Below are 72,089 nucleotides of genomic sequence, written 5' to 3'. Positions count from 1 at the left end.
TTCCCTTCTCAACTTCTTGATATGTTTTTCCCTTCTGTTGGACTGTTTTGCAGGTACTATATTGCTGCCTTTCTTCTCCTCTGTACCAAAACGCCCCTTAGCCATGGAGTAAGCACAAGCAGCCATGCTGTTGATTTTCCTTTCTGCTGATCCTGCCAAATATATAAAAAAAAAAAAAAAAATATATATATATATATATATATATATATATATGTGTGTGTGTGTGTGTGTGTGTGTGTGTGTGTGTGTGTGTGTGTGTGTGTGTGTATGTATGTATATATATATATATATATATATATATATATATATATATATATATATACTGGACTGTCTCAGAAAATTAGAATATTGTGATAAAGTTCTTTATTTTCTGCAATGCAATTAAAAAAACAAAAATGTCATACATTCTGGATTCATTACACATCAACTGAACTATTTCAAGCCTTTCATTATAATAACATAGCATCAAACATTTACAGACACTTTTACAACAAGAACCCAGCATTCTTAGTTCGAATGTTTTGCGTTTATGTTAGACCTGGGTTAGAATATAATAGCGTTGTGTGGAACTACTTACTCAAGGACATTAACCTACTGGAAGGAGTTCAACGACGGTATACGAAGCGGATACCTGGGATGCACAACTTGTCATATCCGGAAAGACTACAAAGACTGAACTTGGACTTTTTGGAGCTCCGTAGAATTCGATTTGATTTAATTTTTGTGTTCAAAGTACTGCATGGAATGATCGATGTGCCAATTTTTTTGAGTTCTGTCGTGTTGATGGTTTACGTGGTCACAGATATAAGTTACGGGTGCCTAGACCTACCAGCAACTTGCATGAAAACTTTATTTCTTTCATGATACCAAAAATTTGGAATTTTTTGCCTGACCGGGTTATTAGTGCAAATACGGTGCAAACCTTTTGCTTTTTCGGACGTTTCAGAAACAGATCTGTCAAATTTCCTTAGGGGAGGGGGTGTAAGGTGACCATATTTGGCCATGCTCACTCTCAGCATTAGTTTTTTTTCTTTGTGTCATGTTTTGATTAATGTATCCAACAATACCTTCAATAAAACATTTCATTTCATATCTATATGTATGTATATATGTATGTATGTATATGTATATATGTATATATATATGTATATTTATGTATATATGTGTATGTATATATGTATGTGTATATATATATGTATATATACTGCACTGTCTCAGAAAATTAGAATATTGTGATAAAGTTCTTTATTTTCTGTAATGCAATTAAAAAAACAAAAATGTCATACATTCTGGATTCATTACACATCAACTGAACTATTTCAAGCCTTTTATTATTTTAATATTGCTGAATTTGGCTTACAGCTTAAGAAAACTCAAAAATCCTATCTCAAAATATTAGAATATCATGAAAAAGTATACAAGTAGGCTATTCAACTAATCACCTGAATCATCTAATGAACTCGAAACACCTTGCGAGGGTTTCCTGAGCCTTAAAAACACTCAGCTTGGTTCAGTAAACTAAATCACTGCTGATCTGACTGCTGTCCAGAGGACCATCATTGATACCCTCCATCATGAGGGTAAGACACAAAAAGAAATTTCTCAAAGAGCAGGCTGTTCACAGAGTGCAGTTTCAAAGCATATCCACCAAAAGTCTGTTGGAAGGGAAAAATGTGGCCGGAAACGCTGCACAACCAAGAGAGATGACCGCAGCCTTAACAAAATTGTGAAGAAGAGCCACTTCCAGAATTTGAGGGAGCTTCAAAGACAGTGGGCTGAAGCTGGAGTCCAGGTATCAAAAGCCACAGTTCACAGACGTGTCCGGGAAATGGGCTACAATAGCCGTATTCCCATGGTCAAGCCACTTCTGAACTCAAGACAACGGAAGAAGCGTCTGACTTGGGCTATGGAGAAGAAGCACTGGACAGTTGCAGAGTGGTCCAAAGTCCTCTTTTCAGACGAAAGCAAGTTTTGCATTTCATTTGGAAGTCAAGGCGCCAGAGTCTGGAGAAAGGCTGGAGAAGAGCAAAATCCAAGTTGCTTGAAATCCAGTGTGAAGTTCCCACAGTCAGCAATGGTTTGGGGAGCCATGTCAGCTGCTGGTGTTGGTCCACTGTGTTTCATCAAGTCCAGAGTAAATGCAACTGTGTACCAAGATATTTTAGAGCACTACATGCTTCCATCTGCTGAAAAGCTCTATGGAGATGAGTATTTCATTTTCCAGCATGATCTGGCACCTGCCCACAGTGCCAAAACCACCAGTAACTGGTGCACTGACCATGGCATCACTGTCCTTGATTGGCCTGCTAATTCCCCTGTCCTGAACCCTATCGAGAATTTGTGGGGTATAGTTAAGAAGAAGATGAAAGACACCAGACCTACAAATGCAAATGAGCTGAAGGCCGCTATCGAAGCATCCTGGGCATCAATAACACCTCAGCAATGCCACAGGCTGATTGCCTCCATGCCACGCCGGATTGATGCAGTAATCCGTGCAAAAGGATTCCCAACCAAATACTGAGTGCATCAATGGACATTTTCAAATGTTTGATTTAGTTTTGCTGTTATAAAATTATTTTTTTTACTTGGTCTGAGGAAGTATTCTAATATTTTGAGATAGGATTTTTGAGTTTTTTTCAGCTGTAAGCCAAAATCAGCAATATTCAAATAATAAAAGGCTTGAAATAGTTCAGTTGATGTGTAATGAATCCAGAATGTATGACATTTTTGTTTTTTTAATTGCATTACAGAAAATAAAGAACTTTATCACAATATTCTAATTTTCTGAGACAGTCCAGTATATATATATGTATGTATATATATGTAAATGTATATATATATATGTATGTAAATGTATATATATATATGTATGTGTATATATGTAAATGTGTATATATATATATATATATATATATAATGTATGTATATATATATATGTAAATGTATGTATGTATATATATATGTAAATGTATGTATGTATATATATATATGTAAATGTATGTATGTATATATATATATATGTAAATGTATGTATGTATATATATATATGTAAATGTATGTATGTATATATATATATGTAAATGTATATATGTATATATATATATGTAAATGTATATATGTATATATATATATGTAAATGTATATATGTATATATATATATGTAAATGTATATATGTAAATGTATATATGTATATATATATATGTAAATGTATATATATGTATGTATATATATATATATGTAAATGTATATATATGTATGTATATATATATATGTAAATGTATATATATGTATGTATATATATATATGTAAATGTATATATATGTATGTATATATATATATGTAAATGTATATGTATGTATATATATATATGTAAATGTATATATATGTATGTATATATATATGTAAATGTATATATATGTATGTATATATATATGTAAATGTATATATATATATATGTATATATATATGTAAATGTATATATATATATGTATGTATATATATATGTAAATGTATGTATATATATGTATGTATATATATATGCATTTACGTACATAATGCGTGGTGCAATAACAGCAGAATTATTGATGCACACTGCTCGCCCGATCTAGAGTTTCTGGCGGTATCGTGTAGACCATTTTATATACCGCGAGAGCTAACTGTGCTCATTGTGATAGCTGTTTACATTTCTCCGGATGCTAACGCTAGCACAGCGCTAAACCTTCTACTCGCTGCCATAAACATTCAACAGCTTGCACACCCCGACGGAGCTTTCATTATCGCTGGCGACTTTAATAAGGCATGTTTAAGGACTGTTCTTCCAAAATTCTATCAACATGTGAACTGTGCAACAAGGGGTGAAAAAACTTTGGACCGCGTTTACAGCAACCTCAAAAACGCATACAAAGCTTCCCCCCCTCCCCCACCTAGTAAATTCGGATCACCTATGCCTATCCCTTACCCCCTCATACACCCCCATCCGAAGGAAAACAAAACCTCTAACGAGGACAATACAAACGTGGCCTGAGGAAGCCCTCTCCAAGCTGCAGGACTGTTTTGATCAAACTTGCTGGGAGGTATTTGAACACCATGACCTCCAGAAATTCACCGACACTGTTTTATCCTACATCCGTTACTGCACGGATGAAGTCACAGTATATAAAAAAATCAAAAACTACCCAAATCAAAAACCCTGGATGTCCAGCGAGGTGCGCACCCTCCTCAAACACCGCAACACCGCCTTCAGGTCTGGAGACAAGGCTCTTTACGGGGTGGCCAGGGCTGACCTGAAGAGAGGCATCAAGGAAGCAAAAGCAGCCTACACAAGGAGGATCGAGCACCTCTTCGCTGGAAATGACCCGAGGAGGATGTGGCAGGGCCTCCAACACATCACCAACTTCAGAGGCCACAACTTGGCAACTGTTGAGGCTGAGGCTTCACTAGCTGAGGACCTTAATCAGTTCTTCGCTCGCTTTGAAGCTGGAAGGCCACAAACAGCCACATCACACCCACCAACAACCAGCAGCAACTCCCTCACACTTCAGGAGCACGAAGTTAGGCGTGCGCTGAATACCATAAACCCCAGGAAGGCAACTGGCCCGGATGGAGTACCAGGGAGGGTACTCAGGGACTGTTCCAATCCGCTGGCTGGGGTCTTCACCACCATCTTCAACCGGTCCCTGTCACAGGCGACCGTCCAACCTTGCCTCAAAACCTCCACCATCATTCCCATCCCCAAAAAGTCAGCATTGGAAAGCCTCAACGACTACAGGCCTGTAGCTCTTACGCCTGTGGTCATGAAGTGCTTCGAGAGGTTAGTGTCCCGGCACATCAAAAACTTGCACACCTAGGACTCTCTCCCTCCATCTGCCACTGGATAATGGACTTCCTCTCCAACCGCCCACAGTCGGTGAAACTCGGTACCCACGTCTCTCCCACCCTAACACTGAACACTGGCTCCCCCCAAGGTTGTGCACTGAGCCCCCTGCTTTTCACCCTCTACAGCTCCGACTGCTCACCGACCCACCCCACAAACACTATCATTAAGTTCGCTGACGATACCACCTTGATCGGCCTCATCTCTGAAGGGGACGAGGCGGCATACAGGGATGAGGTTGAGTCACTTTCAACGTGGTGTTCGGAAAACCACCTCATATTGAACACCACAAAAACAAAAGAACTGATTCTGGATTTCAGAAGGAATGGCAGGAATCCAGCACCACTCATCATAAAAGGAGACTGTGTAGAGAGAGTCCACTCGTTCAAATTCCTGGGCGTGCACATCTCCGACGACCTCTCCTGGTCTGCAAACACCAGAGCGGTGGTAGGGAAGGCCCAGCAGCGACTGCACTTCCTGAGATTGCTCAGGAAAAATAACCTAAAACGGCAGCTGCAGGTGTCCTTCTACAAAGCCACAGTGGAGAGCATCCTAACATACTGCATCACGGTGTGGTATGCTGGGTGCACAGCAGCAGACAGGAAAAAGCTCCAGAGGATCATCAAAACGAGAATTGGTACGTGACAAGTAACTAACTGCCATCTAGTGGTAGAACAAAATGCTCTTCTGGCTGCTGCCAAATGCATTTAGAAATTATATGTATGTGTATGTATATATATATGAGTAAATGTGTATATATATATAATATATATATATATGGGCCGGGGTGAGGTGCGAGAGCAGGCAATGTCCTCCAGACTGGGCAGAGAGCAACTGACTATTTTCTGGGCTGTTTTGATGATCCTCTGGAGCCTTTTCCTGTCTGCTGCTGTGCACCCAGCATACCACACCGTAATGCAGTATGTTAGGATGCTCTCCACTGTGGCTTTGTAAAAGGACACCTGCAGCTGCTGTTTTAGATTATTTTTCCTGAGCAATCTCAGGAAGTGCAGTCACTGCTGGGCCTTCCCTACCACTGCTCTGGTGTTTGCAGACCAGGAGAGGTCGTCGGAGATGTGCACACCCAGAAATTTGAAGGAGTGGACTCTCTCTACACAGTCTCCTTTTATGATGAGTGGTTCTGGATTCCTGCCATTCCTTCTGAAATCCAGAATCAGTTATTTTGTTTTTGTGGTGTTCAGTATGAGGTGGTTTTCCGAACACCACGTTGAAAGTGGCTCCACCTCATCCCTGTATGCCGTCTCGTCCCCTTCAGAGATGAGGCTGATCAAGGTGGTATCGTCAGCGAACTTAATTATAGTGTTTGTGGGGTGGGTCGGTGAGCAGTCGGAGCTGTAGAGGGTGAAAAGCAGGGGGCTCAGTGCACAACCTTGGGGGGAGCCAGTGTTCAGTGTTAGGGTGGGAGAGACGTGGGTACCGAGTTTCACGGACTGTGGGGGGTTGGAAAGGAAGTCCATTATCCAGTGGCAGATGGAGGGAGAGAGTCATAGGTGTGCAAGTTTCTCCACCAGGATCTCCAAGATAATGGTGTTGAAGGCTGAGCTGAAGTCCAGAAAGACCATTCTGACGTAGCTCCCCCGGTGGTCCAGGTGTTTCAGCACGGTGTGAAGTGCTGTGTTTATGGCGTCGTCAGTGGAGCGGTTTGCCCTGTAGGCAAACTGGTGGGGTCTCCAGTGTGAGTGGCAGGGAGTTTTTGATGTGCTGGGACACTAACCTCTCGAAGCACTTCATGACCACAGGCGTAAGAGCGACAGGCCTGTAGTCGTTGAGGCTTTCCACTGCTGACTTTTTGGGGATGGGAATGATGGTGGAGGTTTTGAGGTAAGGTGGGACGGTCGCCTGTGACAGGGACCGGGTGAAGATGGTGGTGAAGTCCCCAGCCAGCGGATCGGAACAGTCCCTGAGTACCCTCCCTGGTACTCCATCCGGGCCAGTTGCCTTCCTGGGGTTTATGGTTTTCAGCGCACGCCTAACTTCGTGCTCCTGAAATGTGAGTGAGTTGCTGCTGGTTGTTGGTGGGTGTGATGTGGCTGTTTGTGGCCTTCCAGCTTCAAAGCGAGCGAAGAACTGATTGAGGTCTGCAGCTAGTGAAGCTTCAGCCTCAACAGTTGCCAGGTTGTGCCCTCTGAAGTTGGTGATGTGTTTAAGGCCCTGCCACATCCTCCTCGGGTCATTTCCAGCAAAGAGGTGCTCGATCTTCCTTGTGTAGGCTGCTTTTGCTTTCTTGATGCCTCTCTTCAGGTCAGCCCTGGCCACCCCGTAAAGAGCCTTGTCTCCAGACCTGAAGGCGGTGTTGCGGTGTTTGAGGAGGGTGCGCACCTCCCTGGACATCCAGGGTTTTTGATTTGGGTAGACCTTGATTTTTTTATTTACTGTGACTTCATCCTTGCAGTAAGTATCGGATGTAGGATAAAACAGTGTCAGTGAATTTCTGGAGGTCATGGTGTTCAAATACCTCCCAGCAAGTTTGATCAAAACAGTCCTGCAGCTTGGAGAGGGCTCCCTCAGGCCACGTTTGTATTGTCCTCGTTACAGGCTTTGTTCTTCGGATGGGTGTGTATGAGGGGGTGAGGGATAGGCATAGGTGATCAGAATTTACTAGGTGTGGGAGGGGGGAAGCTTTGTATGCGTTCTTGATGTTGCTGTAAACGCGGTCCAAAGTTTTTTCACCCCTTGTTGCACAGTTCACATGTTGAAAGAATTTTGGAAGAACAGTCCTTAAACATGCCTTATTAAAGTCACTAGCGATAATGAAAGCTCCGTCGGGGTGTGCAAGCTGTTGTTTGTTGATGGCAGCGAGCAGGAGGTTTAGCACTGTGCTAGCTTTAGCATCCGGAGGAATGTAAACAGCTATCACAATGAGCACAGTTAGCTCTCGCGGTATATAGAATGGTCTACACGATACCGCCAGAAACTCTATATCTGGCGAGCAGTGTGTATCAATAATTCTGCTGTTATTGCACCACGCATTATGTACGTAAATGCATAGTCCCCCACCTCTTTTTTTGCCGGAGTCTTCGTTGCGATCGTATCGGTGTAGCGTGCGTCCTGCTAGCTGGACTGCAGCGTCGGGGATCCGCGGGTCAAGCCAAGACTCCGTGATCACAAAAATATTGCTATTCCGTACGAAGCTTTTGGTAGCTATCCGCAGCTCAAGTTCACTGATTTTGTGTACGATGGATCTGGCGTTGGTCAGGAAGATACTCGGAAGCGCTTGTCGGTGTGGTCGTCTTTTTAGCTTCTCCGCTAAGCCTCCCCGGGAGCCTCGTTTTTGTTTACGTTCCCTCTGCCATCTCCTCGCTTGTTGGGCGGGCAGATCACCCAGGGAGATCCCGGTGGTCTTCGTATGTCCTTAGGGATGTTGTTGTTGGTGTTGTAATCGTGAAATGAGTCGAAATCTAATCTTAGACCCAGGTTAATAAGTTCCTGGCGACTTAAGGTGATAGTTGCCGAGCAGGTATTTATCAAAGAAAAGATGAGAGATTAAAGAACACTTAAAGTAAAAAGATTCACTGGAGGGACACGTGAAGCCGCAGCGTATAGACGCGCCGCCATCTTGAAAAAATATATATACATGTATATGTATATAAATGTATCTGTATATATATGTATATGTATGAATATTTATGTGTATATGTATATTTATGTGTATATAGAATAGAATAGAATAGAATATGCCTTTATTGTCATTGTTACAACATGGATATGCTGTGACAACGAAATTGGACGACTCCAGTTCCACATTTACAGTGAGGATAAGGAAACAAAGAGACAAAGGAACAAAGAACTATCTGACTTTGTTGTAAGTAGTCTTACATATGTATATATATATATATATATATATATATATATATACATACATTAGTTTAGGGCTTTACATCAGGTCGGGGCAGCTGCAGATTCCCCTGTCTTCGGTTGTGGAAGAGTTCAAGGTGGCCAAGTGTAGGGCGGTCATGATGCTCAAAGATTCTAGCGATGAGATAGTTAGGGGCGCGGGCGTGATTACAAGATCGGGGCGTAAATGGGCAGCAGACAGCCAAGTACATCAGGCATAAGGCAGGTTGAGGTTGAAAGATCTCATCGGAAATGCATGCGTAGGGCGTCAGTGATTAGGGTCTACTCATTTCCAGCAATGGTCAAAAGCTGATCCAAGGCAGAGGAGAGACATGGTGCAGGCCGAGGTCCGTCAACTGGAGGACGAAGGCAGGTGGTCCAGGGCAGTGGAGCTTGGAGTCCAAGGAGCCTGGACGAAGTGGGACCTACCAAAGCGAAGGATCACCTGGCCAGAACTCTTTAGGTTGGAACCGTTCCGGATCGCTTTCTTGCTCCGGTCAGTGTACGATACTCTTCCAACACCAACCAACCTGTACAGGTGGGGGTTGAGGGAGGACCCAACGTGCAGGCTATGTGGTGGGAGAGGGACACTGGCGCATATTCTGGCAGGATGCCAGATTGCTCTTAGCCAGGGCAGATACCGCTGGCGCCATGACAAGGTCCTCGGTGCACTGGCTTACATCTTGGAGCAGGAAAGGCAGAAGAAGCACCAACCTCAACCCAGTCCAATACATTCCATCCAGTTCGTCAGGGAAGGGAAGAAACCAGCATCCTCCAAGAAGACCAAAAAGAGCCTCCTGCAAACAGCACCAGCGTGGGAGATAAAGGTAGTCCTGGGAAGGAAATTACACTTTCCCCAGGTAGTCCAAACTTCCTTGAGGTGTGATTTGGTCAGAAGAGGCTAAAAAATCATCCTGATTGAGCTAACTGTACCATGGGAAGAAGGATGCAGCGAAGCCCATGAAAGGAAAAACACCAATTATCAAGAGCTGGTCCAACAGTGCAGGGACAAGGGATGGCAGACCTGGCTATTCCCAGTGGAGGTCGGGTGCAGGGGCTTACCAGCACAGTCTGTATGGGACACATTAATAGCTCTGGGAATAAGTGGAAGGGAGAGAAAAGCAGCTGCCAAAAGGGTGGGGGAAGCCGCGGAGAGAGCCTCTTGTTGGCTCTGGAGTAGGAGAGAGGAGTTTAGCTGGGGACCAGGAGAAGATGGACAGTGACTGGCCATCACTGCCGGCCCGCCAACTTGAGGGCGTTGTGGTTAAGGGTCGAAACGCCCAGTGACTGTTGGACACCACCTCACGACATCTTCTCCTGGTTAAAGGCTACAGTCACTGTTCGAGTGACTGCAGAAGTTGCACTGATTAGAAGTGTATGTAATAGTATATATACATGTATACATATATACATATATCCATATATTCATACATATGTATATATATACTGGACTGTCTCAGAAAATTAGAATATTGTGATAAAGTTCTTTATTTTCTGTAATGCAATTAAAAAAACAAAAATGTCATACATTCTGGATTCATTACACATCAACTGAACTATTTCAAGCCTTTTATTATTTTAATATTGCTGAATTTGGCTTACAGCTTAAGAAAACTCAAAAATCTTATCTCAAAATATTAGAATATCATGAAAAAGTATACAAGTAGGCTATTCAACTAATCATGAACTGAATCATCTAATTAACTCGAAACACCTTGCGAGGGTTTCCTGAGCCTTAAAAACACTCAGCTTGGTTCAGTAACCTAAATCACTGCTGATCTGACTGCTGTCCAGAGGACCATCATTGATACCCTCCATCAGGAGGGTAAGACACAAAAAGAAATTTCTCAAAGAGCAGGCTGTTCACAGAGTGCAGTTTCAAAGCATATCCACAAAAAGTCTGTTGGAAGGGAAAAATGTGGCCGGAAACGCTGCACAACCAAGAGAGATGACTGCAGCCTTAACAAAATTGTGAAGAAGAGCCGCTTCCAGAATTTGAGGGAGCTTCAAAGACAGTGGGCTGAAGCTGGAGTCCAGGTATCAATAGCCACAGTTCACAGACGTGTCCGGGAAATGGGCTACAATAGCCGTATTCCCATGGTCAAGCCACTTCTGAACTCAAGACAACGGAAGAAGCGTCTGACTTGGGCTATGGAGAAGAAGCACTGGACAGTTGCAGAGTGGTCCAAAGTCCTCTTTTCAGACGAAAGCAAGTTTTGCATTTCATTTGGAAGTCAAGGCGCCAGAGTCTGGAGAAAGGCTGGAGAGGAGCAAAATCCAAGTTGCTTGAAATCCAGTGTGAAGTTCCCACAGTCAGCAATGGTTTGGGGAGCCATGTCAGCTGCTGGTGTTGGTCCACTATGTTTCATCAAGTCCAGAGTAAATGCAACTGTGTACCAAGAGATTTTAGAGCACTACATGCTTCCATCTGCTGAAAAGCTCTATGGAGATGAGGATTTCATTTTCCAGCATGATCTGGCACCTGCCCACAGTGCCAAAACCACCAGTAACTGGTGCACTGACCATGGCATCACTGTCCTTGATTGGCCTGCTAATTCCCCTGTCCTGAACCCTATCGAGAATTTGTGGGGTATAGTTCAGAAGAAGATGAAAGACACCAGACCTGCAAATGCAAATGAGCTGAAGGCCGCTATCGAAGCATCCTGGGCATCAATAACACCTCAGTAATGCCACAGGCTGATTGCCTCCATGCCACGCCGGATTGATGCAGTAATCCGTGCAAAAGGATTCCCAACCAAGTACTGAGTGCATCAATGGACATTTTCAAATGTTTGATTTAGTTTTGCTGTTATAAAATTATTTTTTTACTTGGTCTGAGGAAGTATTCTAATATTTTGAGATAGGATTTTTGAGTTTTTTTCAGCTGTAAGCCAAAATCAGCAATATTCAAATAATAAAAGGCTTGAAATAGTTCAGTTGATGTGTAATGAATCCAGAATGTATGACATTTTTGTTTTTTTAATTGCATTACAGAAAATAAAGAACTTTATCACAATATTCTAATTTTCTGAGACAGTCCAGTATATATATATATATATATATATATATATATATATATATATATTTATGTGTGAATAATATATATATATATATATATTTATGTGTGAATGTATATATAAAAAAATTGTGCTTGAAAAAGCTTGAAAAGTGCTTGAATTTAGCCATGAATCTTCCTAAGGTATGGGAAACACCATTGATTGGTTGACGACTCTCCCAAACTCCGCCCTTCGTTTTGTGCTTTGCAGCCGTTTGGACTGGCAGCAGCACGGCGTCCTACACTCCGCTGGCACAAAATGGGCGGAGCCATCAAGCCATGCCCCTTCAGCCTCCAAGCCAGCATTGTAAGACAACCCACACCGACTCAGTCTTTCATGATGCAAGCAATAGCATTTTATTTTTTCCTTGAAAGGGTCCCAGCAGCATCACGCTTCAAGCGCCCTTTCTGTGTCTGGATGCAGTCACCCAGGTAAAACAGTATCACTTGTTCTTGAGCTTTTATTTTAAAATGGACAAACTTTTGTTTGATAGATGCTACCATCGAAGGAGCAGGTAACCCCTTACCATTCCTGTAAATTTCGCCCAAAATCCCAATCCAAGATGTGTATCCCAAAGTAAATTGAAAGCTGTTCTTGAACCGTTTGGAGGATATGGACACTTTTTGGTTTCTTTTGAAAGGTTAACACTCTGAAGTTTTGTCACAAACTGCATTAATCACTGCAGGTCCTACAAACAATGAGTAAACCAAGTTGGGACACACATTTTTTTTTGCAATCAAGTGCCTGCACATGAGTGTACCATGGTCGTCCTAGCTGGAAAACAGGCGAGACAATAGCTTGAAGCCTTGCCTTGTCAAATTTGATCACTATCTGAAAAAAATTAACATTGTATTTTACACATTTTTCTAGGCATTTTCTAAAGTGGCCGTTTGGAGACGACCAGTTCACAATGCTAAAAACTTTGCATGAGTGTATTTTACTTTGGCCAATTTTTAGACATTGTGAAAGAGTTGTCAATGTTTCACTTCTCTTTCTAGAAGTCAATCCATGATTGTGCACACTTACACGTAATTCTTGTGCTTAATCTAACTTTGCATTTGCACACTTTTTATTTCAGCTCTGATTTTTTTACTGCTTGTAAAATTACTTAAAATTACACTGGTAATTTTTAGTGACTCTACATTAGAATCAGTCACTATTGGTTTAAGGTTTTAAAGCCAAATTGGTCATGACGTCATAGGTTGTCACAGATTAAGGTCCGTGAAAAAAGCTTTCAATTGGCCAAGAGTGATGTCAATCAAAAGTTCAGAGAATACCAGAAGTCATCTGATGAGTCTGTTTGTTTGTAAACGGGAATTATTTGTCAGACAGAAGGATTGCAACAAGGAACGGCCAACGATGCAGAAATGCTTTCAGGCGGATTTTTTTATATCGGTCGGCATTATCGTGTGTTTTGGGGTAAATATTTTACACGGTTGGATTAACTGGACTCTCGAGGATGTTAAAAGACTATGTTTGCCGAGAATGGTATCATGAACTGACTCCCAGGAGGCATTACAGGTGAGCTAACAGGTTTTGTAGTTTTCAAGTATCTTGTTTTAGACTGATTGTAATGTTTCTGTGATGAGTACATTTTTGAAGTGGTTATATGTTTTATATTTTGAAACCCAAGAATTTAAGCTTTCCAATGATATGTGGCATGATGTATTTCACTGACTGGTGACATCGTACAGACACGACTTTGTTTACCAACAGTCCGCCGGCCTGCTGAATGTTAAGCAATTAGGTAAAGGGACACTGTAATATTTGACCGTTAGTTGTGGCTTTATGGGTCATGTAACCAAAAAAGAGGGCTAGGCAGCACATTAAAGAATAAAAACTACAGAGACTCATACTGAACAGAAAGCTACATTTTTTTATTTTTGTTTTTTGGCCTTTCACATGGTTTTTGGTTATGGGGGTACCTGTAGCAGCAAAATGACCGACCACGATGTCAGTTCCCTCTAGATGAGCCTAATCTTCTGTCAAATAAATACACATTTCTTGACATACGAATATTAAAAAAGAATGCACATTTATATCATAATTCATGTATTTTTGACTATTATTTAAATCAATATTGTTTTTTACTAGCATTAGATGGTGCTGAATAAAACACCATGTCACTTCAATATTTTCCTAGCACTAGTACTGACCATTTTAAAATATGACAATTTTTCTTCAAGCGTATTAAACAGTTCACTGTCTATTTTTTTCTAGTTTAGTCAGTCAAACCAAACAACAGCCTCAAGGCGCTAACTTAACCAAATATTCAAAATATTCAAATGACATTATTTTCTGCACTACAGGGTACAGAACTTACTGTATTTTCTGCACTAAAGGGCGTTCACCCCCTAAAAGAGTCTTTTGTCATATATTTTTAATATAGGCTGCCTTTCGTTGCTTGTCCTTTCCCAACCAAGCCAATATTTGTTTGTCAATTATAAAGGGTACCAGGAGCATTACCAGGGGGTCAGGGGTAGGCAGTACCCACCCATGGACATGCTCTGCCCACCCAAAGAAAACTAAAAGTAATGGGAGTCTGAAAATGAAATTTGTCAAACAAAGGAAGAAAAAAAATAAGATAAAAATGGGAAAAAAGAGAGAAAAAAATAATAAAGCAAGAAAAAAAGAAGTACAAAGCTAGGGACGAGAATAAAAGAAAAGGGAAAAAGAAAAAAAGAAGTAAAAAAAATGGAAAATATAATAAGAAGAGGAAAACATAAGCAAATAGAAAAAGCTAGGAAAAAGGAAACAAAAGAACGCATCATGTGCGGAAAAAAGAAGAGAAAATGGATAGAAATTATGAAGCAAGTAAAAGTAAAAGATAGGAAAAAGAATTTTAAAAAAGAAGAAGAGAGAAAAATAAGAAAACAAGCAGGAAAAATAAAGAATAAGAAAAAATAATTAAAAAGCTAGAAAAAAAAGAAAAGAAGCAAAATAAAATAGTTAAGGAAAATGGACAACAAATGAGGGAAAAATAGGGAAACAAGAAGAAAAAAAAGCTTGGGGAAGAAACAAAAAAAAAGGAAAAAAATAAAAATAAAAGAAGGAAAGGATTTTTGGGGTCCCTTTATTCAGTATATTACTAATAATGATATAATATTATGCACAAAATAAATTAATATGTTTTTTTTTAAATCCATTATACCATTGAATTATAATAAAAAGAAAATCCACTCTGCCATGAACTTTTAACTCATTCAAACTTTTTTATACTACACAGCCTTTACCTGAAATCTTTGCATGACACAACAAACAGCCCTGATACGTACTGTCTTTTTTTTTGTTGCAAGCAGGGCCGGAGTTCTGGTGTTCCATCTCGTACTTCGAAATGGACGTGTTTGTGGGGGAGATGTTCAAGGTGCCCGCCAGTTGCCCGTTAGTGACGGTGGACGGCTACGTGGACCCGTCGGGCGGCGACCGATTCTGTCTTGGACAATTGAGTAACGTACACCGCACCGACGCCAGCGAAAGAGCCCGGTACGCCAATGAAATAGCTTTCAAAACTACTGGTGGGATTGAAACCCACCACCCCCACTTGCAGAATTGAAGACACAAAGAACTGGAAGTCCAGGGATATCCAACATGGTGCCCCATAAAGACCACCTGATTAGCCCGCAGACAGTTCTGACAATAGGTCATGGGTCACTGTGATTTGCTAAGAAATGGAATTTCTTGATTGAGCCTAGCTAACCTCTAATAATGACAACCCGATAATAACATAGTAGTAACAAAGACTATAAAGTGCTCCTAAAAACCCTAACTTGGCCCAAAATGTAAAAGTGCGCCTTATAACCTGGTGCACCTTATAGATACTGTATACCAGAAAATTTAGTGGATAAGATTAGAAATGCCCACAGTATTTATGTGTGCACCTTACTATGGTATAATACAACATTCGGGCAGTGATTGATCAATTGAAAAATATTGCTCACCATAATCGCAAAGCATTATATTGAATGGGAATAGAACATGGAGGTGAGATTGCCAAAACTCAAGCACTCGTTATGCATAATATTTTATCTTATTACCACACTAATTTAACTCACGATGCCAGAAACATCTAACAATGGAAATAAAAACTGATCATATTTAGAGGTACCACTGTATCACCTTCTAGTGGCCAAGTGTGGAATAACTCTAGATGAAGCTTCATCTGTGCAAAACGTTAAAATTAAATTTGTCTTTATTGTCATTGAAATTAAATGATCTGCATTTATATAGCGCTTTTCAAGTCAAGACTTCGTGCAGCCATGTAAGGCGCTAACCTGCTTATTGGGGGCATTAGGGGTTCAGTGTCTTACCCAAGGACACTTCGACATGTAACACAGAGGAGCCGGGATTTGAACTGCGATCTCTTTATCCCAAGACGAGCGTTCTACCTCCTGAGCCACTGCAATCATTAGAAAATGGAAGAATCTAAACATGACGGTCAACCTCGATCGGAGTGGAGACCCATGCAAGATATAACCTCGTGGCATCTCATTGATTCTGAGAAAGGTAAGGAATCAGCCCGGAAATACACGACAGGATTTGGTCAATGACCTGAAAAGAGCTGGGAACGCCGTTTCCAAAGTTACTGTAGGTAATACACTAAGACGTCATGGTTTGAAATCATGCATGGCACGAAGTTTTACCTGCTTAAACCAGCAAATGTAAGGGCCCGTCTTAAGTTTTCATATGACCATTTGGATGATTCAGAGGAGTCATGGGAGGAAGTTTTGTGGTCAGATGAGCCCAAAATGGAACTTTTTGGTCATAATTCTTTGGGGATGTTTTTCTGCACATGGGACAGGATGAGTGCACTGCAATAAAGAGAGGATGACTGGCGGCCGTGTTTTGTGAGATTTTGGGGAACAACCTCCTTCTCTAAGTTAGAGCATTGAAGATGGGTTGTGGCTGGGTCTTCCAACACGACAACGACCCGAAGCACACAGCCAGGAAAACCAAGGAGTGGCTCCGTGAGAAGCATATCAAGGTTCTAGCATGGCCCAGACAGTCTCCAGACCTGAACCCAATCGAAAATCTTTGGAGGGAGTACAAACTCCGTGTTTCTCAGCGACAGCCCAAAAACCTGACTGATCTAGAGAAGATCTGTGTAGAGTCAGCCAAGATCCCTCCTGCCGTGTGTGCAAACCTGGTGAATGACTACAGGAAACGTTCGAGCTCTGTAATAGCTAACAAAGGCTACTGTACCAAATATTGACATTCATTTTCTCAGGTGTTCAAATACTTATTTGCAGCTATATCACACAAATAAATCGTGACAAAAAAAAATCATGTATTGTGATTTCTGGATTTTTCTTTATAGTTTATCTCTCTCACAGTGGATGTCCACCTACGATGAAAATTTCACCCCCTCCATGATTTCTAAGTGGGAGAAATAGCAAAATAGCAGGGTGTTGAAATAATACTTTTTTTCTTCACTGTACATGTACTGTATATGTATATTATATATATATATATATATATATATATATATATATATATATAATAATATTTATGTAGCAGCATGGCAGCGCAGTGGTTAGCGCGTGTGCGACACAGTTGTGAAGTTTGCATGTTACCCCCGTGCTTGTGTGCGTTTACTCCGGGCACTCCGGTTTCCTCCCACATCCCAAATACATGCATGTCAGGTTAATTGGCCGGTCCAAATTGTTCTTAGGTGTTAATGAGTAAGTTATCTGTCTCTGTGTGCCCTGCAACTGGCTGGCAACCGGTTCAGGGTGTCCCCTGCCCACTGCCAGAAGACAGCTGGGATGGGCTACAGCACCCCCACGACCCTACTGAGGATTAGCAGTGCAGATAATGGATAGATGGATGGGTGTATATGTGTATATATATGTATGAATATATATATATATATGTATATATATATACACACGCCCTTACGTTGTATTTCTTGCAGTTTACACATTGGCAAGGGTGTGCAACTCGAATGTCGAGGCGAGGGCGACGTTTGGATGCGCTGCATGAGCGATCACGCTGTCTTCGTCCAGAGTTTCTACCTGGACCGGGAGGCGGGAAGAGCCCCGGGTGATGCCGTGCACAAGATCTACCCCGGGGCCTACATCAAGGTGCGCCCAGTACGGGCCTGGGCCCGCCACCTAGTTCGTACTCGTCCAAATAATGCGATGTGTTTGGTACCCGCCAGGTGTTCGACCTTCGACAGTGTCACCGCCAAATGCAGCAGCAAGCTGCGACAGCCCAGGCTGCCGCCGCCGCCCAGGCTGCCGCCGTGGTGGGCAGCATCCCAGGACCAGGCAGCGTGGGGGGCATTGCGCCAGCACTCAGTGAGTCTCAACACAGTTGCTAGGGGAACTGTGGCTCTTTTGAGAAAAGCGGTTCTTTTGGCTCGGCTCACTGAAAAGAGACGTCTCTCTGGGTCCTTCAGATTTTTTCGTTTTCAATGATATGTTACCAATGATAACAAAACATTATGCGCCAAAGGAATTCATTTTGAAAATGTATTATTCTATTATAATAACCAGTATTCATTTTACCTCTGAAAAGTGATGGGTCCCAGGGACTCGCATGCTCAAAAATCTATGGGTCCCAACAGAGATCTATGGGTCCCCAAAATTTAGTGTTATCGCAGTTGAAATTGTAAATTGGCGACAAATATATAACATAAATCTATATATTCATTCAGTTTTAATCATAACAGTGTATTGGTTATACAAATCAGTTATCACTTCAGATTTTTCAGTTCACAACAATATTGTACATTATACAAAATATTATTGCTGAAATAATTATATTAATCTATATTTTCATTCAGTTTTACTCATCACAGTTAATTGGTAATACAAAGCAGTTATCACTTCAGATTTTTCAGTTCACAATATTGTACACTATACAAAATAATATTGCTGAAATATTTATATATTCTTGCAGTTTTAATCATCACAGTTAATTGGTAATACAAAGCAGTTATCACTTCAAATTTTTCAGTTCATATATTTTTTGTGGTTTGCTGTCCCGCTATAGTTGTAATGCCTTCTCAAGGTCCAATCCATTATCATCCTCCTCATAGCGTCACCAGTAATATAACTTAGTCCATTCTGGCAGAAAAGTCCTTTTCTTGCTCGGAGTATTCTTTTGTTTATTTTCTTTCGTCGAATCGTTCGCTTCAAAATGTTTTCCTTGCCTTCGCGGTCTTCTGAAGAATTTTTCCGCCGTTTTTTCGTGCCGTAATTATTGCCGTTGTTACTACTTTCTGTGTTATGAAATTACCAATTTTTTGTTGATTTGCAACTAGTACCAACTGTTTTTTTGGAGGCATACTTCTCTTTCACTTGACAACCGCCACAACAATGACGTCATCTCGAAGCAACGAGATCTCGTTTGCCGAGATCGGCGCGAGACCAAAAACAACAATGGCGGATGGCGGATCTGCCTGACGAAAAGTTTGGAGTGCGGTAAATCTTTGTTAAAAACAAAAAAAAAGTAATCAGGTAATAATGACAATTTGGTGTCAAAAACGTTGCGTCCCCAGCAAAAATGATGCGTCTAGGACGCAGGTACGCGGGCAAACGAGAACACTGAATAACCTTTGCGGTTTAAACATACAGTGTACTTTTACCTCATTTAAACTCTCAAATTGTTTATATTCAACAAAGTACACAGAGATGACGCTGTTAATATTAACCGGTCATGAGCCTCTTCGTGTGTGCGTGCGTGCGTGCGTGAAAGTGAGTTTCGATGGGAGCCAACTCCTCGTTGGTGGGAAGCCAGCTCTCGTCATTTAATTCAAAGAGCCTTTCATTCACGAACGACATCGCTACAACCCAGATCGCCACTATATAAGGACTGAAGGGCAATCATAGTTTAGTTGTACATTTTACGAGAGCCTTTACACACCAGAATTTTGATACATTGTTTTTTTTTTTTTTTTTACCAAAATGTTGCTCGCTTTACAAAGGAAATTCCAGTTCACGTGTGACCAAGCCAAGGAGTGCAATCGGGAAGCAGCAAATGCCAAACACAAATCCGCAGAAACATTTATGCAGCACCTCGCTGCAATCTTTTTCGAGGAAGGTTATACAGTATTCCTGTTGCAAAAAAACAGGATAGTCAAGAGAAGCTGGTATTGTTAGTTGTTTTGTGCCCGTACTGTTTTGATTATCCCTCTTTCTAGTTCCATTCTCCCCCACATGGGTCCATTAACATAGATAAATGAAAACTGAAAAAGGCAAAAAAAATGTGCTGTGATTTGGTGTGTTCTCACTCATTTAAAATTACAGTAATTTGAATTTTAAGTGTACAGTAACTGCTAATGCACAGTGTTGGTCACGTTACTTTAAAAAAGTCATTGGTGATAGTTACTCACTACTTCCAAAAAGTAACTCAGTTATTAACAAAATTACTGTAGTAAAAGTAAGTACTATTTCTGCTACTTAAAAAAAAAAGTTGTTGTATGTCAAATAATTTGAAATTTTCTGAGCAGCATTCGAGTCAGGTGATTAGAGAAGAACAGACAAGCAGTTGTGTTATACAACCTTTAAATATTTATTGCACCTCACCAGCATCAGATATATCTTACACTTGAAGTGCAACAATATTAAACAGTAAAAAATATAATGAAATAGCAATCAGCATGTAAATAAACACACACGAAATAGAAATATACATAAACGTACAAAAACCTACGTAAACAGATCAGATCAGATCAGATCTACTTTATTGTCATTCTAGTACACGTGTATAGAGAACGAAATGTCGATACATCTGACCCGCCCAGTTTCCTTGAATGTACAGATATAAGTAAAAGTTGTATTGTATTATGGCTACGTATAGTATTTTACCATAGTGCCGATAGTGCAAGAGGAGTAGCTAACCAGATGTGCAAAATGGGCAGTCAGGTTAACAAGTCAGGTAAACAGTAACATTAACATTGTAACAATAACGCTGTAAGTACAATAGTGCAGAGAGCAATTGTGCAAGGAGTGGCAAGCTATAAAGAACTGCCAGTAGTGCAAAAAGTCAAATTAGCAGCCGTTTAGATTTAGGATTTTAGATTTACGCACAAAACGTACATAAAATGCTCAAAAATATACATGAATGTACGTAACGCACAGCTTTTGACTGTCAGTGTCATATATTTTTATATAATTTATATATCATATGCTTTGTGTATAGAGCTCGGTCACGTGACTGTACCTTACAGGCACTCGTACATGTCAGGATAAAAGGAAGTGCCGTAAGGCCTAAAGGAGGATGACACAAAGCTTTCTGGATCAAGGTTGGGTCGTTTCAGTGTAGGTTTAATAACAGCGGACTTAAAAGCCGCTGGAACTACACCAGAGGAGAGTGATATGTTGATAATATTTAGAACTGAAGGTCCAAGGACCCCAAAATTACCTTTAATCAGCAAACCCGGAAGTGGGTCAAACAGGCAAGTAGTCGGTTTAGCCGTATTCCACACCTGTTTAAATATATAAAGTGACAGATCACTAAATCGGGAAAAAATCCCTGGACAGCCACCATGTCACGCATCTATAGATTTCAGACCTTTAATAAGTGATGTATTAACATTGTCTTTAGAAATTTCTTCCCGTATGCGTTCAATCTTCTTATTAAAGAAGACCATAAAATCATGGGCTGAATGGGTAGAACTATCTGGAATAATCTGTTGCCTCGTTAGCGATGCTATAGTGTCGAAAAGGATTTTGGGGTTAGATAGATAGATACCGTAAATTCCGGACTACAGAGCGCACCTGATAATAAGCCGCACCCACCACATTTTAAGAGGAAAACCGATTTTGTACTTACACAAGCCGCACGTGTATATAAGCGCCATGCGCCCACATTAGAAAAATGTAACATAAAGACAAAATTAACCCAAACCCGACTTAAAGTCCCGCGATTAAAACTGAATGTCCTTCATAAAAGTACACAGTCCAAAAATCACAGCCGGCAAAATGAACGGAAAATGATACCGGTACTTAAGGTTTGATGCAGACCTGCAGAGTCTGGGTCCCGTGAAAGTAATCCAAGGAAAAAAGTGTATATTTCCAAAGGTAAGGGTGGGAAAAATATATATCCACTATTGTCCGCCGCGTCCACAAACACTCACCTTTACCGGTCCCCACTTCCCGTCACCCTGAGTTTGTTTCTTCTTCTTTTTTATTTGCCCGTGCTTGTGTAAGTGTCTGAAATAAATACATTACAAAAATATACAGTTGCAAATTCATATTATACATGGTTACACATATTTACAAAGAAAGACCGAGAGAGTTTTCAAAGCTTTAATAATAATAATATAACTTTCATCCCAAACGGTGCCTGTGACAGGGCAGTTAATGGTAGCAACACGCTAGCAACACGCTCGCAACACAGTAAACGGCTCTGTTAAAAAAAACATAGCGTACTTGTAAAAATCACGGTAAACCGTCCTCATCTTCCTCCTTAGAACTGAAGCCATCAAAGTCGTCTTCCTCAGTGTCGGAAAGAAACTTTGTCATATAGACGTCGTCCCACGCTCCCTTATTCCAAAACAGGGTAGCAACACGCTCCCTCCTTCTTTATCTGACTGCTCGATTGCTATTAGCTTGAAAGCTGCGTCATGTGCCTTTGTTTTTGCATTTTGCATGATGAGGGTATGTTTACGCTAATTTAATTTATGCACAAGCCAAGAAGTTGCAGTCTTCCTCAGCGCATATATTCCACCCGTCTAAATCTTACCTTTTGTACTCGAGCGCCGCTGGCGGCTGTTAGAAAAATTACATAAATTGGCTGCATCACTGAATAAGCCGCAGGGTTGAAAGTTTGAGAAAAAAGTAGCGGTTTATAGTCCGGAATTTACGGTAGATACTTTATTCATCCCCGTAGGGAAATTCACACTTCCAGCAGTATCCTTGTGTTGAAAATAAAACAATAATAAAGTAAAAGAATTTGATACATTTGTGAATTTTTATTTCTGATAACGGATATGCCAGTGCCGAGTTCAAAGGCTTTGCTAACCAGTGGGAGTTCAGACATCTCACTTCCAGTCCTGGGCATGCCCAATCCAATGGACAAGCAGAGAGGACAATACAAACAGTAAACATTTGTGGAAGAAAGCAGAGGGTGGTTGTGGTGACCCCTACATTTACCTTTTGGAAAATTCTAATACACCACTGGAGAAGTTAGGACGGTCACTAGCCCAGCTGCTAATGGGAGAGCAGCTAAAAGGAAAACTACCAACAGTACATCGACAACATTGCTTGCACCAAAAGGATCAGAACACAGCCAGCTGAGAGAAAAGCAACAAAAACTGTACTTTGACCGTCAAACAAAGATCTTGCGCGACTTGCGAGAAGGAGACATGGTCAGAATGCAAAAAGGAGAGACCTGGAGGCCAGCTGTAGTCTGCACCAACATGAGCAGCCGAAGATCTTTATATACTTTATACTGTATATCATATGTTTTGTTGTGTTTCTTACAAGCACTCGTACCTGTCATTATAAAAGGAAGTGCCGTAAGGCTTCTAGAAGGATGACACGAACGCGGTCTGTAGACGCTGCCCTGCCAGCAATAATACATACAAGACAAAGTCATACGCCTAATCAAGATATTACAGTCAGTAACAGTAGCTGGATTGTAACAGTGGAACAAATAATCAATCAGATTACCCCGTTACTGACTAAATAACACTGTTACGTAAAGGCGTTATTTATAACGCCATTTTTCCCAACACTGCTCGTGTGTAGAGGTACCATTGTATCATAATCTGGTGGCCAAGCATGGAATAACACTAGATGAAGATTCAACATCAAATAATTTTCTGACTTTTCTTCCCTGTCAGGTTTATCGGCAGCGGCGGGCATTGGCGTGGACGATTTGCGTCGTTTGTGCATTTTGCGTCTGAGCTTCGTGAAGGGCTGGGGACCTGACTACCCCCGACACAGTATCAAGTGCACCCCCTGCTGGGTGGAGGTTCACCTGCACCGGGCCCTGCAGCTCCTGGACGAGGTCCTGCACAGCATGCCGCTGGCGGAGACTGCTGCCCCCAACTGCTGAGCCCGCGCCCTCAAATACTGAGGCCCAACCCTCACCTCCCTTTGCTTCGTACCAAATCCAGGATGGGAAAACCTACTAACGGGACCCAGGCAGCCTTTGATCGCTCTCAAAAAGCTGCCCGGTTCGTTTTTGGCCCCATTTAATCAAGCCAAGTCTAGGTTCAAGTAATCCATGAATAAGTCACCAAAAAGTCACTTTATGACCTGTTTAAAGGGACAGTGTGTATTATTTAGTGCCCCCTAGTGGTTAAGAAAAATATAATTCATTAAAGAAACTTTTTTTTTTTTTCCAATAATAAGCAAAAATGCATGAATTATTATAAAAATGTGCATTTAAATTGAGGAATTCTGCATTTATTTGACATAAGATTTCAGCTCACCTAGAGGGAGATGACATCATTCTAGGCTTCCTGTTTTTCTCTTATTTTTGTCGTTTTTAAGTTTTACTTACTTTTTTTTCTTCATTTCTTTTTCCTCTTTTGCTCTTTTCTCATTCCTTTTTTCCTTCTGTCTTCTCCCTTTCCCTTTTTGTCTACAGTATTTTCTTTTTTCTTACTTTCTATTTAATTTTTTTCTTCATTTTTTACAAGCTTTTTCTATTTCTTTTTCTTTTGGTTTCTTTTTTCATTTGTTTTTTTTCTTTTCTTCTTTTTTTCCTTTTTCTTGTCTTCTTCATTTTTCTTTTTGGTTCTTTTTTATTTAATTTCCTTTCTTTTTCTTTCTTTTTTGTTTGTTTTTCTTCATTTTTTCCTAGCTTTTTTCTCTTCCCTTTTTTTATTTTATTAAAAGGTTGGAGGATAAGGAGAAGAAAATAGTTGCATTTTGGTCACTTTGAGTCTTCATAGTTTGTGTTCTTCCTTGCGATTTGTAGCACTCGTTTTTTGTTAGCACAATACAGCGACATCTAATGACCAATTATTACATGGTGTCCCTTTAAATTGAGAGGCTAAAAGAAAAAGACAGCCAAGGCTTCCTCTTGTGGCAAAAATGGAGAATCTTGCCTAGCCGCCGTTTTATTTTATTTTTTAAAATTGCGTTTAGTGACGTAATCTGCTCTCTGGTGGTTCTGCCCACTTTGGTCTTCTCGCTCGCTTTTATTCGTACAAAAAAATAAAAACCTCAAAAGAGCAATTTTGCTGGAAAAGGCCATTGTCGGTCTTCGTGCTAGCATGTATTTAACCAAATGTTTAGTGTCAATCACCTCCCTGCAAATACCTCAACGCGGACACTTCACGGGCTTCTCAGAAATTTGTAAATTGCGCCGGACGCTTGACGTGCCTTCGCAGCCGCCATCTTTGTCGCTTTCGTGTTTCGCAAAAAGATTCCAAGTGGTGACACCAAATTGTTCCTAATTATTCTAAATATCTTTTAGTGTTAAAATGAATTGGCAATGTTGTCGTTACTGCAATGCTGCAGATCGTAAAACAGGAGTCGGGAACCTTTGGCTAACAAGCCATACAATATATAGTACATATGGCTCGAAAACAAAATGGTGCTTGTGCAATTATATACTGCAGGGGTCTCCAACTGTGTGTTAGCGGCACCTGGGTGCCCCCTAAGAACAGTTTAGGTGCCCGCGGACCTGTTCTGAAAATAGCTTACCTATAGCTGGGTCTTTGTGAAATGACTTATTTTATTGGTTGACTGAGTCTATTCAACCCTATATTTAATCATTTACCTTGTAATAACATAGTAATAACATGGTAAATTGTTATTTGAGAAATTCAAATAAATCCATTCCAGTTAATGAGCATTATGGACAAAAAATCGATTAAAGTATTGACTATTATTTTATTGCGCTAAAGAGAATAGATTTAGAACCTATTCATGTATTAAATAAATGTATTTATTCATCCATTTATTGATTTATTTGACAGGAAATACAACAACCTCAATTCCAATTTATAGGTTTTATAAAGCGAATGAGCAAAAAATGTGCAGTTTTTTCAGCTATCTGGTTACCTTTTTAGATTTTTTGCTAGCTATCTTCCTACCTTTTTTTAGCTATTTAGCAAGCTATCTAGCATTTTACATTTTTGGCATACCATCTTGCCAACATTCTATGTTTTTGCCATTTATAGAGCTAAATTTTGGCCTCCTTTCGAGCTAGCTATCTAACTTTCTATCTTGCTATTTATATGGATTCTATTCTTTTATTTAGCTTTTTAGCTCATTTTAGTTTTGTACCTGTTTACCTTTCTAGCTAACTATCAATCTATTTTTCAAAATCTATTTAGCAAGCTATCTAGCTAGATTTTTTTCATGTTTTGCCTGCTATCTAGCAAGCATTTTGTCTTTTTTTGCTAATTATCGAGCAAAATTCTCCTTTCTATAGCTCTGTAGCTTTTTTTTTTCTTTTTAGTTTTCTACCCGGCTATTTAGGCAGTGTTTTACTCTTTTAGCTAGCTATCTAGCTCCCTTTTAGTTTCCTTAATCCGACAAGACATACAGAAATGTTCAAAATATAATGTCTATCTATCTATCTATCTATCTATCTATCTATCTATCGTTCTGCTAATACAAATGCTTTTTCAGTGCTAACCTTTCCCCACTGCCCCTTTCTGTGTCTACAAAAAAATAAACTTTAGAATACTACAGTAATAATACTATGATTTAAAAATGATACGAAAAATGTTACAACAGATATACCACAAAAATAACACAACTGTATTATTACAAAAATACTAAACTGATACTACAAAAATACTACAGAAATAATACAAAAACACTACTATCAAAATAATTCAAATATACTTTTAGGGAAATACTACAAAAAAATCACTACTGTAATACTATAATACAAAAATGTTACTACACAGAGATACTACAAAAATATGCTGACAGAAATATGACTAAAATACTACAAAATTACCACTACAGCAATACTACAAAATACTACTATGAAATACAACAGAAATACTAGAAAATTACTATGGCAATACTAATAAAATACCACTACAAACATACAACAGTAATACTGCAATACAAAAATACTACTACTTAAATATTTATAACATTGATTCATAAATTTAAACAATTTAATAGGTGTCCTGGATCAAGTTCTTGGCCATTTTTTAACCCAATTTGGCAGATGACTCCAAATAGTTGGCTACCCCTGCTTAGTATGGAAAATTCATTAAACAATGTATGTTCACTGTTAAGACACTTTATGAAAACCCACAGAACCAACTGTAAACACTCAAAAACTCTAGCAAAGCAACCAGAGCACTTCAATTGGGTAAGTGGTGGGAATGGAAGGAGCTGCACACGGCGCGCGCACTGTTTCTTGCCATCGCCCAGTGCCTGCCTAAGGTAAATACGTTGCTATCATTTGCAGTATTTTGTAACATTTTTACAAAAGAACTTTGCTCGCACCTTGATTTGAAACCATTATTTATGAAAACAATAGCAGTCAAAATGAGCCTCAACACTTAAGTAACTGCGGGAGGGAGTCACATTTTAAGTGGTATGTTCATATTGCTATGAGACACTGGCGTTGTTATTATATAACAGATCAAAATATTTGCTTTTATGGCTCTTTGGGTCTAAAAAGGTTCCTGCCCCCTGTCTTAAAACAATGTACAGTAATGTTACTATAAAAATAAATGGAAACAAAAATTGATTTTGTCTCACTTCTTCGGATATTTATGTTCTGTTTTTTTTTTTTGTTCTGCTTTGCCTGGCCTTCGTAATCATTTTCGGTCAAGGGTGGGCAACTATTTGGAGTCAGGGGCCTCATTGGGTTCAGCAATCTGGCCTAGGGACCCGTTCTGGAGACATCCATGTTTTTTATGTTTAAATAAATATACATTCAAACATCTACATTTTATATCTGTTTTTAATAATTACATTACATTGGTCTTCAAACGCTCCCAATTAAACTTAAACAATATATTAGGTCCCTGTTTTGATATTTAGTTTTGCAGTGTTACTCAAGTTGTCGTTTTTATGTATTTTTGTAATATTTATGCAGTAGTATTTTTGTGTTGTTTCCATAGTTGAATTGTTGCATATCTGTAATATTTTTGTAATTTTTTTTTGAAGTACTTTATTTACCATAATTTGGTTTTTCAGGATTTTCTGACCGTTTTCATTTGGCGGGCCAGGTAAAGAAGCCTGATGGGCATGTGGCACGCGGGTCGTAGTTTGCCAACGTCTGTTCTTGATGGATGATGAGGAATATACAATGTTGTCTCTTTGTGAATGAAGTGTTTTTATTCTGACATGAGCTTGGATCAGCCCCCACAAAACTAGAAAATGTAGAAAATACAGAACAGGTTCTCATCTTATCGTAACTTTTCAAATTCACAGGATGTCAAAATTGTTTTCTGTTTTTATTTACAGTATACAGTTTTTCACATGGGTCGTGTGTCAAAAAGAGCCCGTGATAGGCCAAATGCGTGAAGTAGAAACTTGTATTTGATTTTTTTACAATTATTGTACAATTAATCACTATATATTTAATATACACTGAAAGCAAAGAAGAAAAAAAACCCTTTTACATGTTCAAGTATTTGAATTTAATTCAATTGAATTTAATTTATTTATTGTCATTGATATTATTGTAGAACAACTTTAAAAATACTACAGAAATATTACGATGGAAATACCACAAGAGTACAACTACAGTAATGCTATAAAAATACTACAGATATGCTACAAGCATTCTACCATGGAAACACTATAAAATACTGCTATGGAAGTACTACAAAAATATTACTGCAGAAATACTTCAAAAATTAAAGTATCGGAATACTACAAAAATACTTTTATGTTTCAGAAATACTATAAAATTACTACAAAACAAAATTTCATGGTGCTTGAAAGCAGTGACCTAATGTGTTTTTTTATTCTGGAAAGGAAAAAATACAATAGAAATACTACAAATATTCTACTATACTAATACCATTATACAAAATACTGGTACAGAAATATTGCAGAAGTAATACTACAAAAATACTGCTATCGAAATACTACAAAAAAACAACATAACGCAAAAGACTACAACAGAAAAAACATAAAATTACTACAAAACTAGATCTTAAACTTGTACCTAAAAAAGAGACCTAATGTGTTTTTGCTTTTATTCTAAAAAGAAATAAAAACAAGAAAAATACTACTACAGCAATATTATTAGTATAATACTACAAAATATGACAATAGAATTACAATAAAACACTACTATAATTCAAAAATACTACTACAGAAATACTATAAAATTACTACAAAATATTTTTAATCTAGTGCTTGAAAACATAGACCTAATGTTTGTTTTTGTTTTCATTCTGTAAAGAAAAAAGATAGAATACCTACAAAAATACTTCTACAGAAATAGGACAACTGTGATACTACAAAAATATTACTTTGAAAATACAATGAAAACCGCTAATGTAATATAAAATTACTACTACAGACATACTATAAAATTACTACAGACCAGGGTTGGGTAGGGTTACTTTAACTTGATTACTTTCAATTACTTTTGGATCACTCCAATACCAAATATGCTAATAAAAGACAAAAGAAACTAAATATAAATAAAATGACTCTCAACATGTGGTAAGCTTTCTCTCCTGGCTTTGATCTCTTTCATCTCCGGCAAAACTAACATAAAATGCGGCAGAAACAAAATGAAAATAAATCCAAACAGCTTGCCAACATCATTTTTGCCGTTCCATGTGTTCCGTTACTCCCCAAGCCTGCACAAAATTTAGTAATTTTATTCATATTTAGTTTATTTTGTCTTATATTAGCATATTTGGTATTGGAGTAATCCAAAAGTAATTGAAAGTAATCAAGTTAAAGTAACCCTACCCAACCCTGCTACAGACTAATTTTAAATTTAGTGCTTATAAACAGAGACCTAGTGTGTTGTTTGTGTTTTTTTGCTGTCAATACTGTGTCACAACAGGAATACTACTCAAATACTATTATGTAAATATTACAAAAATACCACATAAATATGTTAAGCATACCTGTACACCTGTACGTTTTTGTCGTACAAAGTACGTTTATTATGCATTTTAAGACGTGTACGACGTACAAGAAAATCTGTATGGAAAAACGCAAATTTGGCAATTATGGGTACCATCCGGTAAACAAAACGGCAAATCAATCAAGTCTAACGAGTTCGCCGCGGTAGCCTCTATCTCGGTATCCTTTTTTTTTGTCGCAAACTAAGCTAGCGGTTTGATTTTACTGTGCGCATGCGTTTGCCGCCTGGGGATTTCCCATCATGCATCATTCCGAAAAATAAAATATATGGTGTAAGATTATTTTGTATTTTGTAAGGGAAAATACGACAGTTTGTGCGAGCATGGAGCCGTGGAGGTTGACAAGTATGGAAAAAAATCTATAATCAATGAAAAAAGAAAGCTGTGTTGCAGCGAGGGATTACTTTAAGGTGCTGAACACTATTTTGTATTTTTTCTTGCTTGGGAATACAGTATAAGTATTTGCATGTTTTATTTGCTTTTAAATACACTATTTTCTTTTTTTAATGGTTTGATATTAGTAAACGCTATGATGCAGTTTCACTCCAAGACTCGTGGTACAGTATTGCCTCCTCGTCTTAGCTCCTCCTCTTCTCCCCGGCTTCAAAATCCAAGAAGAAGACCACGTTAGCCGGCTAGCTGCGCTCTAGTTTTCCTGCAATTTTTTTTCGTACCGTTGCCAAAACGTCGTACATAATGAGGTCAGTAAAATCAATGTTTGTTTTTTTCCCCAAACAGTTTCCCGCTTTTATTGTTTTAGTGAGCAATTAAAGTGTCAAAAAAATCTTGGTGAATATATTCGCGAGCTATTGTTCAATGCAGCGCTTAATAGCTTTAGCTTCAAGCTAGCCAATGAGGCCCATGATTTAGGGACGATAGTTATTATTATTTTACATTTCTGTTTTTATTCGGTTAACTTCTCAAGATTCTGCTACTTTGCGAAATTTGCATTGTAGTCCTCATTTTGATTGGCTCAACAGTCCCGTAGGTAAAAGTCATACATAAATGTTCATAGGAGGGGTGAGTTTTTAAGGTTTCGGGCCGCATTTGGTTAAATTAAAGTAATTTAAGATTATATATTATTTATGTTTTCATTGTATTTTCGTTTGGCGGGTTGATTTATAAAGCCTGGCAGAGTCCGCATGGCCGTGGGGTATTTTTATCCAAACCAATGATTGGTAAAATTGTTTTGTTCTTTTACTTCAATGCATAGTAGATATTTTAAATGTGTAATAATTGGACAAAAATAAAGGCTTGTACTTTACAGATTTCACCTATCTCGGGTTCATTTTGGAACATAACCCCGGTGATAAACTATGGATCTGTGTATTCTCCTCGGGACTTGTGTTTGTGTTTTTCAGAGGGGATCGCGGCAGGGGTCGAGGCGGCCGCTTCGGGTCCCGTGGAGGTTTGGTCCAAGGGTGAGTTGAGTGCTTCACAGCCTTATTTGTATTGACCTTACTATTCAAAATGATATTTACGTCACAACATTGCGCTCCAAATGTTTATTGATTGATCCATGGCCTTCTAAAATCGAGTGAGGGGACCGGAAAATTGTTTTTTAGATTAATCACCTTTAATAATAATATAATAATTTCCTTGTATCGTCATTCTGTGTAACAATGTACACAGAACGAAATGTCGATTGCACCTGACCCGTTGTAGCGAGCCGATGCAGCCGCAGCCAACAGAGGGCGCCGCCGACCACTTTTTAAGTCTTAGGAATGACTCGGCCGGGGCGCGAACCCGAACCTCCCAGTCTCAAAGCGGGCGCCTTACCATCTAGGCTACTGAGCTGGTAATGGAGATCTTTGTAATGAGCATATCATTTAAATGAACTGCGTCCAAGAAGAGGAACCCCCTAAATGGGCAGAGCTTTGCAGACCTGATTCTTACATCTTTGCTTTGGATTTAAAAAAAGTCTTTCTTCTCCTAGATAATAATGTAGTGAACAGTTTTTACCATGCACGGCATGTCAAAAAGGATTACAAGTAAAAGACAAATAAGGTGCATCTAAAAGTGGACTGGTAGGTAAACAAACCTCCGTCAAAACAGCATTTGCGCCCTTCACACCGTACGAAAAAAGCTCGCAAAGGCACAAAAAATAACCAATGCTGTGTCTCCATTTAAAAATGTCTATTAGTGTCCAAACCCTAAACTGCATTATAGATTAGGGGTAACATGTACTATTTATGCAAGTTAATAAGTGAAATCTTATAATAAAAGTAATAAATAGATAGAAAAATAGATAAATACTTTATTCATCCCCGTAAAGTATTAGCAGTAGTGTTAATAGGTTAGCACAGCGGTCGGCAACCTTTGACACCGAAAGAGCCATTTGAACCCGGTTTCCACGGAAAGAAAACACTGGGAGCCACACATCTAAAATGAAAAAAAAAAAAAAACTTCTACTATTTTACAGCAGCATGTTTCTTATGAAATCCACGTGCTACAGAGAAAATTACATTTTATTCATTTAATGAACACATTTTGAATTCTTGAAAAATAATAACAATGAATGTCTCTTTCAAATAAATTAAAAGGCTGAATTTAAATTGTCCATGTAGCAAACAAAAGCAGAAAAATGCCATGAGGCGTCATCCTTATATCCATTTATCTTATCTAAAATGAAGATAACACTGTATATATTGCTTTTTCTTACCTTTACACTTTGTATAAACAACTATAGTGTGGTTATGTCTTATGAAGTGCTACGGAGAAAATTAAATTTTACCGATGTAATGAACACATTTTGAATTTTTGAAAAAAATAATGCCTGAATGTCTCTTTCAAATAAATTAAAAAGCTGAATTTAAATTGTGCATGCAGCAAACAAAAGGGAAAAATCCGTGAGCCGTCATCCTTATATCGCCTTGGGCTTTCAAAGTATGCAGCGGAGCCTTGACCTGAATATATAAAATAAATTGGGGGGGGAAAGCACTGTGTCACTAAACAATGAAAATTAAATATTTGCAAAATATCTGCATAAATATTTATTTTACCTGGTTAATGGGACTTCTGCTCCTGAACCTCTGCGCACAGCTTCTGCAAATCGGGGCTGTACGAAGTCACTTTCATCTTTACGCAGGACTGTAAGCTGTCATATGTGAGCCGTAAGCAAATGAATCTGCCCAGGCATCATTAAATGTTCTATTTTCTTGAGATATTTTTCTTTTCTTACATTTCTCCATTGGCTTTGCCGGGGTTGAAAGTCGCTCAAAATAGACGGCGTTTCAGCGGGTATACCAGGTTCCGCAGTGTGACGTCTATTTTGAGCGACGAAAAAATAATATCAAATAATTTAATTAATATTTTAATATTTCAAGCTCACAATAACCTTCAAATTTAGAACTAAAATTATATAAAAACTAACACAAATAAAACACACTTCAATTAAATACAAAAAAAAATTTTTTTGTAATTTATTTTCCCAAGCCAATCAGAGCCGCATTATAAGGATGAAAGAGCCGCATGAGGCTCTGGAGCCACGAGTTGCCGACTGCTGGGTTAGCAGGAACGGTGGGTTTGAATCAATACTAGAATGTTTTTTTGCACTGATGAACATGCTGCAGTAGCACATAGAAAATATTAGATTAGACTAATTGCAGACATGTCACGTACACAGCTTTAAAAGTGTGTTCAGTTTTTACCTTTTTATAGTGTGCAAATGTTCTTACATTTCTTAGAGTTCATAATTTATTTTTTTCAAATATTATTTATGTTAGTGTACAATGTTTACCTTTTTATGGTGGCTCCGGATATATACTTGAACTGAATAAACACGCTGCAGTAGCACATGGTAAATTTTATATACACTAATTGAAGACATGTCATGAATACACCCTTAAAAGTATGTGGATTATTTTTAGTGTGCAATGTTTACCTTTTTATAGTGCGCACAATTTCTTGTTGTTGTTGTTTACTTTGTTTGGTGTGGGATATTTTAAGTGCCTACATTTTCTTGTATACTGTTCATGATTTCCTTTTTTAAAATGCTATTTATGTTATAGGTTGACTTTGTTTGGTTATGAAGACATGTCAAAATAAGTAATTTGAATTTTATTTTGTGATGTTTTATTTCGAAAATTGTCCAGACCACTATTTTAATTACAGTGGGACTTCGGTTATTGCGGTTAATGGGGACCAAAACCACCGCGGGTGCCGTTCGGTCGCTCCTGCGAGCGAGCCCCTAACCCGCGGTACGGGTGCTTTCGGGCGCGATTCGCACGACACCGACACAGTTACGGGGGTCCCGCGCACGCCCGCCGCACGCGGACGGCCGCCTGTCGTCGCGCCGCGCTAGTGGGGTCGTGGGCCAAGCGGGCTCCCCCCAGTTACGGGGGTAGCCCGATCACGCCCGCCGCCTTTTCTCGCGTCGCACCGTGTGACGCCGCGTCCACCGAACTCGCTCCGTCGCGCAGCCCGGGAGTGACCACCGCCCTTAATCAGAGTCTCAAAGGTCTGCACAGGTTATTGCACAGACTATTATTTCAGACTATTATTACACCATCCCCTGATCTGGAAACAACATGAGGGCAAGTAATAACTCAAAAACCTCAACATGAGGAAAATGAAGAAACCTTGAGAAGGGACCGCACATGTGGTATCCCCCTTTCAGGATTACCAGGCAAAGGATGTTGCAATTACAAATAATACAGACATATTGTCCACAAAAAGTATAGGTTATTCATATGCTACAGAGTAGAAGTGTGTTTTAAGCTTGGGTAAAAATATTGACACGGTAGTGCTTAGAGACTGGCTCAAGTGCATCCAAACAATAGTGCAATGAAAAACGGCGCACTATAGGGCTGCAACAACTGATCAATAAAATCGATTATTAAAGCATTGGCAACGACTCAAATCATTGCTTCGTCCCTCAGCACCTCTGTTCAGTGCAAATAAGTTTGCATGCTTGTAGTACCCCTTTGATGAGCAAAGGGCGCCATGGGACCAAGCTTTAATGCGCCGGGTCATTGAGGAAGTTTATATATACAGCACTGATACTGAAATTCAACTAAAAGTTCAATATAATAACATTCATTGTTCAATAATATTCAGACATTGCAGTTATGAGTCGGTGAAGACATATGATTGAGTATAAAACCCTTCATAACCATTGCCCTTAAGTTCATAAATCTCCTTATTTAAGTTATTGTATAGAGATTTGGGGAAATGCATCAAGGGAGCCCTACAAAATCACATTTGTTATTATTGAAGAAAGCTATTTGGATTGTGCATTATGCTGTGTATCAAAAACACATAGTTTATAAAATCCACCTTGTTAAAATTTGAAGACACAGTATAGTAAAACCTAAATCACTATTAATAATATACAAAGCAAGTAAGTACCAACAAATATTTGACAGTTGTTTAGCAGACACTCATCATATCAGGGGAATTCAAAACCTCGAGCTCCAGTATTCTTATGCAACATTGAAAAGCCACTGAAAAGCTATTTATGGGATGATTTCGATGATGACCTTAAAAATGTCCCTTATTTACATCAATTAATCATACGTTATGTACTTTGGATAAATATATTAAAGAAGATTAATATACTGTATCAAGAGATTCTTAGGGTATTATGTTATAAGAGTCACGAGCAATACTTTTTAAAAGTTTTTATTTGAAATATGTCTTCCCTGCAAGGAAAACAAATTGAACAGGGATAGGCACCTAAAAGCTTCGGCTTCAGCTTCTCCCTGGGCACATGTTTAAATACTGTATTAATAAAAAGCCACAAACATCCCCTCTGACTTTGCCGCGCTTATTTTTTTAAATTTTATTTTTGCATTTATAAGAAAGTATTTTACATTCACTATATGCAGGTGTATAGTATGACTTGTATTTTTGTTTGTAATTTGACAAACACTTTGATATTTTAGTGTTTTATATTGTAAAATATTCAGTTGTGTTTTTGTGCTATTTTTCCATCTGTTCAAAACTTCAATATTTGAATAAAGAGGGGGATTACAAATCTGCTTTAAAAAAATGAGATTCATAGATTGATTGAAAAAATAATGTATGATTCCTCGGTTATTAAAATAATAATTAGTTGCAGCCCTGACTGCAATAACATTTACCAGAAACAAAATACAAAAATAAGTTGATAAATAAAAATACAAATACCCATGGGCAAAATAAAAATCTATTGGCCTGCCAGGGGAAGAAACTGCCCCTTTTCCACTCCCAGTTTCTGGCCTTCTTTGCCTCGCCCAACCTTTTTTGGTTTTCCATTATGAAAAAGTAACCGGTTCTTACTCCCAGGCCTTACGTACCCTCTCTGTTGAAGTTTTATACCCCGGACCTGGGGCTTAAAACGTCACGTGCGTCACTGCGGACCACTGATTGGTGTGCTACGTTGGAACACCGCTGACTAATGATTGTTCAGAGAGGGCAATAGAGAAAGGAAGGTTCAGTTAATCCTCCCTGCCGTTTTTAAAATAGCGTTGCGTTTGTATTCTGCCGTAACGAACAACAATTATGGCTACAGCACGTCGTTATTCACAAACCACAGCCATCTCCTTGTCTGAGTTTTAATTTGAAATTTCCCAGAGCCCCCAACACTTTGTCACAGTCTCGTCTTGCGGCGTTGTGTTGCCGCTTCACTTCCGGCAACTGTAACCTTGTTGCCAATGCCTTTCGCCATTGCTGCTTCCAAATTAATATGCCTCTCATGTCGCTTGTCTGGGTGTGCTTCTGTTTCGCTCCGAAGAGTCACGGAAAATATGACGCTGAAATTATGTCAAGATGCAGCAACGATCTATAATGCAAAAGGTACCCGGGGAGAGGCCGGGCGAGGCGAGGAAGGCCAGAACCGTGTAGCGAAAAAGGGGCTTTAGTCCTTGTTTTAAGGGACCTGTAGCGCCTACCAGGGGGTAAAAAAGGGGGTGCCCCGGATGAGAAGATTTGTGTGTGAAATGCTCTAATTAAATCTGCCAACAAACTATTTTAAGAAATTAAAAAAAAAGCTTGCCTGTTCGGTTTTTGTACAAATGTTAACGATTATTCCTTTCTCCAAGGTATCGCCCATTTGTTCCACACATTCCGTTCGATTTTTATGTGGTGAGTAAAGTAAAATGTGTTTTCTTTCTATGAGCAGTACATGTTTTTATCATCTGCAGTAACAAAGTATTTGCAAAACCAAGTGGGCACGAATTTCTGCAGAATTTTTTTTGCCTTCTTGAAAGTGCGATTTCCAGAATTTAGGTGTTTTTTGTGGCCAGTGTGAAATGGCCTTCCCCCGGGTGAAGCCAGCCCCCGACGAGACTGCTTTCAGCGAGTGTCTGCTTAAGCGAAACCAGGACCTGAGTCCCACACCCGGCGAGCAGGTGGGTATTAGATCGACTCAAGCTCATGCGAACGATACTTTCCTACCAGCATGATTTTTTTATGTGGTGCAGTCTTCCATCTTGTCCCTGGTCACCAAAATTAACAACGTCATCGACAATCTGATAGTGGCCCCGGGCAATTTTGAAGTGGTGAGTCTCTTTGTTTAAAAAGCTCGTTTGAGTTGAGTTTCGATACAATTATGGATTGTTTTGTCTGTTAGCAAATTGAAGAGGTGCGTCAGGTGGGCTCCTACAAGAAAGGCACCATGACAACCGGGCACAATGTGGCCGACCTGGTGGTGATGCTGAAGATCCTGCCTACATGTGAGTGTTTGCCGCCACTACCCGCAAATCCAGAAAAAATCAACATGCACCATTTTGTGTGTGTGTGGCAGTGGAGGCTGTGGCAGCTCTGGGCAACAAGGTGGTAGAGACTCTTCGAAGCCAGGACCCGACAGAAGGTGACGCTCAGGAACTTAAAAGCCTGGAGGAACGTTCAATGATTGTCTCATTTCGTTCTCTCTTATGTTTGCCAGTGCTGTCCATGCTCACCAATGAGACGGGCTTCGAAATCAGCTCGGCAGACGCCACCGTCAAAATCCTCATCACCACTGTCCCTCCCAACCTGCGTAAACTGGATCCTGAGCTTCACTGTGAGATTTGCTTTCAGCTAAAGCCCTGCCCATAGTTAGCATCAACCTTGTGCCACCCCACTGTCGATCGACATTTTGCTTTTGGCGTCAGGTGTGGAGACGGGCACTTTCTAGATGCCGTCAGGTATATCAAACATGTTGGATCGTTTTGGCGCTCAGTTGCCAAATTCCTCAAGGTGGAAACTGCTGTTTTCCACTACGCAAGCGTTTTGAATAAAAAAACACGGTGGGGGCATCTGAAAACATTTCAGACCCCTCCCAAAACAAGAAATTTGTAAATATTTTTGACAACATGAATATAATACATAACAGGAGCCAGACGGGAGTTTGACGCTATTTTATTTACTATTTCTGCGATATTTCTACTTGCCCACTAATCAACCCTCAATTTCTACATCCAAATTGAACAGTAAAGGAAGTGATCTATCAGAAATGCAACAGTTCTTTTTCTGTATTGTCATTGGGTTGTGGGAGATTTTTATCTTAATGCAGGGGTTACTAAACTTTTTGAAGCTGAGAGCTACTTTTTTCTTATTGGCACATAGGGCTACCATTTTGATATACATTTCTTAAATAACTTACATTAACACTATGTTACTATCAGGTTTAAATTGTTTGAAAGCAAGTCAACCACTAAAACATTACGTCAGTTGTAAATCAAATTCGCTAGAAAATCAAAATACCCCTTTACTTTTGAGCTGTTTTCATAACCTGTCCGCAAGCTTCTTGGGTATTCTCACTAGTATGGTTTGCCCTGCCGCTGTGGTCTAAAAATGTAGGGCTCACGGTTTACACAGCTCTTATTTACGTTTTCTTTCAGCACTTCGGGGATGAATAAAGTATCTATCTATATGAGTAAATATGTGCTTGTCTTTGTAATCACCTTCTGACTGTGGTAGTCAGTATTTTGGACAGTCACGCGATCTGAAAACAGGTCCTCATGGCAATTTAGGCTATGTCACACTGCAGAGCTAAATGCTCAATTCTGAGTGTAATCTGATGTTTTTGTGGGATTGTTTATTTTTCCAATTAATTGTGACTTGATCATCCTGTGTGAACGCCGCAAGTATCCCGCACACGGAGAGGACCCGTGAATGCCACATGCAATGCGCCCATATGTGCGGAAGTACTAATGGATGTTAAGTGGAGCAGTGTCTCCCCAAATATTAATTAAATCCAAAACCTCGTTTTTACTCTCATTGAATGCTCTCCGTGTGTTGTGATTTGAATGTAAATATTGTTACATACAACGAGAGCAGGTTTTGGGAACCTATGGCTCAGAGATTAAATAGAATCTGCACAAATTCTAAACATACTGTTACATCTGGAACCGATTGTCGCACGTGTGAAGCTGGGATGCTACTGAATGTTCAGTCCAGTACATGTAGGACACAATTTTCACTACAGTTTACGATCGAATTGTCACACCAACAGACCTTTATTTGTCTGTAATTTCCAAAATAATCCTTGTTTGTCGAGCTGCCATATAAATCTTTTTTTAGACACTTTATGATGTACAGCCACATAACAATTTTTAAACACCCAGAAGCTCTTGCAAAAGAGCTTGGAGTGGTTGATTTGTAGAAATGGACGGAGCGCGCGCACTTTTTCTCCTCGCCCAGCGCCATCAGCACTAAAGGTAAATACGTTGGTATCCTCGTTGCAGTATTTTGTGACATTTTTACAAAAGAACTTTTCCCGCAGCTGGTTGTTAAACCATTATTTACGCCAAAATTGACTGAGGAATTGCGCCTAAACACTACGTAGTATATATTCACATGGGACACAGGCTCTGGCATTATAATTATTATTTTATAGATTTTATCAATTCAACAGATCAAACAGGTCGCTTTCGTGCAAAAAAATGTGACGTTTTGCAACCAAAGTCGTAAACGCCAGCTGTCCATCAGGTTCTAGACACTCAGAATGCATGTGATGTAAGACGAATATGTGTGTGTTTGACAGTGGAGATCAAGGTCCTGCAGAGTGCCCTGGCCGCCATCCGCCATGCCCGCTGGTTTGAGGAGAATGCGTCTCAGTCCACGTAAGAGAAAACACCTTTTCCTTCTGCTTCAAACAAAAAAAAACAAAATCTGACCACAGCCAATGGTCTCCAGGGTAAAAGTGTTAATCCGCCTTCTCAAAGACCTGCGTCTGCGCTTCCCTGGCTTTGAGCCGCTCACACCTTGGATTTTGGATTTGCTGGTAAGAAAGAGAACCCCAACCGTTTTTTCGGGGTGGGAATGGACACAAAATCAAAATCTGTGCCATTGCAGGGTCACTCAGCCGTAATGAACAACCCCTCCAGGCAGCCGCTGTCTCTTAATGTGGCCTACAGGTTGGTTGGTGCCTCTCTACTAGACATGCTCATGTTCTGCTAATAATATTTGCATTGTTCTATGGGTACTTGATTGATTTCTGCACAGCATACACTTACTTTTACTCAATTATTTAGATGAATGCTCGTTACTTCTAGCTGAGTAATTTTTTTTCTGAAGCAGCCGCACTTTTACTTGTTTAACAAAGTTTGGCGCTGCAGTTAGGTGAAAAAATGTGCTCTTTGGTGCCAAAGTTAAATTATTCAGATAACTGTCACAAAGAAAATGATTACCAAACTATCAGTTTAACTACAAATTACAAAATCCAAATTTGTATCCTCTGTCACGGTAAAAGATGTGCCGCTTCCTCTTTGCACCTCAACATCCCTCACGTCAGACATTATTTCCCTTTTCGCCGATAGCTTACAAGCTTTACAAACGTGCTTTCTGCTTTTCGGCCAAATACTTCACTATTAGCATCTTGTAATCTGCAACACATAAGTTCCCTTAGGTGCCATTTCGTGTACCGTATTTTCCGCACTATAAGGCGCACATAAAATCTGACATTTTATTTATTTATTTTAAGCTGGCTATGCGCCTTATAATCCGTTGCCTATTATCCGTCGCCTTATATATGGATCAATGTTGAATTGCAAGGTCTCGCAACCAAGAGAAGCAGCCACCGACTCAATTTTTCGCGTAGAAGTGCGCTGTGCATACTGGGAAATATTAAACAACGATTCTCTTGTATTTGTGCGTTTGTATTAAGACCCTGAAATGGCTCCTATTAAGAGACACGCTTACAACGCAGAGTTTACGGAAATAGAGCAGCAGCGAGAGAGTTCAACATTAATGAATCGATGGTGCGGAAGTGGAGGAAGTATGAGGATAAGCTGCGCCAAGTAAGGAAGACTAAACAAAGTTTCCGTGGCAATAAAGCGAGATGGGCACAGTTAGAGGACAGACTTGAACAGTGGGTTGTTGAACAAAGAGCAGCAAGTAGAAGTGTCAGTACAATAACTATTCGAATGAAGGCAACAGCGCTGGCACAGGAACTTAACATTAAAGAATTCAGAGGTGGTCCTACTTGGTGTGTGTTTACGTTTTACATTTTACAGTTGTTATTGCTTTATTGCTATTGTTTTGCACTTGTTGTTTTTGCCCATTACGAGTGTCACTATATTGTGATTGCACTAACGTTTAATTTACCATAACAGTATTGCGTGTTGACTAAATGGAGGAAAAGTAAAACGTTATGCCTTGCTGTTGTTCAAAGATGTTAAAGATGTGTCGCGAAAATGCTTTACCTCAGAGAAAATAAAAAAACGGCTGTTTATTCATTTTGGGAGTGAATAGAGTTGTGCAAAGCTTGTTTGTTATCTATTAATAAAGTTTGACTGACCTATCTGACTGCTTTGTTGACATTCCCTTTAGCGCGCCACCATCTAATGGTTGCATAACGTAACTACATCCTCTACTGTAGCCAAGTCAAGTCACATTTATTTATATAGCCCTTAATCACAAAAATGTCTCGAATGACTGCACAGGATTAAAATACAAAATTGCACAATTACCTGATCTTAAACCAGCATGCACCTATAGCGCCTTATAATGCGGTGCGCCTTATGTATGGAAAAAGTTTAAAAATATATCATTCATTGAAGGTGCGCCTTATAACACGGTGCACCTTATAGTGCCGAAAATACGGTAATTTGTGTACGAAGTGTTTCAGCACTGCTTTTCCAAGTGCACACTTGATTTTGTGGGACTCAGCCAAAAGAAAACCCAAAGCACGCAATTCGGCACCGAAACGCATACTTTGGTGACGAAGTACGCATCGTGCCAAAGTAAAACTTTGGGTTTTTCTTTGGGCCGACTTTCTCAAAGTTAATCGGTCGGGTTAGGGTTTATATTCCCTGTGGGCTGGGTCGGATTTTTAGGCCCTGTATTGCAATGATTATATATATCAATTATGGACATTCATTAAGGGCCATGTAAAATATTGAGGTAGTGTCCCCAGTGGTAAATTGTAATGGGAAGAACTTCACCCAACTCAAAATGTAAGCCATATATTACTGTCATTTACCCAAAACTTATTTGGGGAGAGATTTGTTTAAAAAATATGTATGACCTACATAATTTGCGATTTATTCAAGCTCTAATAATCGTATGCGAGATTAAAAATCATATATGTAAATTCCATATATATTTGTGGATCTGCAAAATTCGGGATTCAGACTGGAAAAATTGAAAAATTGGCCTTAAAAGTGCTAAAAAGTGCTTGAATTTGCCAATGAAAAAAGGTGTACAAACCCTGTATTTGGCTACTTCGTAGGCGCTGCCTACAGATGTTGGCGGCCGGCCTCTTCTTGCCCGGCTCAGTGGGCATCACGGATCCCTGTGAGAGCGGAAACTTCCGAGTGCACACCGTCATGACTCTGGAGCAGCAGGTTCCTCTTTCTTTTACTATTCAAATCAAAACCGCCAACAAATCAAGACTTTCTCAGTTTCTGAAACTCGAACAAAAAGTTACCGGACACCAGGGCAGACAACTCTAAAAAGTTGCCTGCCCAGCCATAAAGTTGCCTGCCCCATTTTTCACAACTTGAAATGCAATAAGACGACTAATCGCAAAAAAAACCCGCGTTGTTGCAAAGTATTAAGGAATCAGAATATATAAGTAAAACAACACTTTAAAATTAAGTTTATTATAAATCTACTTGCAACGTTCATTGCATGGATATGACATCGCTGTTTTCCATCTGCCATCAGTATATACCTGCATTTACTCATCTTCATTCATGCAATGTTTGCGTTGCCTCATCTGCTACAAGCCACGCAAACTCCTCTTTCCACTATATGCTTTTAATGTACGTTTTGTAGCGTCATCAATTTTGTTTGCTTCTTAAGAATTTTTCTTTCGGGGCTGAGGGTTTGGCTTGATTCCTAACCACTTATCCATTTTTCTTGTGTTCTCTGTGTGCCTAATTTGGAAAATGATATGCAAATGCACGACCTTATAAGGCTCGGGAAAGTCTGGAAGCGCGAAGTTATTTGATGCAGGCTTCTGATTGGCTGCCGAGTATGCAAATTGCCAAACGAACTGAAATTTCGAAATATCCAAACCAAAAGAAGATATCGAAATCGGAATAAAGCAAACATTTGATTTGAAAAAAAAAAAAAAAGATTAAAACGATTTTTTTTTTTTTCTAAGCGCTTTGGGAAGTCTTGACTTGAAAAGCGCTATATAGATGTGGATCATTTCATTTCTTGAAAAAGTTGTCGGCCACCCGGGCAGAGACGTTGTATTCCCGACGTAAAAGATTATCCAATTTTAATAATTTGGACTGCAGGTATAAAATATTAATATGATCCCGATATCCTACCCTGTGTATTGTTTTGATTGTGCGTTTTCGGAGAATAAAAAGGGGCTGGAGTGAACTTCTGTAATTATTGCCCCAGATTCTGCACAATATTTTAAGTATGGCAGAACTAGAGAACAATATAATAAATACAATGTATTATAGTTTAAAAGGAATTGGGCTTTATTAATTATTGAAATGCTTTTAGACACCTTAGATTGTATGTGTCTGATGTGTTTTCCAGCTTAATTTATCGTCTATTATGACCCCTAAAAACTTGATTTCTGATACCGTGTCTATTGCAGCATCATCCATTTTTACCTCTAAATCTTAATTTGCCTTGCGATGACCAAAGAATATTACTTAATTCACGTTTAATGCTGGTTACCAAATCAATATAGTTATCATTTGAATAGAAAATGTTAGTGTCGTGTGCAAATATTACTAATTTTAATAGTTTTGAAACATTAAAAATAACGCGAATATATAAATTGAATAACTTTGGACCCAGAATAGAACCCTGTGGTACTCCACAACAAATGTCCAAGTGTTCAGATGACAACTCTTCCATTTTCACATATTGCTTCCTCACCGTCAAATAACTTTGAATCCATTGCCAAGTTACGCCCCTGATACCATATCTTTCCAGTTTTTTTTAATAGTATATTATGATTAATGGTATTAAATGATTTTTTAAGTCAATAAATACCCCAACTGTGTATCTTTTTTTCTATGCTATGGGTGATTTCTTCTACTGCATCAATAACAGCCATTGTTGCTGTTGTGTTTGCTCTAAAACCATGTTGACTTTCATTAATCAATTTATGTATCTATAAATTTTTCTAGTCTATTATTGTAAAGTTTCTCTAATATTTTAGAGAACTGAGGAAGCAGAGATACCGGTCTATAGTTTGTAAAGATGTGTTTGTTTCCATTTTTGTATGTTGGTATAACTTTTGCTATTTTCATTTGATTTGGTAATTTGCCTGTTCGAAATGATAGATTACATATGTATGTTAATGGTTTCACAATGCTGTGTCTAATTTGCTTAACTAGTACCATTTCGATGTCAAAACAATCCACAGACGTTCTATTTTTACAGTTGTTTACCACGTCTAAGATATCTAATTCCCTACCCCAGATAAAAACATGGTCTTGGAGTTCATTTTTATCAGTGACTCAAATTGCTTACTACTGCACTATGGGATATTTGGTGCTAGCTCTGGTCTAACATTTCCAAAAAAACTATTAAAATTCTCCAAAATTTGATTTAAATTATAATTATCACTGTTCTTATCAATAAAATAGTTTGGATATGCATTACTTACATCTTTTCCTTTTATTATACTATTTAATATATCCCAAATACCTTTAATATTACTTTTGTTATTACGTAATAAATTGGAGTTATTATTCCTGTCAAATGTTTTTATACATTTTATATCGGGATTCGGCTTCCTCAGTTCTTGGTTTAATACATTTTCTATATAAGGTGTTTTTCTTCTTACAAGCATTGTATAAACCCTTAGTTATAAATGGTAAATGGTCTGCATTTATTTATCAAATCCAGCTACCGGACTTCCTGTGCGGAGTTTGTATGTTCTCCCCGTGCTTGCGTGGGTTTCCTCCGGGCACTCCTGTTTCCTCCCACATTCCAAAGACATGCATTTCAGGTGGATTGGCCGATCCAAATTGTCCCTAAGTGTGAATGAGCGAGCGAGTCGTCTGTCCCTGTGTGCCCTGCGATTGGCTGGCAACCAGTTCAGGGTGTCCCCTGCCTACTGCCCAATGATTGCTGGGATGGGCTCCAGCACCCCCGTGACCCTACTGAGGATAAGCGGTGCAGCAGATGAGATTAGTTTGTCTCATTGGACAGTTTTTGTTCTACTTTTTGCTGAATATTTCCAAAAATGTCAAAGGCACTATTCACATCATCTGTACCATATGTAGCATTCCAGTTTTGTTTAACTCAGTCCTCCATAGAGTGATATAATAGTCTCTTCAGTTCTAACTCGTTTGTTAATATATTCCATAATTGATTCTTGTCTAGTAATCTTTTCACTATACACTGTAAATACTGGTAGGTGATCAGAAATGTCACAACCCAGTAATCAGCTGACGCTTGTTAATTCTATATTATTTGTAAATATATTGTCAAGGAGTTTTGCACTGTGTGAAGTAATTCTACTAGGTCTTAATATAGTTAGGTACAGACTCATACTGTACATTATATTATTATAGTCATCAATGTTTTTGTTTGTTTGTGTTCATTCGATCTATGTTGAAATCTCCACAGATTGTGTTTTGTTGGCGGGGGGCTGTGGTACTAATTGGAAGCTTCCCTCATTTAACCAGGCTTTATTCACAAATTTGATTTGTAATTCTACCCGTGCAGGACATGGTGTGTTTCACTGCTCAGACACTGGTAAGGGTCTTGTCCCACGGAGGTTTCCGAAAGATCCTTGGCTTGGACGGTGATGCCAGCTGTAAGTTCACGTCCCCTAGACAAAAGCGTCATGGCGCTTTTCTGACTATTTTCTTCTAAATTAGATCTGGCCACTGAGATGTCCACTTGGGACGGTGTGATCGTGACCCCTTCAGAGAAGGCTTACGAGAAGCCCCCCGAGAGGAAGGAGGAAGAAGACGCAGCTCTGGAGGAGGGAGGGGAAGGCGAGGACGACCACATGGAAACACAGGATTGATCACAGACAGGTTAGGCACCTTCCCTGGCGCAGGGGTGTCAAACTCATGGTAGAACGGCACTCTCACAGGGGCCACACTAGTAAATAAATGGCACAAAAAGTGTGCCTTAGGTAGCGGGCTAGGGTCTCACAATTGCATTAATATTCGGGTCATTCAGATTTCATTGTAAAACGACCATTGAAGTTTTTATTTCCTAATTTTTACCTCACTAACATGTAATATCTTGGTGTTTAATTTACACTAAAGTTTAATTACTCAAAAGTGACAAAATTAACTCAAACACTAATTTAAGTGCAAATGGTTCAAAAGTATTTTTTCTGTTTTACATTTTTTAATGAAAATGTTTAAATAATTTTGGGAACTCTAGATAAATTTCATATCAATTATAGAAAGGAGCTAAAGCAGAGGTAGGCAAACCCTTCATGCAGCTCGCTCGTCTGTTTAATCCAAATGTTAATGTTAAAAAATATATTTAAACTGTTAACAAACCATAATACTAATAAAAAATATGTTCAATTGGTGCAGTTTAATCTTTGGGGACCAAAGATTAAATCGCTGGCTACATTTTCCGCTACAGACGCTCCCATACTTACAAACATTCGAGTAACGAACAACGGTAAATACGAACATTTTTTTCGGGATGTCGAAAAATATCCGGACATTGCTTCTTTCCACCACGTGGCACTGTGAAAGGTCACCCAGCATCCATCCCGAAGAATAAATCCGGCTTCTACTTCCTGGTTTGTGTGTATACACACTGCACTGTATCTCTAGCACGCTAAGAACTTTAAGTTTTTTATTGTCTGATATCCCGTGCATCCATTCAATATGCCTGGTGTAAAGAAGAAGCCAGAGGTTTCTTTTTGAAATGAAAGTGGAATAAGAAAGCTTGATGCAGTTGAGAAAATGGTTAGATCGCTTTTTTTCGTCCACTTTTTACCATGGAGGAGGAAGTCGCCTAACTCTTCCAAAAGTAAGTTACTTAAATTTATCTCTGTAGTCAAGTAATGTTTATTTGTATAGCCCTTAATCACAAGTAGTCTCAAAGGGCTGCACAGACCTCAGAATGTCAATGCCTAATGTATAGCTTTGTTTTTCAGTACTATGCTTTATCATTCAGCCTGTTTTGTAACGTTATAGAGCATATTATTTTATTAAACGTTTTTCAGTTTCAAAACAATACAGGTTACTTATACAAGCTTTAAACATACATGCCATACAAAACATGGCACTAGAGCAACTTACAAAAGATCGTCTGGAGCCTTGGAATTTTGTTCGTAAGTAGGGCGGTGTCTGTACTTGCTATTTCCTTATTAGATATTTTACGTCTCGAATATTTAACACATTTATGAAATGAAAATAATGAAAAAGAAACAACTTGTGAGTTTTAAAATGCACATTACCAGATTAAGTACTTATTTTAATACTTTGCTTAAATTCTGGTTGTTTCAAAAATAATTTGATTAAGAAGTTTATTCGTTGACAAAGAAATATAACATTTCCTTCGAATTGTTCCACGTTTTTATTCATAAATGCTTTCATCACTGCTTTTCTAAAATGATAAAATGTCTCTAATCTTAATTTTTTTACGTCATTTATTTTTTGCATGAATGTAATATCAAAAAGGGGCCCAAATTGAAATATGTATTTTTGAAATAACAGCAACAAGAAAAATTTGATACACCTACATTATTTTTCCTGTGTTGTCATGGTATTGGATTGCAGCCCTTCTGCTATTTTTTTTTTCTAACTCAATCAAAATGTTTTCCCTCCCCTAATCTTACAGCTGCTTTAAAGGTGGTGTCCTCAAATTAAAATCTTGCTACTCATTGCTGCCATCTCCTAGCTTAGTCATGATAAATTTTAGTCAGATTATTCGTCAAGGAGTGATTAAACTTTTGTTTCATCTTTTTGGTGGTTTGTGTTGGCATTTGGACTGTATTTGAAATGGACCTTTACTTTATTTTTACCACTTTTAAGCCACATTAACAAAAAACCCATGAGCAAGGATGTAATCACTCCCTCTTTTTTGCTTACTAATCTGTTGCAAATCCTAGAACAGTGGTGATAAAAGCAGATGGGCGCTGTGGATTTTTTCTTCAAATGAAGGCTCTTTGAACTCAGTTGGGCATTTCTAACACATAATACAGAAAATATTGTACTTCAACTTCCGAAAGACTCCTCAAGCAACGTATTCTACCTTTAAACGTCTGCAAATACACCCAGGTGCTATTTTTCTCATCAAGTTGCAAACCAATAATTTCGAATCAATGGGGATAAAAAGCGTAGTTTAGTAGCAAATGTTGCAGTTAAGGGAGAACCTCAACCAGTTTAATTTTGGGGTGGGTGTCTCTTCCAATGTTCTCTGATAAATGGTAATCAGCAATTACAGCTGTGGCACCTGGCTTTAGTGACATATTTGGAAGTGCAGGTCAATTTTTTTTCCCTTGTCATTCTCTCAGCAGTGTCTACCGGGTAGGATTAAATCCGTTTACAGTTTATGTCTGACATCCCTGCATTAGTGTCTTTGTGAAACCAACCCTAACCCATTGTAACATTGTTGTCCTTTCAGGCATCTGGACAGCAGCACCCAAATGATTTGGCGCATAAGAATTGACAATTTTTTTTACTTGTTTTATGTTTTCGCTTTGAATTAAACCATTTTTGTAATCGTCTTGGAGTTTATTCGTGAGGCAAAGGCACTAAAACGTTCCGAGAATCTGTCTTTATGGTTTTCAGGGCTTAAGTTTGAGCCAGGGTTGTGTCAGGGTGAGGATAGCGAGAAGCGAGGACAGCAGGCCGCAAGCACCCACAAAAGCCGTCCCGGTAGGGTAGAGTGCTAACCGATCCAGTGGGATGAAGATGTCGCAGGTGTTTCGTAGGAGGTCCAGGAGTAGCGGAGGGTTAGCACGTAGCACCGCCACCATTAGCGCTAAGCGTCCGCGCAGCGCTGCCAACAAGAAAGCTGGTGAAGAGGAGGCGGAGCTCGGCGATTTGGCTGCCTGTTGCCGTGCCTCGCGCTCCATCAACAGGTGCAGTTCATAAACGTCTCGAGTCAGGTTGAGGAGAAGGGCGAAAAGGTAATACCTACGAAAAATGCTTTAGTCATGTGTCGTTCGCCAGTGGAACAGCTCTGTGTGCCCGCTCCCCACCAATCGGGAGCTGGCTCCCTTCCAGACACTGATGTGTCGTTTGCAAACAAAAAAATTTAATTTGGTCAAATCGATGGAAATGTTTAAATCTACATGGTCTGCATTTATACACCGCTTTTTAGTCACTGAAGACCTCCCAAAGCGCTATCAATGTGCTTCACACACACACCCATAGAAGAAAATCATAAAGGGACCCTGTGTAATATTTGATCACTAGATGTCTGTGTATTGTGTAGTACAACCGAAATCGAGTGCTATAAAGCACAAGAATACAACCTACTTAAGTAACCAATTCTTAATTCTTTTTATTTGCCCAGCCTTTTTGAGGTTTCTGCGTACCTGCAGTAGCAAGATGGCGGACAATGTCAGCCCTCATGTTATGTAAAAAATACTATTTTCTCAACCTGTGAGTATTAACCAAAAAAAAAATCACGTTTAATTATTTGAATCAATGTTTTTTTAATGAAATTTTTATTTTCTACTATGAGGTGCTAACACATTGTCCATTTAAGTAATCGATTGTATGCAAGTGAGACAGGAATCTAAAAGGTTTAATAGGGTCTTCAACCTTTTTCAAGCTGAGAGCTACTTTTTGCTCCCAAAAGTGCTAAGGGCACCCAGTTAAATATGAATTTTCTAAAATAGCAACTTAACTAGATGGCTTGCTAGAAAGGTAAACCGGTAAAAAACTAAGAGTTTGATAGCTAGCAACAGAGTAGAAAGCCTACTATATAGCCAGATAGAAGCTAAAAAAAATTAGCTAGCTAGAAAGGAGGCCAAAATTTAGCAACGTGTCAGCTCTCTGAAGTGAACGACGAGAGCCAGCTTCCTTTGAAATAGTTGTGTCATTGGCAAAGATAGCCGAACGATGCACTGGCTGCACTGATCATAAGCCAGCTTCTTTCGAGTTGGATTTTCTTCGTGTGAACCAGCTCTCTAAAGTGAAAAATGGGAGCCAAATCCCCACCAATCTGGGGCCAGCTCCATCCTCGATGTGTCGTTGGCAAATTGAATGGCTCAATCAGCTGTCTCTAAGTAAATGATGAACACCCACCAATAAAGAGCGGTCTCCCTTCAAGATGTCTGTGATCGTAGTGGCTCTACGTGCCAGCTCTTCAATGTATATATCAGGAGCTGACTTATTATTGTGTACAACGGAATCCAGCTCCATCTAAGCTAGTGATGTTTCATTGGCAAATATGATGGCTCAATGAATGGCTCTTAGCGAATGATGGTGACTCCTCACCTATCAGGAGTCAGCTCCCTTTGATCGTGATTTGTTGTTGGCAAACGCAACTGCTCTATGAGATGACTACCCACCCACAACGTGCAAGCTCCCTTTGAGATTGTAATGTTCGTTGTACCGGTTCTTCAAAGTTATTGACGGGAGCTGACTCCCCGCCATTCAGAAACTGGCTCCTATCTAAATATTTTTGCTCTTCTAAGGGCAGATGTCATTAGTCAATATGCAATTTTTTCAGGGATCTCACCCGTTACATTTGCCAATGCCACATGATTGCCTCTAAGGGAGCAGGCTCTTGTCATTCACTTTAAAGGAAGAAAAACATCTTTGGAACATATAAGTAGTGGTCTCTACTAACTTGAATGATCTTTGGCTCCACTTGCGCTGGTCGATATTAGGCACGAGTCCAGTCTTGGCCAGCCAAAGCAGGTTGTCGCATGCAAAGTACATTGCTTTGTTGAGGTGGCCCACAGTCAGGCACAGGCGCAAAACGCCATCCGAAAGGTGCACTGCCCTCTTGGCCGCCTCTACCGCCTCTGCCCAGTTGCCCAGACGCAACACTAAAACAATTTTTTTTATTGTGTCATTTGTATGTGGTCAAATAGCACTTCTTTTTACTCACACTTTCGCGACAGGCTCAAGTGCGCTTCCAATTGGCCAATAGTGGTGACAAGTTGAGCTTTGGCTCCGCCCTGCCGCAAAGTGCAGCCCAGTAGCGTACAGGCATATTGGGCGGCCCTAAAAACCAACACATACAAGATTGTTTATCTCCATACACAATACACAGACATTTTAAAGTTGTAGATTTTATTGTGCACTCTTTCCATTACATGGAATTAAAATGAGTCCAAAAAAGGATCATTTTCCTGCTTGGGCTAATTGTTTGTTTCCTTTCCTTTTTGTTCCCTCTATTGCCATCTCTTTCATGCACAATCCTCTGCTCACATGTGCTACTGCAGCGCACTCCACCAACCTCTCCCTTCTTTGCTCTCTAACCAATAACCAAAAGTAAGATGGCAAAAAAATACAAAATGGAGACCCTGGCAGGGACCAGAAAACACTGAAAGTCTGCCAGATACTTCCTTTTTAAAATTTTCAAAAACCTCAGATTGCCACTGTTTGGCATCTTGCCTGGTATGCTTTGACCCTGGTTCTGTGTTATCTTCTGAATTAGACAACACAGTGCCATTTAATAGTGATATATAACACACTGAGGCGAAAAGCTTTAGTGTTTCTCAACTGGTGGGTTGGGACCTAAAAGTAGATCGGAGATGACCTCAGTGGAAATGTTTAAATCTAAGCTTAAAACACACTACTATTCTATAGCATATGAATAACATATTTTATGTTGACAATATCTGTGTATTATTTTCCCTCATGTAGGTTTTAGATCAGGGGATGATGTCATAATATTCTGTGATTTGCAATAATCTGTGGTCTGTGCAGCCCTTTAAGACTCTTTGTGATTAAGGGCTATACAAATAAGCATGACTTGACTAGATCCGGTTTCAAGAGATTGCAGGCTTTTGCCCGGGCAAAATAGTCTTATGAAGAAAAAGTGTCAAGTACACAGTAGTTGGAAATAATGCCTTGCTCCATCTCTTCTTCCTGTTCAGTCAGTCAGCTCTGACCCAATTCTGTTTGAGAGGCACCACATATCATTTTATTGTAATTCTGTTTTATTTCCCTTTTCTGAACATAGTAATGGGTCCGAAGAAAGTTAGTAATAAGGGGGGGGGGGGAATTGGACAACAGTGACACCAATGATCAGGTCGAAGAAGGGAATTATTGCAAAAAAAGGAAAAGAGTGTCTTTCATCGAATCACTGCCTAATGGTTCAGTAAATGTCTTAGAAATGTTACATTTCTAGCTTTTTTACCAGTATCTTAAATATCCATACAATTTGGTAATCATCAATTAGATCCAGGATTTTTTTTAATGTTTTGGGTAAGAACTTAGTTTGTGGCTATCTTGAATCGGTTTTAGTGGGGCACTTATTTGCGATATAAGCGAGTTTATACAGAGACCCCTTGCTACTCCGGGCTTTATCGCTACGGTGCCTTGCAAAACTATTTAGCCCCCTTGAAATTTGACCTTTTGTCACATTTCAGACTTCAAACATCGATATATTAAACTAATTTCTTGTGTAGCATCAACAAACAACAAGTGGGACACAATCATGAAGTGGAACACACTTTATTGGATATTTTAAACTTTTTTAGACAAATAAACGAAAAAGTGGGTGTGCAAAATCATTCAGCCCCTTTACTTTCAGTGCAGTGAATGATTCAATGTTTATCTAAATGACTAATGATGATAAATGGAATCCAACTGTGTGTAATCAAGTCTCTGTATAAATGCACCTGCACTGTGATAGTCTGAGGTCTGTTTAAAGCGCAGAGAGCATCATGAAGAACGAGGAAGACACCAGGCAGGTCCGAGATACACTTGTGGAGAAGTTTAAAGCTGGATTTTGGTAAAAAAAAAAAAATTAAATCCAAAGCTTTAAATATCCCAATGAGCACTGTGCAAGTAATAATATTTAAATGGAAGGAGTATCAGACTACTGAAAATCTACCAAGATCGGTCTGTCCCTCTAAACTTTCAGCTTACACAAGGAGCAAAATGATCAGAGATGCAGCCAAAGAGGCCCATGATCACTCTGGATGAATTGCAAAGGTCTACAGCTGAAATGGTAGAATCTGTCCATTGGACAGCAATCAGTCGTATACTGCACAAATCTGGCCTTTATGGAAGAGTGGCAAGAAGGGAGCCATTTCTTAAAGATATCCATAAAAAGTCGTTTAAAGTTTGCCACAAGCCTCCTGGGGGACACACCAAACACGTGGAAGAAGGTGCTCTGTTCAGATGAGACCAAAACCGAACTTTTTGTCAACAATGCAAGACGTTATGTATTGTGTAAAGCCAGCACAGCTCATCACCATCCCCACAGTCAAACATGGTGGTGGCAGAATCATAGTATGGGCCTGCTTTTCTTAAGCAGGGCCAGGGAAGATGGTTCAAATTGATGGGTAGCTGGATGGAGCCAAATACAGGACCATTTTGGAAGAAAACCTGATGGAGTCCGCAAAAGACCTGAGACCGGGACGGAGATTTGTCTTCCAACAAGACAATGATCCAAAACATAAAGCAAAAGCTACAATGGAATAGTTCACCAAAAAACATAAAGGTGATCGAATGGCCGAGTCAAAGTCCAGACCCCAATCCAATTGAGAATCTGTGGAAAGAACTGAAAACTGCTGTTCACAAACGCTTTCTATTCGACCTCACTGAGCTCGAGCTGTTTTGCAAGAAAGAATGGGCAAAAATATCAGTTTCTCGATGCGCATAACTGACAGACATACCCCAAGCGACTTGCAGCTGTAATCGCAGCAAAAGGTGGCGCTACAAAGTATTAATTCAATGGGGCTGAATAATTTTGCACACCCACTTTTTCATTTTTTATTAGTTAAAAAAAAGGTTAAAATATCCAATAAAGTGTGTTCCACTTCACGATTGTGTCCCACTTATTGTTGATGCTTCACAAGAAATTACAGTTGTATATCTTTGAAGTCTGAAATGTGGCAAAAGGTCACAAAGTTCAAGGGGGCCAAATAGTTTTGCAAGCCACTGTATGTCACCCCAACACAGATTTTCACTTGAATTGTCTTTATTGTCCTTGATAAACATTGTTTTGAGCAGACTGCACACAACAAATGCTATCACGGCTGCAGGTTAAGGAGGGCTTTGTGTGTTGGGTGGGCATGACTCTGTGCGCAACTCTCATAGGCAGTCAGTCAAACAGTGTACTGGCGGGCACACACGTCAATGTGTCCAACAACCCCCTTAAAACCAATTGCGGGGCAAGGCTAAGCTAAAATTTTAGCAGCTCGTTACATTGAAAAATAAATCCATCAATTAAATCTGATTTTGAGGAAAGTCAGTAGAGTGGAAAGAAATGGTGATCACCACCAGCTGGTGCTCTATGGATAATCAGGTTCAGGAAGCGACGGGTGGGGTCAGGAGAGAAAGCAACTTCAAGGCTGCAGGTCCGGCACACTGCTTAAGCTAGGCTAACAAATCTCTTAAGCCACCCCTGTATTTCACCGATGCTAGATCCAGTTAACATGAAACGGATGACCTGGAGCTACAACTGGTGGGAAACCAGTACAATTTTATATTCGTACACACTGAACAGAGTTAAGGTTTTGGTGTATCATTTATTTTAAATGGGTACTGTGTAATGTAGGCTAGCTCAGGAGGTAACACGCTCGTGCTGGGATCAATAGGTCACAGGTTCGACTCCTAGCTCCTCCGTATCATATATCAAAGTGTCCTTGGGCAAGACACTGAATCCTTAATTCCCCCGATAAGCAGGTAATTGTCTTGCATGACTGACCCTGCTATTGGTACAGTATGTGAGTGTGTGAATGGGTAAGTATGAAGGACATTGTAAAGTGCTTCGGGAGGTCTTCATTGACTTGATAAGCGCTATATAAATGCAGACCATTTACATTTGAGACAGTGTTCTTTGTAATCATTGTTTAGACCAGAGGCGTGTTCAGGAGAGTGATCAGACATGTAGTCTCTTGATAATCGCTTGCCGCGCACTGCTGAACGTTTTGTAATCGCTCACTGTGATTGCCTTACTGATCCAAAATGGCCGACGACAGTACAATGGATTTCGTTCTACAGCTTGCTTTGAGCGAGTTGGCTGATATGAGCGACAGTTCGCATATTGACACAGTTAAGGTTATCCTAAACGCAGTGGAAGGGTCATACCTGTCTTGCATTGTTCACAAACATTACCAGGCAATGTAAGACGATATATTACATCGCCAACAGCACTCGTCAGGGTGAGATCCTCCATCTTCTGCACTGTCGACGCCATGTTGGAAATCAAAGTAAGCGGTCTTTCTCCCGTGATTACTCGGGCACGCGAGCGCTCAATAATCACTGGCCGTTCAGAAGCTAGCGATAGCTCGCGATAGCAATCACTCACTCTCCTGAACACGCCTCTGGCAATAGACAAAATTAACCAATGCTAGCGTGCAGCTAGCCAGCCACTCCAAATTGCTTTCTTACACGAAAGGTAAAGTCCTTCAATTTTGTTGTTCTTCTATATAATGACAATATAGACCATTCAACTACAATCCTAGTTTTTTTCAATTGGTAAATGGGTCAATGGGCTGCATTTTTTATAGCGCTTTTGAAGGAATTGAAGACCTCTCAAAACGCTTTACAATGTATGCCACACTTACCCATTCACACACACTCACACTGTCAGCCATGCAAGGCGCTTACTTACCTGCTTATTGGGGGTATTAGGAGTAAAGTGTCTTGCCCAAGAACACTTCAGTTACTAACTAGGTTACTTTTTGACAGAAGTAGTGAGTAACTAACTAGTTACTTTTAAGTAACGTGCCCACCACGGAATAATAGTAATAATGATCGATTAATTGTTATCCTTATTATTGATCCCACCAACGCGAATGAAAGTCAATTCTTCTGTAACTCGTGTACAATAAATATGAAGCGTAAATTTATAGTTATATTGCTTGGGGGCTTTTATTAATGTGCGCCACTTCGCGGATTTCTCCATTGACGATAACCGAAGAATTACTGCGTAAGGCCTTTACACTGTTTGTTTAGCTGGCAAATCCCATAAAGAGTGTGTCAAATGGACTACAATTCAGCGTATTTGACGTGTTTAAAATCTGCCTTTTTGTAAGAACTACAATTTGTGTATTGCACAAGTTCATCACCCTGCCTGGAAGTTGTTCCAACAATCAATTGCATTAAACCACTGACGTCGTTCGATTTTAAGTTCCGAAATTTAGTCGCATTATCTGGCAAATAGTTTGGCAGAATGTCAAAAAATTGTGTGCTTTTAGTTTAAAATGTTTTAAAGTTACCGAATGAGTTTGTCTTTAGCTTGGCTTTGCGAGTTGAAGCGGACCCAAGGCTCCATCGCGTCCCGTCTCTACACTGCACTACTTCCGGGTAGTGATGAGTTGTTTGCGAACGAAACGGCTTAAACAGCCAGCTCCCAGAAGTACCCACAAAACCTGTTCGTTTCTTATGTCTCTCCCTTTCCCTTACCTTTTTTCCTGTTATCTTGATCTTTTATTCTATTTTTCATATGTTTTATATGTTTCTTCATTTTTCCTTTTTTTCTTCCCTAGTTAGTCAGTTGTTATTTTTCCCTTGTTCCTTCTAGTTTTTTTCTTGCTTTTTTCCCTTTTTTTCTCCCAACTTATTCCTTTGTTATTTTTGTATTGTTTCTTTATTCCTACCTGTTTCCTTTAATGTCTTTTGTTCATTTTTTTCATAGCTTTTTTCTTCTTTTCTTTGTTTTGTTGCTTTTTTCGTAGCTTGTTTCCTTTTTTTGTTATGATCTCGTTTTACCTAATTTTGTTATTTTCTTCCTTTGTTCCTAAGAAATTATGTTTTTCCTTTTCCCTTGCTTTTTCTTGTCTCTCTTGTCCTTGTTTTCTGTTGGTATTTTTACGGTCCTCCGTGTTATATGTCGAAGTGTCCTTGGGCAAAGACACTTAGGCCCAATCCCATTCCTCTCACTTGGCGCTGAGAACCCTCCAGTGAGGTCCCTCCCCTCGGTGAGTGGAGTGCAAAGTGGAGATTTTCCCCTAAGAAATTGGACGGGACTTGCAAGGTTCCACCCCAGTTCAGTAGATGGGCGTAATACGAATTGGCTGTAGACCTCAGTGACGTATTGGCCTACGTCACATGTAAACAACTCGAGTCTCAACCTGTGGCAATTGGAGAGTCCGTGCAACTTTAAAAATGCCCGCTACAGCTGTGTTATTACCGATTGCCTGGAAGCTCATCACCTTTTCCGTGTCTCCAATCGACGGAAGAGAAATGCACGATATTGAAGACGGCTTCGGCGCTATGGCAGTGGCTCAGGAGGTAGAGCGCTCGTCTTGGGATCAAGAGATCTCAGTTCAAATCCTGGTTCCTCCGTGTTACATGTTGAAGTGTCCTTGGGTAAGACACTGAACCCCCAATAAGCAGGTTAGCGCCTTACATGGCTGCACGGCCGCTATTTGGAAATGTGAAGAACACTGTAAAGCGCTTTGGGAAGTCTTGACTTGAAAAGCGCTATATAAATGCAGATCATTTCATCATTTCATTTCATATGTAGCACTGATTCATCTTTACAAGGTACGTTCATAAAAAAAAAAATTACCCGTTCGGTCAAATACAGTAAGAGTTAACGTACAACGCACGTTCACATAATACCCTGTGTTTGTGTAGACATAAATGACAACCTACTTATTAGTATCTTAATGCCATTTTATGACATATAGTAAGGGTCTTTAATGTGTGACACGATGAAAAGTAAACAAACACAAAAACAGTCCACCTGACCCTTAAGCTGTCATTATCTTCACCAAACTTCCCTGTAGGACCCAAACACCTTAGTTCATAAGGAATTTAATTCAAAAGAGTTGTCATTGGATATGAAAAAAGATCATTTCTACATTTTTCATGATGCATACATCACAGTAAAAGCTGTCTTTTTCTTTTCTATGCCCACATTTATGTCTAAAATGTTTATCTTATCTGTTGTTCCAGCTGTTCCAGAGTTGCCGTCCCATAAGCATGGACAGGTTGGACAGGAATGTTCCCATCCTGTGATTATGGTTCGATGTGGAGTCAGAACTCATTCAGGACTTAAGGTTGAGCAAGAAGGTCATGCGGGCCCTGCAGGAGCTACTGAAGAGGGAACAGGACCATGGCTGGAGGTCCTGATCTATGTGTACTGGCTGGCCCACGGTCTGTCCTACCATGTGGTGTCACGGGTCTTCAGTGTTCCCAGGTCCACCGTACACAGAATTGTCCACAGTTTATATGGAATAAATTGCCCAAAAGCCATGTTTCAGGCTCTGGAAGTCAGACCCACATTTGCATCCTGTGCTTTTCCGCATTACTATTCAATAAACGTCTTTATTTTGAGTAACACCTTGGTGGTTTATTTCATAATGATGTGAGATACTGTGTGTGAACTATGTGACTGTTGGACAGAAAACAACTACAAATCATTCTGGGTTAAATAATAGTTTACTTTCAGAAAAGCAAACTCACATTGGGCCGAAATACATAATAGTAAATAAATAATGTGTCACAAAATGTAACAAAAATATACCAATACTTCCATAAAACTGGAAAACACAAACTGGAACTTCATTGAGTTCTTAATAAAATAAAATATTTTCCTTTTTAAAACAAAGAGAAACATTGCAGAGATGTCACTGTTCTGGAAATTTGTCCACGAGCTTCCTAAAAACGATCAGGAACTGCTCAGTTTTGGCCTCAGTTTCCTCGTGCCTTTCATTCACTCTGACAGACTCCTCTTTCAAAAAGTCAAGGAGTGTATCGTGATTCCTTTTTTTGGGGGTTGATTTGGGGTTTGGCGCCGGATTGGAAGATGCCGACGACGTGCCCGGTGGCGTGGATGGTGTGGTAGCTGTGATGGTGGCCAGCTCTACCACGGGACGTTCTACAGTGGCCTTTAGGTTGGGTGGAAAAAATAAGAATTACTTAATGCTGGTGTATTGTACAAAAACAACTGTGTATAGGATGCTGAACAAGTTGATGTGAGACAGGAAATTATAGGATGTGTTCTAGATAATTATTTGATAGTGAATAGATACACAAACCTGACATGTTATTCTTATGGCTGTAAGAGCCTTCAATTGGCCAGCATCACATAGGCTTTAGAATTGTCTCCACATTTGGACAAGATTTTGAGAAGGTAATTAGTTTATTTAATATGTGTTTACAGAGAAGGCAGTGGACTATTTTATAGTTATTAGTTTCATCTGTATTTCCACGTGAAATTCGGAGACATTACTCATGATGCATGATGAAAACTAATGCATTCTGATCTCACATAAAAGAATCATATTGTAAATAAAACACGACACCCGAAATTGTGTGCAGTAAACAAGCGCATAATCCAGAACGTTATTGTGACTATGCTGCTTTAGCGACTGACCATGTAGATGTAAAAGCACGACTCGTTTAAAATAAGAACAGGGATAGGCTGAACCGTGATTTTCTGCAGTTATCCAACTCTACGGTTTGTAGTGTGAAGATTTTTTTTGCTGCTCCCTCGGTAGATTTGTTCACTGTATATAGTAGCGATTTTGCAATGTTCATGTTTCAACGCGGGAATACGATTTTCTATTGTATTTATGTCTAACTAAGATATCTCAATATATTTCGTTGCAAATACATACGTAGTTGTGGAAAACTACTTACATTTGTGCGGTTCCTTTCCAGCCATGTTTGTTGATATTGAGAATTCGCAAAGCTTTCTGGGTAGTCACTTCGCTCCATGTGAGGTACCGACCTCCCTCGATCTGAAGTGGTTATGTCATGGTTTGAGGGCACTTCTCCCTCGGTCTTGAGAGTATTGGGACACATCCCACTTTCACCTGAACGCGCAAAACCGAGTGACTAGGGCACATAGCGAGTGAAAGTGCGAAGAATGGGACTCAGCCTTAATCCCTAATGCCCCCAATAAGCAGGTCGGCGCCTTGCACGGCTGCATGGCTGCTATTGGTGTGTGAGTGTGTGTGTAAATGGGTAAGTGTGAAGCACATTTAAAGCGCTTTGGGAGGTCTTCATTGACTTGAAAAACGCTATATAAATGCAGAGCATTTACCATTTTACCATATCCTAGCCCTTTTCTTTTGTTTACCTAGCCTTTTTCCCCCATTTTTTTCTTCATTTTTCCTGTTTTTTCCCTTTTTTCTTCTTAGCTTGTTTATTTTTCCTGCTTTTTTCTTTTATTCTCTCTCCTTTAGTTTTTTTTCCTTTTACCAATTTATTTTCTTGCTTTATTTTTCTATTTTTTCCTTGTTTTCTGTTATTTTTCTTTTGTTTGCTTTTTCCTTTTATTCTTTCCTTTTTTGTACCTTTTTGTCTACTTTTTTATTTGTTTTTTTCTGTTCTCTTTTCTTTGTTTTCTTTGCTGGTTTCTTTTTTTTACATTATGAATCGTAATATATCTGTAAATGCAACAAAAATAATAATCTGAATGACCGTTAGGGTGTTGAAAGAGCCACACCTCTCTAGTCACCTGGGCCACAAGAGCCGATTCTCTAAAAAAGGCAGAATTCCTATAACTGCTTCCTGATTCGTCCTACTTCTTCTTGGCCTGTTTCTGGGGACGTTTGAAGCGTGTGCGTGACCACACTGCCATCATGCGGCCAAAAAACGCCAATTAACGTTATTATTCAAGTATACGATCACATATACACAAACAAGCGCCCAAAAAAACAACGAAAACGTTAATAACCTTGTAAACTCATTCTTTATGTGGACATAGAAAAACAAAACAGGCTTGGCGGTTTTTTTTTGCCTCAATTTGCATTCTGTAGAAATGCTGAGCAAGCGCAAATCGTTCCGTTGCCGGAGCAGTCAGCAATGTCGTTGGCGAACCTTTTGAGCCTACTCCTTAAAGTAAATGACAGAGACAGCTTCCACCAATCAGGCTCCCTTCTAGATGCACGTAATTGAACAAGCTTTGTGTCTAGAGGAGAAAGTACAGTACGGCGAAAAAAAGAAAATGAAAAAATGAAAAACCACAACCAGTTCAAGATGTCCACTGCCCGAGGACAGCTGGGATGGGCTCCAGCAACCCCACGACCCTAGTGAGGATAAGCGGTGAAAATAATGGATGGATGGATGAGTTAAACCTAGGAAAAGAGACAAATTTGAATCATTTGATTGAGTAGACGTTTTCTTCTTTTTTCAGGTGTTCTGTATATTCTGTCTGAATTGGTTAAAAGTTGAAATGTAAACAATTCCTTTACTTTGTTATTTATAGCACTGAAGGGTTAATCATTTGTATTTTATCAGGGATTTTGTGGTAACTTTAATCTTATGTAGTATATAAAAGGTGAATGTTCACTGTGGAGTAAAAAAGGGAGTGTCTGAGAGAGTGCGAAAGAGAGAGTGTGTGTGCGGGTGAGTTGGTGAGTGAGTGAATCATGTTTATTTGTATCGCCCTTAATCGAAAGAAGACTCTAGGGGCACATATAAAAATGAAGAAACCTTGAGAAGGGGCCGCACATAAGGTAATCACCCTTCCAGGATGACCAGGCTGCAATGGATGTTTGCATTAGCAAACAATATACAGACATAGTCAACATGAAATACAGGTCATTCGTAAGCTGTACAGTATCAGTGAGTTTTAAACCTAGATTTTAACACTTCCACTGAGTTTGCAGATTGTACCTCATAGTTCATTTCCACAGCACCGGGGCCTGAATAGAGAACGTTCTCGAAACTTCAGATCTCCTCTTGGCTCTTGGGATCACTAGTAGACCAGCATTTTCCGAGTGAAGGATCCAAGCATTAACATAGGGGGGAATTAAATCTGAAAGATATTAGGGGGCAAGACTATGTGTAACCGCGGTGTACTTGTCCCACCAAAGATCCACATTCACGCTGGACTGGATGATGAGGTTTTTATTACAGTTACTGCAGATGAAATGAGTCACAACATTAGCTTTTCTGCTGGCTTTGATCTCTTTGATCTCGTTAGCAGCTCTCTCTGTAGACTGCCCAACAAAGCATATCAAAGAGCTTTCTTTTCAATTTACATAAAATACATTTTAGAATATCACAATACATTTTTACATCCATTTTAATAAGATACTTTTGACAAGAGATCGTATAGTGGATTTTTTAACGTTTACAATGAATTCAACATATTTTTCTTTAGTCTGAATTTTAACCAGCATCATCCTTTTTAATATATATGAGAAAATAGAAATAAGAACAATAATGAGTATAACAACGGATGCAATTTACCTGCAGATGAAATGAGTCGCAACATTAGCTTTTCTGCTGGCTTTGATCTCTTTGATCTCTACAAGGGGAATTGACATTTTAGTAAAACGGAAACAAAACGAAAATAAATCCAAACATTGACAACATCAATCACATTACTGTGCATGTTGAGAGATTTGTCAGCTGTGGTTATAACGTTTAAAATTAACTTCTTTTGTGGAGCACCAAAAGATGTGTCTTACCGTTAGCAGCTCTCTCTGTAGACTGCCAACAAACCCCGCCTCCCGGTCACATGTCAGAAGCCAAAACCAAACCCCACCCCATACCAGCAGGTGGCACTGTTGTCATTGCAGGACACTTACCAAAAACTATACACATATTTCAGCAGGAATTTCAATAAAACAAAAGGTATTATTACACCCGTTACATATGCATAATTTTGTGTGATACCTACAGAACTTAAAAATCCAATCTTAAATTGACAGGGAGCCAATGCAGGTCAACAAAAATGGGGGTAATGTGATAAAATTTCGCTGTCATAGGTAAAAGCCTCAGTGCAGCACTTTGTACCAGCTGCAGGTTCTTTATGCTAGACCGTAGAGTGGTACATTACAGTAATCAAGATAGGAGTTCAGAAAGTCATAATGTATAGTCCCAGCATCAGACTGGGACAGAATAGGGCGATTTTTTGCAATGTTGCCAAGATAGGAAAAAGCTGTTTGAGTAATATTCTTATTGTGTAACTGAAAGGACAGATTAGGGTCAAATGTGGCACCTATATTTTTGACTGCATCACTCTGGTAAATATTACATTTATCAAGGTTCAGAGCAGTGTTTGAAAACAAGTCATGACATTAAGATGGACCTATAATCAACATTTCAGTCTTTTCAGGGTTGAGGCGCAAGAAGTTAAGTGACATCCATCTTTTTATCTCAATTTCCACAATTTAGTGGAGCAAATTCCTCCATTGGTGTATAATATCACCTAACGGAGGCAGATAAATGCTAAAAAGAAGGTGAGCAAGTACTGAGCCATTCGGAAGGCCACAGGTAACACTAAAAGGCTCAGATGTCATATCAACATATCTTTTTGTGTGTCGTAAGGCTATCTGAAAGGTAGGATCTAAACTATGAGAGGACAGTTCTAAAGAGACCAAATTTTTTTCCAGATGATATAAGACAGGGGTGTCAAACTCATTTTAGCTAGGGAAAGATGCTAGAAAAAGAATTATCACAGTGGCCTGACTAGTTGGTTTAAGAGAAAAAGCAAAAGACAGAGATAGAGAGAAAAAAGGAGTGAAAACAAGGGCGAAAGAGAGTTGGAGAGGGAGAGAAATAAGGTAAGTGAGACAAAGAGGGGTAGAGTGAGAAATAGAAAACAACAGAGAACGAGAGGAAAAAAATAAAGGAAGGGACAGAAAAGGAAAGAGAAAAAAATAAAGAGAGAAAAAAGTGAGTGAGAGAGAGAAAGATAACATGAAAGAGAGAAAGACACAGAAGGAGGAATTAAGTGAGCACGAAAGAGCCAACAAAAGAGAGATACAAAAGGAGAGGGAGAAGGGGGTGGGAAAGGGAGTTATAAAAAAGAGTTAAAATATTTAAACCTGTAGCTCATTTTTCTCTTGTGCTTCTCAGTGTTTTATGGTGGACCAGATTAAAACCATTGGCGTGCCTTATCCGGCCACAGGCTGCCTGTATACGGTAACACCGTCACATTTGAGTTTAAAACTCCTCGAGTCAGAACCAAGTTCAATGTGTTTCCATATTTCTTTTCCTCTTTTTTATTGTTTTCATTTTTCTTTTCCCTTTTTCTTAAGTTTTCCTTTTTGCCCTATTTTTTTCATTTTTCTCTTTTCATTTTCCTTCTCTTTTTTCTTTTTCTCTTTCTCCTTTTTCCTTTTTCTTTTCCTTTATTTTCTTGAGCTTTACCTCTCAGCTTATTTCTTTTTCATTTTTCTCTTTATTTTCTACATCTTTTTTTTTTTTTTTTTTAATAAATGTATTTTCTTTTTTTATTTTCCTTTGAAAAGTAATAAGGTGTGTTTTGGTCAGTTTGAGTGTCCGGATTTTGTTTCATTTCGTTGTGCTTTTAGCACTGGTTTTTAGTGGCACGACCAAATTGAGTGACATCTAGTGGGAAAATAATACACACTGTCCCTTTAACTTTCATATTAAGGCGAGGGCCTCGAACTGTCATCCTGGGATCGCAATTTCACTTTCCGGTAAACTTTTAACTCATTCGAAATGTGAAGCTTTTTATATAAAGCATCTTTAAAGTCAAGCAACTCAGAATCACTCAAAAACAGACGGATCAGTGTTGGGCACGTTACAGTCAAAAAGTAATTAGTTATAGTTACTCTCTACTTCTTCCAAAAAGTAACTGAGTTAGTATCTGAATTCTCTATAGTAAAAGTAAGTAATTATCAGGTGAAGCATTTTTTTCTGTTACTTTAAAAAACAGGTGTCAAAGAGTTTTTAATTTTCTGAGCAAATACGAAACAACGTGGGGATGACCGGAGTTTACTTGTAAGGGATTGCATGTTTTTAAAGAGCGAGCTTTTTTGGCCCGGGTCCCAAATAACTCTCCAGTTTGTTTTTGTTGCTTTAATTCCTACATGACCAATTATTATCTACAAATAAAAAAGAAACAAAATCAAATAACAAAAGGAAATAAGAGTAATAAGAGAAGATATACATAAACTCTGAAAAACACAGCAAATACTGCGAAATCTGCGAAAAAGCAGGATAAAATACAATACAATTGTAACCTTTTTCATGCTCAACAAATTTAAAGTTGTAAAGTATTCAGCGTTTGGTCAGAGTCCAGTTTTGCAGCGTCAAAATATAGAGGAATATATCTCTGACGCTTTGGCAGCGGGCATCATATGGCCATCGTTGTCGCCGGCAGGAGTGGGGTTCTTCTTCGCAGGTAAGAAAGACGGATCCTTACGCTCCTGCATCGATTACCGTGGTCTGAATGAGATCACGGTAAAGAATCGGTACCCCTTACCTCTGCTCTTGTCCGCCTTCGAATTGCTTCAGAGGGCCATGGTTTTCACCAAACTGGACCTCTGTCAAGCTTATCATCTGGTTCGTATCCGGGAGGGCGACAAATGGAAGACGGCATTCAACACCCCTACGGGTCCCTCATCAACGACATGCTGCGTGACGTGCTTAACCGGTTGGTTTTCGTTTACCTGGATGACATCCTGATTTTCTCCAAGTCCCTGGAAGAACACACGCAGCACGTCCTGCTCGTTCTTCGTCACCTCATGGAGAACTCGCTCTTTGTTAAGGCAGAAAAGTGAGTTCCATGCCAAGACCGTGTCCTTCCTGGGATATATCGTGGCGGAGGGGAGGATTCAAATAGACCCCGCCAAGGTATCGGCAGTCACCTCCTGGCCTGGCCCGTCCCCGACTGCCGCTAGAAACTCCAGCAGTTCCTCTGGTTTGACAACTTCTACCGCCGGTTCATTTGGAACTATAGTTCGGTGGCAGCCCCTCTCACGGCTCTCACTAGTCACAAGAAGCCGTTCCGATGGTCTAGATGACGCCTTGACCACCCTCAAGGCCCACTTTTCTACGGCTCCCATTCTCCAGGTTCCTGGCCCCGTACGTCAACTCGTGGTAGAAGTGGATGCCTCGGATGTTGGGGCGGGTGAGGTTTTATCCCAGAGGTCGGCCAAGGACCACAAGAAACACCCCTGCGCCTTCTTTTCACGTCGCTTGTCCCCTGCTGAGTGTAACTACGACGTGGTAGACCCAGAACTGTTGGTCGTAAAACTGGCGTTGAAGGAATGGCGACATTGGGGTTTCGGTTCAGTTCTTGGACTGATCACAAGAACTTACAATACATCTGCTCGGCTAAGCGCCTGAATCCACGACCATCCCGGTGGTCCTTGTTCTTCGCCCGGTTCTACTTCACCCTTTCCTACCGGGGTCCCGAAATGTCAAGCCCGATGCCCTCTCCCGTCAGTTCCAGAAGGTGGACAGTCAACCCCTGGGTCCGGCTGCCACCCTCCCTGCTTTCCGCGTGGTAGCTACGCTCACCTGGGACATCGAGGACCGGGTCAGGGAGGCGCTCCGGGATCAAGCAGGCCCCAGTACCTGTCCTGAAGGGCGTCTGTTCGTCCCGGAGGGCCTGCGATCGGAGGTTCTCCAATGGTGGCATGACTCCCGCCTGTCCTGCCACCAGGACCAGTAGTTTCCTTTCCTGACGCTTCTGGTGGCCATCCTTGGCGAAGGATGCTCGAGAGTATGTAAAGGCCTGTCAAACCTGCTCCAGGAACAAGTCATCTAATCGACCTGCTTCAGCCCTTGCGTGTTCCCAATCGTCCCTGGTCTCACATCTCTATGGACTTTGTGACTGGGCTGCCGACTTCGGAGGGGATGATGACAATTCTCACTATCGTGGATCGATTTAGTAAAATAGTCGCTTCGTGGATCTACCCAAACTCCCCTCGGCCAACGAAACAGCGCAGGCAGTCCAGCTTCATGTCTTCAGGCTCCATGGCATAGGTCCTCAATCTTCATCCTGCTTTTGGAAGGAGTTCTGTCGACTTCTGGGGGCCTCGGTAAGCCTCTCATCTGGATTTCACCCCCAGTCGAACAGCCAGTCTGAGCAGATTAACCAGTAACTGGAGAAGGCCCTACGTGCATGGTCTCCCGGGAACCTCTTTTCTGGGCTCGGCAACTTGAGTGGGTGGAATATGGCCACAACTCGCTAGCTTAGCTCATCTACCGGCATGTCTCCATTCCACTGCTATCACCCCCCCCGTTTACCAGCCAGGCGGAAGAGGTCTCCTGTCCATCGGCCCAACGCTGTCGCCACACTTGGGCCCGGGCTCGAGCAGCTCCACTTCGGGCCATCGACGCATACTCAGTCGGGGCCAATCGCCAGAGTACCCCTGCTCCCGTCTACCAGGTGGGCCAAAGGGTCTGGCTGTCTGCTAGACCTCCTCTTCGAGTGGAGTCTCGGAAGCTGGCTACTCGGTTCCTGGGTCCGTTCCCTGTGGACAAGCTCATCAGCCCATCGGCGGTTCGGCTCAGCCTGCCCAGCACCATGAGGGTCCACCCAACGTTCCATGTGTCTCGTGTCAAACCCACCCGCCAGAGTCAGCTGGAACCGGAAGCACCTCCTCCTCTGGCCCTGCGCCTTTTCTTTATCTTTTTTTTCCTCTCTTTTTGTTTTTACATTCAAATCCTTTAAATCCTTTATTTTTAAATTTAACTTTGCAGTGGACCCAAATGCGTAATGTTTCACACAATGCTTTATTTATAAGCTGAGGTCAATCATGGACAATCCATCGCATCCACTACACAGCATTATCTCCAGACAGAAGAGCAGTTTCAGCGACAGACTGCTGTCACTGTCTTGTACTACGGACAGACTGAAGAGATCTTTTCTTCCTCATGCCATGAGGCTCTTTAACTCCACCCGGCAGAGTAAAGGCCCACATTAAACCACACCACCTACATTGGATATTACCGAATCTTACTGCAATATGTATTCTGTGTAGCACTATTTAGTTACTCTATATAACACGCTACAGTGGGCATTTGCACGTCACACTGGGTATTTGTATATTGTATTCTTTTGGCTTTATTTTTGTACTGTTCTCAGCTCAGGGATGCTGCTGGAAATGTGAATTTCCCTTAGGGGATGAATAAAGTATCTATCTATCTATCTATCTATCTATCTATCTATCTATCTATCTATCTTATTAAGGGATCGGGGAAGTCAGGGCGAGAGGAAAAGACAGCAATCCGGTGCTCGCCGGGCAGGAGGAGTAGGAAGCCCTCGCGGCCGGTGACAGATGGCAAGTCGCGGACAAGCCGGGACAGGAGAGCGAAGCGTGGTCGTGGATCGAAAGCAAGTCGGGTAGCTGGGCCAGGAGAACGAAGTGTGGTTGGGGATCGGAAGCAAGTCGAGTAACCAGAGGTAATCAGGAAGCCAGGGACAGGGGATCAATCCAGAAAACCGAGGAAAGAATCATGCAGGATGCAGGAAAAGGTTGGAATCAAAACATTAGCCAGAATCAAAAAGTGCTTGCCTTGCATGTGTGGAGGTTCCCTGACTGACTGACAACGAGTGACCGAGAATTAAGTGCTTAAATAGGGAGAAGGATAATTAAGAAACGAGTGGCAGCAGGGGCTGAAAGAGTAAGCGCAGGTGAGGGCAATTAGCGGGCAAATAACGTGACAATAGCGGTATTTTTGTAATATTTCTGGAGAGTTCCCCGGTAGTATCATTGACGAATTTTTTGGGGCATTTTTAATATTACTGTGGCTGTATTTTTGTAGTATTTTTATAGTATTTTTTTCAGAATGACGACAAATTAATGTGTTGGGCCCTGTTTTTAAGCACTAAATTTGATATTTATTTTGTAGTATTTTTATAGTATTTGTTGCAGATACACAAAAGGACATTAGGGACGGAGTTTGCACAAAAGAAAAAAAATTGTATGACTAGTACTATATTTAATAACAAATATATATTTCAATTATATTTTGACCATTTTTGTTTTGATGAAAAAGCCTGATGGCCATAGTTTGCCCACCTCTGCTCTGGTCACTCAGCACTCGCAAAGCTAAGAACCAAAAATGGCCCCTGGCATTGTCACCATATCCACTGTATAAGAGTGTCATTGATTCTGTTATTTTCTTAATTTACTTTACTTTTTCGCATTATTTAGCCAAAGCAAAGGCCTGCGACCCATTTGCAACTGGTCCCCTTTTAGGTCCTGACATACCACTTGAGAACCACTGTTATAGAGTAGCTAAAGTTAGAAGAATTAGATGAAGACAAGTCAAGTCACATTTATTTGTATAGCCCTTATCACAAAAATGTCTCAAAGGACTGCACAGGATTACAATGACACCATCGCCTGATCTCAAACCAACATGCGGGCAAGGAAAAACTAAAATCCTCAGCGTGAGGAAAAAAGAAACCTTGAGAAGGGGTCTCACAAGTGGTAATACCCCTTCCAGGATGGCCAGGGTGGAATAGATTTAGCATTGGGTCACAGTACACAAACATAGTAAACATCAATAAAATAGAACATTAGGTAACATGTTGGAATTTGTCTGAAAAGTGCATGACAGCAACAAAGCCCCCAGCCTGTAAACTAGTCCAGAAAGTCTATGACGGCCACGACGCAGCTTCCCATCTCTGCCTGCTGGTCAATGCAGGCGTTGACATGCTTCAGGTCAGACAGTGGTCCGCTAACTCATCTCAAATCGCCCTTCTCCCTTGTATCACCACCAGCCAGGCAGTCGTAAAAAGACAGGACAATACAAAATATGAGGTGGGCATCAATCATACGCTTTTGAGTAGAAGTGTGTCTTAAGTCTAGATTTAAAAACTTCCACTGAGGTTGCAGATCTTATCTCCGGGGGCAGAGCATTCCAAGGCACCGGGGCCCGGATGGAGAACGCTCTCGACTTCTTGGCTCTTGGAGCCACAAGTAGACAAGCATTTTACGAACGTAGGCTCCGTGCAGAAACATAGGGTGAAATCAAATCTGAGAGATAAGAGGGCGCAAGTCCATGCAAACTTTTGTGTTAGTAGGAGAACCTTTAAAGTCACATCTTAAGTCAGACTGGGAGCCAGTGCAAGTTGCCCAATGAAGGAGTAATATGCTTAAACTTTTTTGTCTTAGTCAAGAGTCTCACTGCCGCTTTCTGCACCAGCTGCAAACATTTGATGCTAGACATCGGGAGACCAGAAAGCAATACATTACAGTAATCAAGGCGAGAAGTAATAAACGCATGAATTACATACCTGTCAACCTCCATGGCTCCATGCCCTTAGAAACTCATATAATATATATTGTTAATTAACATTTTGGTTTGAGATACTGAGTTGCTCGACATGAATGAGGTTTATTATAAAAAAGTTCAAAAATTAAGTAGCTTGGACGTTCACTGTAGAAGGAAAAAATACATGCACATATAATTAAGTAGAATAATACATTTTCTTATTCAAATTATTAATTTTCTGCATTAAATTATTGTTGGTAATATACTGATTAAAGGGATAACTACAAACCTGTATTTTTTACTTTTCTCCTTTTATACTTCCTTTTTTTCTTACAACATAATAATTCGTAATATAATGCTTCAAAGCAAGTGAGCCGTTTGAGAGCCTGCTCTCTTTAATGAGTTGAGCCAAAAAAGCCGGTTCTCTAAAGAGAGACAGACTTCCTTTCACGACACAACTCGAACTCGTTTGACTTGATTGATTTGCCGTTTTGTGATAGTCGGTGTATACTGGATTGTACCCATAATTGACAAATTTGCGTTTTTCAGCACAGATTTTCTTGTACGTCGTACACGTCTTAAAATCTATAATAAACGTACTTTGTACAGCAAAAACGTACAGGTTGACAGGTATGGAATTAGAACCTCTGCATCTGATTGGGACAGCATCGAGCGAATTTTTGCAATATTACAGAGGTGGAAGAAGGCTATTCTAGTAATATTTTTCACGTGTAACTGGAACGACAGATTAGGATCAATTATAACACTTGGATTTTTGACCGGGCGGCGCAGTGGTTAGCGCTTGTAGAGACAGCGGCACAGTTCATGTCATGGGAACCTGTCGTGGGTTCAAATCCAGCTCCAGACTTCCTGTGCGGAGTTTGTATGTTCTCCCCGTGCTTGCGTGGGTTTCCTCCGGGCACTCCGGTTTCCTCCCACGTTCCAAAAACATGCATTTCAGGTGAATTGGCCGGTCCAAATTGTCCCTAGGTGTGAATGAGCGAATGAGTTGTCTGTCCCTGTGTGCCCTGCGATTGGCTGGCAACCAGTTCAGAGTGTCCCCTGCACACTGCCCGGAGATGGCTGGGATGGGCTCCAGCCCCCCCCGCGACCCTGATGAGGATAAGCGATACGGCTAATGAGATGAGATATGGGTGATATTACATTTGTCCAGGTTTAGGGCAGTGTTTGAAACAACTCACGACAAGCTGGACCAATAATCAACATTTCAGTTTTTTCTGGGTTAAGGCGCAAAAAATTAAGTGGCATCCATCTTTGGATCTCAGTAAGGCAAGCATCCAGATTTCAACAACTTATCTATCCAGTTGTCTCCAGTGGCAGATGGAGTTGAGTGTCATCTGCATAGAAATGGAAACTAATATTATACTTGCGGATAATATCGCCAAGCGGAAGCATATAAATACTAAAAAGAAGGGGGGCCAAGAACAGAGCCCTGTGGAACGCCACAGGCGACATCAGAGTGTTTAGAGGTCAGATTGCCGTAATTAACACATTACGTCCTGTCTTACAGGTAGGACCTAAACCACCAGAGTACAGTTCCTGAGATACCGATGCACTTTTGAGGACTTTCAAAGCTGATATTCCAATTTCTCCAGGATCATTCAATCAGGGGTGTCAAACTCATTTTAGCTTGGGGGCCTTCAAGTGATAAAAAACATTGTCACGTTAGCCAAACTAGTAGATTGGAGAGAAAAAGTGAAAGAAAGGGTAAAAAAGAGAGATAATACAAGAGAGAGAAAGCCAGAGCTATAAAACGAGAAATAGAAAGAAAGCAAGAGACAAGACAAGAGAGAACAAGAGAGAGAAAGAGGGGGGATGGAAAGAGATGGAGGGAAAGAAAAAAGATCCATCTATCTATCTACCCTGGTCATATCCCTCAAGAGGGGTGACTGACAGCAAGACAAACGCATACAAAAACAAAGAAAATAGTAGC

At 40.0% G+C, this 72,089-nt stretch overlaps 3 protein-coding genes and 1 pseudogene across 5 annotated transcripts in view; 2 read left to right on the top strand and 2 right to left on the bottom strand.

The window, feature by feature from the left end:
* Positions 1–126, bottom strand: part of LOC148370589 (uncharacterized) — a 4,739-nt pseudogene extending 4,613 nt beyond the window's left edge.
* Positions 1–24,132, top strand: part of LOC148370588 (SMAD family member 4-like) — a 55,457-nt gene extending 31,325 nt beyond the window's left edge. For both annotated transcript variants that reach the window (XM_088328250.1, XM_088328249.1), the window contains exons 8-13: positions 11,996–12,091; positions 12,160–12,216; positions 15,085–15,268; positions 17,697–17,865; positions 17,943–18,081; positions 23,577–24,132. In XM_088328250.1, the coding sequence (XP_088184376.1) occupies positions 11,996–12,091; positions 12,160–12,216; positions 15,085–15,268; positions 17,697–17,865; positions 17,943–18,081; positions 23,577–23,791 (860 nt within the window). In that variant the 3' untranslated portion in view covers positions 23,792–24,132. The remainder of the gene's footprint in view (positions 1–11,995; positions 12,092–12,159; positions 12,217–15,084; positions 15,269–17,696; positions 17,866–17,942; positions 18,082–23,576) is intronic.
* Positions 24,133–30,335: 6,203 nt separating this feature from the next.
* Positions 30,336–58,471, top strand: ilf2 (interleukin enhancer binding factor 2). Of its 2 annotated transcripts, none has more exons than XM_088328252.1 (15): positions 30,336–30,484; positions 31,145–31,204; positions 36,806–36,848; positions 37,010–37,114; positions 37,187–37,264; positions 37,336–37,438; positions 37,510–37,575; positions 37,651–37,767; positions 39,733–39,811; positions 39,885–39,972; positions 40,044–40,105; positions 42,421–42,535; positions 45,843–45,933; positions 45,998–46,159; positions 58,145–58,471. In XM_088328252.1, the coding sequence occupies exons 1-14, from the start codon at positions 30,480–30,482 to the stop codon at positions 46,147–46,149; spliced, it is 1,164 nt and encodes a 387-aa protein (XP_088184378.1). In that variant the 5' UTR covers positions 30,336–30,479; the 3' UTR covers positions 46,150–46,159; positions 58,145–58,471. The 2 variants fall into 2 exon arrangements, with proteins under 2 accessions (XP_088184378.1, XP_088184377.1); XM_088328251.1 differs by lacking the exon at positions 58,145–58,471 and adding an exon at positions 48,723–48,824 and having other exon boundaries at positions 30,337–30,484.
* On the bottom strand, positions 45,790–56,557 carry pex11b (peroxisomal biogenesis factor 11 beta). The gene is made up of 4 exons (XM_088328253.1): positions 56,461–56,557; positions 51,168–51,283; positions 50,904–51,105; positions 45,790–49,237 (listed from the first exon to the last, which is right to left on the bottom strand). Exons 1-4 carry the CDS (start codon positions 56,514–56,516, stop codon positions 48,886–48,888), a joined length of 726 nt encoding a protein of 241 aa, XP_088184379.1. The 5' UTR covers positions 56,517–56,557; the 3' UTR covers positions 45,790–48,885.
* Positions 58,472–72,089: the final 13,618 nt, after the last annotated feature.

The sequence above is a fragment of the Urocampus carinirostris genome, chromosome 2, assembly GCF_059441175.1.
Source record: "Urocampus carinirostris isolate Australia breed hairy pipefish chromosome 2, RoL_Ucar_1.0, whole genome shotgun sequence".
Taxonomy (NCBI): Eukaryota; Metazoa; Chordata; class Actinopteri; order Syngnathiformes; family Syngnathidae; genus Urocampus; species Urocampus carinirostris.
The sequence above is the reverse complement of the archived record's forward strand: the minus strand, read 5'-3'. Positions and strand labels throughout refer to the sequence as shown.

What these genes read in the sequence shown, in the direction of transcription:
- ilf2 (XM_088328252.1), top strand. An exon ending in CGTGGAGGTTTGGTCCAAGG is followed by an intron (nt 31,205 to 36,805) that starts GTGAGTTGAGTG and finishes CCTTTCTCCAAG; the next exon opens with GTATCGCCCATTTGTTCCAC. An exon ending in GTCCCACACCCGGCGAGCAG is followed by an intron (nt 37,115 to 37,186) that starts GTGGGTATTAGA and finishes TATGTGGTGCAG; the next exon opens with TCTTCCATCTTGTCCCTGGT.
- pex11b (XM_088328253.1), bottom strand. Translation starts at nt 56,516, where the DNA reads ATGGAGCCTTGGGTCCGCTTCAACTCGCAAAGCCAAGCTAAAGACAAA. An exon ending in GCTAAAGACAAACTCATTCG is followed by an intron (nt 51,284 to 56,460) that starts GTAACTTTAAAA and finishes GTTGGTTTTTAG; the next exon opens with GGCCGCCCAATATGCCTGTA. An exon ending in TGGAGCCAAAGATCATTCAA is followed by an intron (nt 49,238 to 50,903) that starts GTTAGTAGAGAC and finishes CATTTTTCGTAG; the next exon opens with GTATTACCTTTTCGCCCTTC.